At 30.2% G+C, this 72,089-nt stretch overlaps 1 protein-coding gene across 1 annotated transcript; it reads right to left on the bottom strand.

The window, feature by feature from the left end:
* Positions 1-1,030: 1,030 nt before the first annotated feature.
* Positions 1,031-48,291, bottom strand: alpha-Catr (alpha-catenin related). The gene is made up of 2 exons (XM_040707335.2): positions 46,873-48,291; positions 1,031-4,395 (listed from the first exon to the last, which is right to left on the bottom strand). Exons 1-2 carry the CDS (start codon positions 47,837-47,839, stop codon positions 2,498-2,500), a joined length of 2,865 nt encoding a protein of 954 aa, XP_040563269.1. The 5' UTR covers positions 47,840-48,291; the 3' UTR covers positions 1,031-2,497.
* Positions 48,292-72,089: the final 23,798 nt, after the last annotated feature.

Here is a 72,089-nt window from a genome sequence, read left to right on the forward strand (position 1 = left end):
CATTTTATAAAATGATAAAAAGACATAGAAATTGTTTAGGGTATAATTCTACACTATGAATGCAATTTGTCAAAACATAGATATTAGTAAGCAAGAGGTAAATTTTATAAGACACAAACATACTATGAATTTAAAAAATAATATTGAATTAAAAGAAAGAAAACGATGAAAATACATCAAGCCATTCAAAAAGCACAAAACACTTATTTTGTTTTTATAAAAAACATATACTTACGATTTTTGCATTCGTAAAACAGTTAATTAGACAATCAGTTAAAAAACTAATAAGGATTTAATTTTAAAACTTTTTATGAGACATTTTTGTTCATTTTTTTCTGCATATGGTAGATCAACACAAAAACAATCTTAAACAAAAATTAAGAATATGAGTTATTCCAAATAGATTGATTCACTTCATAATAAATAAATATGAACAGTCCAATATTTCATTGACTTATTTTGGCCCATTGTTGGCTTCATATTCTACATTTTGGAAGGGATTAAACTACACCGAAATGTTAACTATTGTTTAAAATCTTTATTTGATATATAAAACTTTGTATTGCTCCTATATGGCTTTACAAATAAATATTATTTATATTTTTCTATAAAATTGGTACAATCCGTAAGTTCAATTTGCGACGCCTTCAAACAATTTATTTACTTAAATACCTTAAAATAGAAATCTAAGATAATTAAATTAAAATTACAATTCTTTTTCAGACTCACATTTGACAAACATTATTGCAAGCTTTTTTGTTGTGATCATATAAAAATAATAACCTGTGTAAAATGAATTTGTTATAGATATTCCGATTTTTCTCAAGGGAGAAAAAAATAATTATTTAAGTAAATAATAAATGATGGAACCAAGAAAAGGAAATTGCACGATTTAGAGTACGTGACCCACCTGACAACCTCAATAGAAAAAAACAAAGTTATAGGATTTATTCTTAAGAATACCCAAGAAAATTTAATATACAACTCAGTTAAAGCCATACCAAAACATTTACTCAAAAAATATTGAGAATTTTTTTTTAATAAAAATGTATTTTATTCAACGAATCAAGTTATTCCCCATCCCTCATTACAAATATATTTTTAAAAACTAATAAATACAAAGTGGCAACTACATACTTACATATTATACAAAAGTTCATGCAAATAGGGTGGATTAGGTAATAAAACTAAAATCTCATCTAATAAAGTAACAGCTCCATGTTGCTTGGTCTGAGTTGAAAGCTTGTAGTACATGGAAAAAAGGACATAAATAATATTATGATGCTCTATGTTTTTATAAAAGAGATACGAACGATGAGTGGATGAGTAGTCTCTCAAGCATCCTTCTTAGGAAACTTGGGATTTTGTATATCTTTGTTTAAACTGATTTCCAAAGTTAGATGATGGACCCGTTGCTCCAACAAGAGGATTCAAAAATCCCTCTTTTGAATACATCTTGTGAGCACAGATAGTCAAAATAAGAACTTGTCAACTTTTGGAAGATAGATTTAAAGAAAAATATACAGATCCCTCCCTATCTCATAATCTAAAGGCAACATACTATCTAGGGGAGTATAAGGAGAGTAGCGCGGCATCAAAAACGCAGAGGATTCTGATGACGCTCTAGCTTATGTTACAGTTTATTGAATACAACTTCACTATAAAAAATGCAGAGTATTATTTTATTACGTCTGAATAAAAACAACGAAGATGATGGTAATAGCATAATGGTATTAATATTTAATTAATAGTAATATGTATATAAGTTAATTGGTTGCATCTGTAATGAATATATTAAGTTTGACTAACAATAACTTTGATTTTTTACTTTACTTATAATTTTTTTTAGTTGCAAATTTAATTTGAAGTAAATATGATGAAGAGAGAAATGGAAAGAAGTATTTGATTAATAAATAATTTCTACTACTATGTACATGAGTAAGAAATCAATGCACAAATACCTCTTTTACTCTTGAATATGTGTTGGCCCTTAAATGTTAAAAAGCTTTTGAATCTCTTCTCTTAACAAAAAAGAAGTAATTGTCCACCGTCGTAAAACAGAAAAAAAAATATGTACCATGAACAAGCGTTTTTATCTTAACAAATGGAGAATGAAATTATTATAAAAAAATGCGAAATACAATTAATAACAAATCTTTGCTAATTTTTACATGATGAAGTCCAGAGAACTACTTTATGTTTTGTTGTATGATCTATATATTACATATTGTTCAGTCTACCCTTCATAAAAAAGAAAGCTAAACAAAGGAAGGCTAAAAAAAAACCACTAAAAATAATAAATAAAAAAGATTGATCCTCTGTAGTTCATCATAATAAAAGAATGATACTCGGATGTCGAAAGGTCTAAAGGAAACAAATTGGATTCCCGTTGTTATTGTGTTATTTAGTTTTAATACAATAAAAACGAAACTCGTGTACGCTTGTTTCCCCCGCCCGCTGGAGGTGCGGACTGTCGACCTCTCGACATCCCAAACTGTCAGGAGGAGTCTGAAGCCGAATTAGTCCCACTTCCGGAGGCTCCTGAACTTCCGAAAGTCTGTGATGTATCATCCGAAGTATGAGTCCTCCCTTCGGAAGACACGTTGGAAAAATCCAAATTGTACTTGGTTGCATTTGAATAACAAACTTCTACAATACGAACCACAAGTTGCATGATAGTTCGTGTCTCTTTGATGATACTATCCACTTTGGTGAATGTGGCTGCCTTACCGACAGTGGTACTTTGAATTAGCATTTGCATTTGATGGCAATGTTTAGGGACATTATCCGCGATTGCCATGAGAACTCTTTTGTCTTCCCCAGTGGGAACATCATAACTAAATATGCGTATTACCTTATAAAGAAGATTGCTTTCCTCTGCAAAGTACTCTGCCTGAGTGAATAAATCCTGGGTTGTCTTCACTTTCCCTTCTCCTCGAGTAAAGTTAAACATGCACTTTGTAATGGACGCCATCTTTTTCGATCGATTTATGATCTCGTTCTTCTCAACGTCTTTAAAAGAATTGAGGAACTCTTCTGGATGGCGATAGGCTGAAGGGTAGTAGTGAGTCGATGGAGGCTGCTGCTGCTGCTGTTGTTGTTGGGATTGATGATGGATTGGGGGAGGATGAGGTCCCATCATAGAGTAGGGTGTGTGCTGAGGTGGATGTTGGACAAGCCCTGGAGAAGAATGTCGACGAGACTCTATATCCTCTTTCGGAACAGCAAGAAAAGCATTTCCTGGGGACATTCCCATCCCTAGATTCGGCACGGATTTATGTTGTTGAATGAACGGAGTAATTGAGTGTCGATTGTGTGGTCCGTTGATTGTCGTATCAGCAACGTGCTTTGATATTTGAATGACATCATCAACAAGATATTGCCACATGGTACAAAAAGTTTCAAGATTATCTTTTGCTACTTTGGAATGTGGATCATGACAAAGAGTGGCAGCCGCAACTGGGACTTGAGAGCCATAAATATGTAAATTGATTTGAGCATGCTTTGCACGTATTTGAGCTGACTCAGTTCGAGTGACATGGCGCACTAGTTTAGCCACATCTTCAACATAGTCCATATACTCAGTAAGCCTTTCGCTCTGTAAAGCCAATCGATCAGAGTCTGCTGAGAGAGCCGACCCCTTAAGATTATGCAATATATCACGACCTATTCTGCAATTACTTATGAGTGACCCAGCATGCTCCAGAGCAATTTGCTGAAGTTCCAATCCAAGTTCTTTCGTTGTTTTGAGAAGATTTCGAAGTGCTTCATCAAACTCTAAAGGAGCAACTGGACTCATATCAATCGGATTATTAGGTGCATGTGAGTGATGATGACGATGGTGAGTTGGATTATTGGACATTGTGGTCCGTAGGAGGTGTGCTAACTCAATGGTACTCCTCTCACATAACATGATAATATTTTGCCGGTGATCATGGGAAGTATAGGCTGAATCTGTAAAGTCTTGAGTTCTCTCAATAATGGACTCCAAACTCGATGTGATTTGCTCCTTATACGAGTCACTAACAATGGACATTCGCATAATCTCCACAGAGTCTTCAAAGTATTTCATGGCTCGTAGTACAGTGGAGTTACTCAGCTCTTCTGAAATGCAAGTCTCTGTCATCACAGGGCTTTGATCAATAGGGTGTCCTAAACAAAATTTGTTAGATGCTTCGACAACCCCTTCCTTAATGATATAATGAATTAAATCCAAGGCTCGTCTCATTTGGCAAAAAACTGTGTCTCGATTCTCTCTAGCTGAACTTTGATCCGGATGATGAAGAAAGGACTGGGTTGCTGTAAGTAGAAGAGTTGCAGAGCGGTCTAATATGAGTCTGGCGCAGTCTATTTGACATCTTCGGCGGTCTTCTTTGTCTCTCCGGTCCTCATCACCTAAAAGAAAGTAAAAAAAGACAAATTAAAGAAAGTTTAGAGTAAAAAAAACGGGGTTAGGTTCAAAGAACTGGGTATTTACATATTACAAAAAAATATATAATTCAAAGATTCTGTATATGTATGAACATTTTCTTTTGTTTTCATTTTATAAACTTTTCTTCAACTCTAGTTTATTTATTTTTTTTATTTTTGTTTATAAAAAGTTTTTGTATTGTATAGAAGAGGGAAAACATAAAATCTAATTATATTTGAGCAAAATATATGTGTACACATTAACGTTTCATCATCAATTTTTTTTTGTAAATTTGTACATACAAAAAAAAAAAGTTATTCTATTTCACTTATTGGATTTAGAAAATGCAATTTATTGTAAATGCTTATCAGCAAATAATATTTTTTCTTACAACAAATCCTGACGAATAGTTGTAATATTATTATTATTAGAGATAAATAAAAATGTATTGAAATCCGATGCACATTTTTGGACAGTATTTGTATCTTAAATCATATAACAATTTTAAACTATAGTAAACATTCTTAGGTATCTTAACTCGTTTGATTACAAAACCAATTGATGATTTAAATAGGTGTATCAAATATCGGGTCGTATAGACATATGAACATTGATATTTTCCCATTTTTTTTCGTTTTGTTCAAGACTGCTTCAATATTGACGCACCACTATGCTACTGAATACTCTGTTTTAAGTAGTGATGCGTAACAAGAAAAACTCGGGAATTGAAACTCGAGATTATGAAGTAAACAAAAAATACAGCAAAAGTCGGGTCGTGTGTCTAAAATGTGAGTATTTGCTCGTAACTCGTCAAAAATTATATTAATCCCCTTTTTCTTTTTAGAGAATATTAAAACATGTAAGTCCTCCAAATTTTTTTTATTCGGATTCAAGAAGTTTTGCATACAAAAGAGGAAGAAAGGGGTTTCAGTTAAGCCAGTTAAGAATGTGGATCTTATTATTAATAATTAGAGAAGGAAAAAATAATTTTTTAATGACAAAGTTTCAATAATCTTATATAAAATAAAAGTTTTGGACTGAAGAATTTGTAAGCGTACACAAAGTATTAGATAGTGTGAGGGACGTGCACAGGGGTTGGGCTGGAGGAACTTTGGTCCTCCTTATTTAATGAATTTTTGTCTTTATCACTCCAACATTATAAGTAAGGCAAAAATTATAAGTTAAATACGCATTATGGTAATGAGTATTGAAGCAAGTTGCGATTATTCAAGCAAGTATTTAGTAATTCCTCGAGTGTTTTTTTATAATCTCTAAAATACTCGAGCAGTAAAATTCAGCTCGCAGCACATCACTAGTTTTATGGAACTCCAAGTGAAACCCTCAAGAGGTTTGTATGTACCATTTACAAACCAACTATGATTTATAATCTTTTTTTAAGAAACTTTTTGCAATTATCCGGAGTGAACTTAAAAATAATGGAATCTTTAGAAGGTGATTTGTATCTCAATTCCTGCCTCAATATAATTGCAATTATGATAAATTTCTATAAAAACAACTTTAGTCAAACCTTATCTAACGGCCTCCTGTTTTAAACGTATTTCTGTACAAAGCGGGCATATCAATTATCCTCATTATAAAACTGTTACAAAATAAGAAGCATGAATATGTGATCGATCACCTGCACTAAAAGGCCAGTTTTTCAGTTTCCTTTATGCGACCGCTTTATTCAGCTTTATATTGAGGGTGGAGTTAATCTGGAAAATTTAAGGTTTTTGCATAATACAAGTTATAGTCCAAAACTAATTCCATAGTGAAGTCAATCACTCAAACCAACCACCTCCAGCTTACACTACTGTCTTCAAACCGGCCGTAGACCTGGTATAGGCCTTGATAAATAACTTTTTGTTCGTGTTGGACAATTTCTCCAGAATAAAAGCCTGCAAAGAGTCAACAGTGTTATGTGCACGTTTATTGTACTCTCTCTCTCTCAAAGAAACCTCACACATAGTAGATCAAAGTCTTCCAATCCAGCGATCGAGGAGGCTACATTTCTTTATTCCAAAACATAAAAATCTTGAAAATGTTAGTTTTGCTGATAAATCCCGTTCCAATTACCCGATTGCGACAAAACTGCGCCAATTAAAAACTTTAGCATGACACCGAATCTGTTAAAATCAAGTTAAGCTCTTTATAATCCTTATCTTTCGATTTATTTGCATCCAGGCACAATGGTACACAATAATGACTGCACACGCATTCATATTAGGAGGACATCCCAAGAATTTTGTATTTTTTTCTCACACAATTTTGTCAGTTGAATCTGATGAAAACCCTTTCATCTCAGAGTTACCAAGATATTCTCGTCTAAATTTGTTCTGGATTAAAAATCTCCACACCGTATATATATATATATCTCCTAAATTAAAATCAATTTTGTGACAAACGTTATGCCCATTGGTTAAAACCCACATTGAATATTGTTATTTAGGCTTAAAAAACGAAAACTACCATTAAAACCTTCAACAGGCGTATTTTCGGACTTTATTGTTATTTTTTTTCAAATCGAGGTGTAAAAACCATGCAGATGTAAATATAAGTACAAATAATTAAAAAAAAAACATTGCTACATGTTTTTTTATTCATTATACCATCTTAAAGAATAAGTAATTTATTAAAGTAAAGACTGTTTGTATACAACAATATTTATATTGTAATTGATTTGATTTATGTTGATAGTAATTTTTATTATACATTGCACATAAATTGCTTGAAAAAATGCCACACGGCAAGATCTATTAATAGACTCTGTTTGATTTTTGTTGCTGTATGAAATCAATATAACTACCTAATATCCATAAGTGGTTTATTTATTTATCCCATAATGGAATCCTTAATTAAACATAAATCCCTCAAAAAAAATTATAGAATAAAATACAGGGCCTTTTTGTTGACATTTTTTTTTATATAATAGAAGAAATATGAAATTTTAATTTATTTTATTTTTAAACAAAACTATATTGATAGGTCTTCGTTTCTCTGAAGTTTCACTCTTTTTCCAAAAAAAGAAAAGTCTCCAACCCTTTGTTATATTTTTTATCTCCATTTCCTTTGACGTAATTTATACAATTTTGTATATTATTAAGATGTACGTGAGTTTAAGCTGACCAGCTTACCAAATATGATGGACATAGCTTGTAAATGTATATATAATTAAAAATAGTTTTATTCAACAGTTTACAAATTTTAATGTTCTTTTCTCGAACTCTTTCTTTTTAGATAATGATTTCACAGGTATAAATAGTCTGTTGATGTTTATAGTTAACCATATGTAACAACTACTAGGGTTAAAATCAGTTTTATTTCGCTAGAATATTAATTTTTATGTTGAGGTAAAATGCAATAAATGTTAGGATTTGAAAAAAAGTAAAAACAAATTATTTAGAAGAAGTAATTATTTCCAATGTCAAATGTATTGAGTATCATAAAGAGCTTGAAAAATTTAGAACATATAATAAATGATTCATATTTTTTTTGATAAAAAATGTAAAACTATTTATGATATTTTTCTCTATTTAAATTCATTGTAAGTTATTAAGTAGTATATAATGAATTGTATGATTATTATGCCTCAATTATAACACTCAATCATATAATTATGTTGGTGGGTATGTGAAGCACAAATACAAAAAAAAAACAAAAAAAAAAACATAACACGTTGGAGCTTTCTGTCATCGCCCTAACAAAATAAAATCATTAAGTAAAAAAAGGTTATATCCTTTACAAGATATTCCTGATCAATGTGAGTGTATTAATTAGTGTTGAAAGGCATTCTGTCGAAAGTCATGCATAAAGGCGCCATATAGTTAATTATAAAAATTGTAGTCACTTGTGATATTTTAAAAACACATATGAGTTGTAAACTGTAAGCAGTTTCTATCCTTAAAAAAAAGAAACCAAAAACTATCATGCGAACTCTTACAATTTGAAAAATGTTTGAGAAGAGAGCTGTCTTGACGTTTTATTAAACTATCTCCGGGACACTGTTATGTGAAGGAATAAATGACAAATGTCACTCCGGATTAAGCAAGAACATGGGCAAGAATACTTTCATTTTTGATCCTCGTTCTACTCTTAATCAAACGGAGGCTTACAATTATAACTCCCCAACAAATCTTCAATGATGCTCTTCATCATTAATTTGCAGACACATTTTATTTCACACATAATACTTAGATCTTCTGTCCTCGCAAAAATGAAAAATATTGCCAACAAAAAAGAAAAAACTCACCCACTAAAAAATAATTAAGAATTAGAGGCCAACCTATGACTAAATTTTTGAATATTGCCTTGTTTGAGGTGCGTGTTAATTTAAAAAAAAAAAGTATACATTGTTAACATTGTGACTAAGTGACATCGCTAGTCCAATAATTGTTAGTTATTATTACTCTCTATTTTGAAAATTCAAATTTATCAGAGAGCAAGGATCATGATTGTTTATATAGACAATCATCTCTTGTCGAGTATCTAGTGTTAAAGAGCGCGATCTTATAACCTATTTAGTAAATTACTAAAACCACAAATTCTCCCTTCTTAGTTCAAATTCTTTTGAACCCTCAGCGATTTTCGTAATTCGTTGCGTTAAGGGATGTCTATCATCTTCTTAGGTTAACTGACTCCATATTTCGCTGTAAATAATCTCGGGTTTCTCTAGAATATTTATCCCAGACTCTAATCGGAAACGGTAATATCAATTGACTCCCTTTTCTAAGACTTCACCTACATCTGACCATCTCCAAGTTCTATAATTCTGTACTATTACGTTAGTTCCCTCATCTAACTTAGGTAAGTCTTTTGTATTTAAATTGTAATAATTTATTTCCTTTTCTCTACGTCTCTCCTCATCCGCCGATTAAGTTCGGACGTTGTATTATAACTTTTCCAATGTTGTGGTATGCTAGGTCGTACTTGATGACGAAATAATATTTCATTCTATGATTTTCTATAAATCTTCGGTGTATTTCTAAACTCAAGTAATCCAAGAAAAACTCTTCTGACCCATAATTTCATTCACTTTCTCTAATTGTGCCATCATTGCCTTTGACTATACATTTAGTGTAACCGTTACTTTGAGGATAATGAGAACATGATGGTTCCCATGTTATGATCTATCCCGTCAAAATAGTTAAATTATTCAGATTTAAACTGAGGATTTTGATCCGTCCTCAACTTTGTAGGAATTACAGTCTCCGAAAAATATCTTCCTCAATACTATAATTACACCCTTAGAATTAGGAACTCTCTTAAATTTTTCTATGTATGGATATCCCGATAGTCTATCATCATAAACGATATAATACTTACATATGCTCGCAAACAGGTCAGCAGATGCAATTTTGAACAGTCTTATTGGAATTGGATCACAGAAAAGGGATTCCTTTGGTAAAGATGGTAACCTTTCTATACATTTCTTATATTTATGTACCATTTCTTGAATTTCCATATTCTTTCTCTGCCAATTCACCGTTTGTCCGGCTTTTTTCTTTGTGCGTTCTATTCCTTGATCTGAATAACCAAGCTTTTCCAAAACCTTTTGGACTTATGCAACTTTTATATAAAACATGGCCTCCCTCAGTGCTCAATTCAGGTAAAATTTTCATGTAAGGGGTCCCTCCATCTCTAATTACATTATTTTCAATTGCATTTACCATGTCAATATACTCTTGATCTCTAAAAGACTCCTCCCAAATACTTTTTAATTATGAATCAACTATCAGTAACATCTCCATTCCATAAAGAAGGAATTATATACAATTCCTAGGTCATATTCATCATTTAATGTTGGTATTCAAATTTGATTAGGGAAATTCCATGGAATGAATCAAAGCTCTCTACATACTCTTCTTGACAAATATACATCAGTAACAATCTTGCATATAATAACATTTTCTTCTATTCGCATACTTTTTAACACAAATGTTGATTGTATCTTCCTCATAATTCTCAGCTTCGACGCATCGACACTTGATAAATGTCCTTCACATTCTTCTTCAGCCTTTTTGTCCATAATCCCAACACTCTTCAGATCATCAATACCCACAACAGTTATATTATCCCCACTATCCGACACTGCTCGTATCCTTATTTTCCCCTTGACAATACATTAATTCACGAGATATCATTCTATCATCTGTGTTTTTCTTTACACCATTCACTTTTACTGCATTAGATTTAAAAAATATTCTCTTTGTGGATTATACATTAATTTAAAATGATCTATTTTTTGACATAAATTACATTTCTTCCCATATGCATGACATTTTTCCCTATTTAAATGATAATTTCTGCCACAATAAGAACATCTTTGAGTTTCTCTTATCTGCACCTTTTTATGATTTGTTTTTATACTTGATATCCAACTTAATTTTCTTGCCAATGCCTCCTCCTGAATGTTACTCAGACAAATGGATAGAACCTCTAAAAGTGACAACTCAGGTAATTAAGACTAGAGGTTTTTTTTTTGTTTCTTGACTATTTATTCCTATTAAAATTAGTGTTGATATCCAGTCTTCAAATGACATCTCCCTTAATCCAGCATTTTTTTCTTAGCAACATAAAGCTGTGTAAAATGAATCCAAGCACTCATCTTCACTCTGCTTCTTTCCCACTAACTTGCCCCATTCCAATGCCACATCAATTTGTTTTTTTAAGAAATTTACAATAAGATACATGATTTCTTTTAAAGAGTTTTCTCCATCCCTTTCGATTGATATCGTATGCTCTATCTTATCCAGCATTTCCAAACAACACAAGGACTTAAAAACTGCCTTTTTCATTGTTTTATTCTGATCCCATAATCCAAGAGCTAAAATATAATAATCCCATAAAGTCTTCCAATTTACAAATTCTTTATATTCGATTTTTTTTAAAGCTGAGATGGAGATTTTATAAGTATTTTCTTTTCTTGAGATATTTTTGTGACAATTTTTTCCTTCAAAGGTCGTTCTTCTATTTTGTCAGAATTTTTCAAATTAAATGCTTTAAACATTCTTTCCACCATTTCACAGTGTTTTTCTTCTCTTCTGATGGACTCTGCACAAGCTCGCTTTTGCTCTTCTATCAAGATTATCATCAGTCTCATCGTCGGATCATCCTTCTTATTTTCATCAACCGATGTTAGATTTCCTTTGACTTTCTCTTTCAAACCTCGATTTTCTTTTTCAAATTCACTCTTTGTAGGCATTCTTGATTCTTTCCGGTAAATCGATCTTCAAAACGAGGGATCGCGCCATGTTATGTTTAGAACGATCCAATAATGATGACGACTGATTATTATCTTATTTACACAACTATATTATATTATAACATTTACTAATAATCAATATATTAAATATACAACGTCCTGGTAAATCCAATATTAATAATAATCCCTTGTCCAGTATCTCGTGCAACCTTTTAACCTGTTCAGTAAAGTACTAAGTTCCATCACTCTCAAGCGAGTCTTCTAAGCTGACCTATATTTAGCCATTATTTTGCTTTCTAATGTTGATACCAAATTTTTGATAACAATTTACCAAAATAACCAAAGAAAAAAATCATATAACACATTTCTTAGTATAATTATGTACAGGATCAGAGCAGGCTGCTTATATTAACATGGATATTTTTTTAAATTTTATAATTTAGTATGTCTTTAGAAAATTTCAGAATATCGTTAAATCATCTCAATTTAATATACATAATATTTCTTGATTAGATCTTAGCTTCCAAAACTACTAATTTTTTTTTTCATGCTAAATTTCAGCACTATTATTAATGAACACCCACAATATAAATAACTTTAGTCATAACTCCCGAGAAACAAACTGCTTGAAAGACTACTACATGTTATGTACCACCATAAATATGTCCGTATGTAAATCAAATCATAAAATTTCTAGATATTCTCATTACTAAGTCATACAACGTTATTTTCCCTAAATTACACTTATAATAAATTACATTTGTATCCTCTGTGGTCATTATAATTAATAATAATTGATGTATGAAGAAGACTTGAATTAGGGAAACTAATGAGATTCTTAATGAAATGCCAACATGATTAATTCGTAATCAAATAAATAAAAGAAATATTTTACTAATGACTGTTCTACTCATATTTGTTCTAGACTTGTTCGTCTGTGATAGACGGTGGGTAAGAAGGAAAATACCTTTACATATAGCGTATATAGAGCAGTGTAAATTCAAACGAATTTAAAATATTGAAAATTCAGGGAATTTGCTGAAAGACACAAATGGGTAGTCTTACAATTCAATAATTTTGAAAATTTTCGGCTAGGAATTAGTTGTAGAGTGCTCATACTCAAATGACTTCACTGACTATGTAAATTGTGCAAATATGCATATGTTTCTTCATTGATTCTGTCTTATTTTTGTTCATTTTTTGGTCAGATGGAGTAGCACTGATTAAGTTATATGTCAACATAATAGTATTAAATTGAATTCATATGACCTAAGAATTGTATATATTTCCTTCTCTAGGGAATATCCAAGACTCGAACCTATGCAAATTGATTTCAAGATAATAATGTCTTCTGAGTACCTTGTCCATTGCTCTACGTCGTTCCATGATGCTTCCTTATTTCTACATAAATTATATAACAAAAAATAATATTAACTGAATTATTATCAGTGATTTCACTTCCGGAATTATTTGTCTGTCTATAATAAGACTCTTTTTTCCATTAGATAGTTACCTAGCTATTGCATACGGTCTTTGAGGAATATCTGCTCTGAAAACTGCTTCTACATATAAAAAGGTTATAATTTTGATTCAAGTTATGTTTTTATGTTCAAAATATATAGTAATATTCAAATTGTAATGTTTATTTTGTATATATCTCAAATTTTCCTCAAACAAAAATAAATAAATAAATAAGAAGTTTGGTGCAGAATTATTTGTATACAGGGTCGTTCATGTAAATCCAAACCATTATTAATTATATAATGAACAATAAAGAAAACATTTAACTGTGTTATTTCAATTTTAAAGTAAAAGGTTGAACCTTAGCTTTAAGTTAGTTGCATAACTTTTAATTCAAAACAAGTATTAACGATGTAGGAGACCTGTAGATATACCATCATCGAATGTGCATACCCGGGACACTGCCCAGCGTACATCAAGATGATACTCCAATATCTACGACGTTTGCAGCGCGGGAAGGAGAATGGGTAATGTAGGAGAAAATCCCACAAGTCCCGGAGTGATAAAAAACGTACTCTAATATTCATCGTAGGCTTGAAATGTTCCTTGAAGTAATCTTCAGGGACTCCGATTAACTCTCTTACCAAAAAGTGCCAAGGAAGCCATGCAACAGTCTCCAGGATCCTTAACACTGACCTGAGGATGAAGTCATACTACCTCAATAAAAGACATATCCTTACAAACAAATTGAAGACCACAAGGTAGCCCACGGAAGAAAATTGTACAAGTATTTGAAGTCCCATGATAACCAAATAATCTTTTATTCGGATAAGAAACAATGGACTATGGTTAGACCCTACAACATGCAGAATGACAGATGAAAGGCCACAGGGAGAGGTACTATCCCCATGTATTTAAAACCAAGTTTCCAGCCATCATCCCCAAATCTTTATTGAGCCAAAGGAGAGGGTGGGCACCTACAAGTACGGCAAACTCCTGGTTGATCAAGTTATACATTTGATGAAAGCTAAGGCCAATGGTGTCGAGTCTCTGTTCAACAAGACTCAGTCCCATCTCACAAGGCCTGCAAGACCCAAAACTTGCTTATAGAAGAGAAGCTTTTATTTTGACACCCCCCAGCCCTGGCCCTCTTACTCCCACTAACTGGATTACTTTTTTAAGGGGGAATTAGAATGGAAGGTCTCTGCCAATTCACACAACAGTGTTGACTCCCTGAAGCAGTCCATCATCAAGCACTGGAACAAAGTGTCCCACTGGACGTGGTAAAGGCCTGCAAATCCGTTAGGCCTTGATTTGGGCAAATTATCAGCGAAAATGGCAAACAGATTCCATGTATTATTATAACTTGTAAATAAAATTTCAAACCTCTTCTTGCTCCACTTATTAATTAGGTTGCAGTTAAAGGAAGTCCGGATTTACTTGAATAACCCTGTAGTGTTGTGGTCGTCTTTATTTAGGACTGAAGGCTACAGTCACCACAATTTACATCTCAATCCAGTTCAGTTCACTATATCAGTCATAAAAACTTGTGATAATAGGTCCTTGATGACTTCACTCAACTATATTTCTTCTTTGTTTAATGAGTTCTAGTACTGTTAGTCCTAAGGACCGGCCCTAAAACTGAACTGAAGTGTACCGAATTAATAAGAACTAATACAAAACTAGTTACTTATTCAACTTTTCCCAATAACGGGTTTACTATTCATTGCATAATAGGGGCTTGTTCATAGTTTAAAAACAGCTTAGGGTCCTTATTTCTGTAGGATATGTAATTTTTTACAGCGTCAGGAATCGTTTTTTTCACATCTCCATTGATCATAAGATTAACAGATACCCTAACAAGTGTTGGATACACCGAATGCCATCTCAAAATATTTCCCTCAAGTCACTTTGGCGTTTCTATTCGCCAAAAGTAGTGAATATTCATTTTTGGAACCTCTGGAAGAGATAATATGAGTATATTGATTTGTACAATCAATATTCAGTGGACAGAAGATGTAGTAAATATAAAGATTACATACAAAATACATAAGAATTGTGAATGGTTGTGACCAAAACATTTGTAAAAGGCAAAATCATGTGGGGAAAAAGTATCCATGTAAGCAAGAACATGTTTCCATTGCTACGTTTTTTACTTCTTATATTTTATAAATTTGAAGATACTTGCACACAAATTATATTAATACAGCTTTTGGTTACTTTGAGCCAGCAGCGATTATCAAAAATGGTTACACATAATAAAAAAATTATTGGCAAATAGGAAACAATAATTAACAAAAAATATATAGTATTTGATTTGGGATCTTTTTATATACTCCAAACATTTCAACATTTTAATTACTGGTGTTACTGTCTACTCTGAACAAATTAGAGTAATATAATATTCTTAATTTTTTTATATATGCCTCAATTTTTCTAAAACTACTTGCATCAACTTTCTTCCTTCTAGCAATTCTTTGACTTCAAATACTAATATCTTTACTGATGAACAAGACTTTACTCTTTAATTAACCACAAATTGTATTATTTTCAAAACTCAATTATTAGATATACTAACCATACAATACTAAAAAAATCTAAGTGTATACTCCAGCATACCCGCTACAAAAGAGGTAAAAGAACTGAGGAAATACAAGAATGATAAACATATTCATAAAGTCAAAAACCCATACGTGAAACAATTGCCATATTTTTATGTAAAATAAGTATTTATTATTTTAAAATAGCCAAATATATATCTATATATATATATATATAAAAGCCTGTGTAATTCAGAAATCATAGTTTTATTAAATTATAAAATTCCTACATCAACCATTTCACAGGCTCCTTTTTTAGAAGAAAGTATATATTTGGCTATTTGAATCTAATAATGGGGGATGAATTATAACAAATGACCTTCTACACTGATATCATGTGATTGTGGTTATTTCTCAATTCTTTTATCTTTTTGTAGGGGTGTACTTAATCCTAATCTTGAAAATTTCCAGTATTATATGCATAGATGGAAATAATATTTTTTATGTTTTATTTCACGCAGTTTTTATTATTGTTCTTATATTATTGGATAAGAAGAACGAAATAACTTATAATTGCAAGTCCTTGCTGAACCTGGGTATAGAATTGAGGATCGATAGGGAGTTATTACTCTCTATATCATTGTTAGATACAAAGTGGGGTTTTGTGTTTAGATCCTTCATCTCAAAATGGCAGACAGATATTATAATGAAACGTCATGACGGCTATGCAGCTTTTATTTAAAAAAAACTTTCAAATTATCAGGGTGACTATTTTAAAAGGAAGGAACTAAACAAGGACATTTGATAGAATTACTCTGATGTCAATCCCCAATTCTATTCTGAGTCCAAAAAAAGTTTACAATTATAACTGTACTCTCAGTCTTTTATTAGCACACACGAATGTTCCGTCCAGTTTTATTTATAATTGTATGTAGTAAAAAAGGAAATTTACTCCTTAGGAGTTCAAGAATAATCACAATAGCTAACGAATTGAAAATTCATTGTTCAAATTGCCAATTACAAAAGAAAGGGGTCAGCTAAAAAAACAGACGATTTACTTCGTTATTCTAAGCTTTAGTTGGTAATTTTAGGTATGTCTTACCTCTGTATCCTTTTTTTATATTTTTGTTGGAGATTTTTGCTGTGCTTACGTAACATAAATATGCAAACAGCCGAACAACCTCTAAAGTCTGATTTGCAGTTTTGGTTAATATATGTAGTAGTAAACTTCGATTTTTTTTCAAATTTATAAATGGAATACTGATAAGGGTTGAAAATGCATTAAAAAAAAAAGTCATTATGCTAATTTACCTTCATATTTTTGCTATATGCTACATATATACATAAATATATTTATAGTTTAATATTATATCTGTTCATAAATATCAATTACATCATTCATTTACTAATGATAACCATATATATTACAACGTTTCAATTATTAAGTAGCATGTTGACATTAAAAGATAAAACAATTTGTATGGTTCAATGCTTTCTTTTTTATCTGTTCTCTATTACATTATTTAATCAAAATTACTTTTCAATGATTCTGCAAGACTTTGAAAAGTGAGTCTTGACAATGATTTCTGTTCATTTCTCATTTCCTTTTTTATTGTTCTTCAAGACATATTTTACCCCAGGACCTACCTAAAGCCAATTGATCAAACGACGACCACATGATCAGTTTATTTCTATATTTTTTTTTGGCTAAGAAAACCCTTTTTGTTCACTAGGTTCATGGAGGATAAATGCACCCAAGGTGAATTCTTCGAAGGGACGGAAAAAATATTTATCTCAAATGATTAATTGACGTCATTTGTGTGATTTTTTTTTGGTAACAAAATTAAAAAGAAGTTTTAGGCCGACTAATGTATCAATTGACGAAGCTATGATTCCCTATTTTGGATGTCACCCACCTAAGTAATTTATCCCAAGCAAGCCTATTCGGTGGCTTGGATTGCTGCTGATCCAAATGGGTACGCGTTTGAAACATCATTATACCAAGGAAAACATGGAGCATACAACAAATGCTACAATGAATATGGTTTAGGAGGAAGAGTTATTTTTCAAGCTTTGGAAAAAATTCAAAGAACGCACCCTAGCAAAAAGTTATGATTATATTTTGATAATTTTTTCACTTCGATAAAACTTTTGGGAGAATAAAAATATGGTTCATGATGGTACTTGAACAGTAAGAAAAAAAAGAGTAGATTAACGCCCATTTATCAGTGCTGAGGCGTCACCGATGGGGAACAAAGATCATTTTAAAGACGCAAATTCCAATATAGTTGGATCTGGTGGAATGACAATTATATTGTTCCCATTGGCTCAACTGATTATGGTTTATTACGACTGAGGAAGACCGAGCATTTACATCAAAAATATTCTCAAGAATATCACACAAAATTATTTAAAAAGTTATATACACATCTTTTTATTAAATTTGTTCTTCTATCTATAATTACAAAAGAAAAAAAAACTACAACTACATACTTATATGATTTTGGTGCCGTTTGTTCCGAGGATGCAAAACACAAAATGATAAATATTCCGATGTTTGCGTTCCTGCAAACATTTTCTTTGCTTTATATAATTTACAATTATGGAAATTTTGATTTATTTTTATCCTTTTAACACTCGAATTTTAGATCAAAATTGGAAAAAAATATTTCTCAGTTAATGGGTTAACACATTGAAAATAGTACAATACTACATTGATATTAAAACCGATACTTTTGGAATCATTATGTTACAAATGATTGTTTTGGTAATGACTAACCCACACCTTCCTGCCACAAATAATTAAAAAAAATGAGTAGTAAAATTTTCCTAATAAAGCACGAATAAATATTGTTTATTATTAAGTCATCAAATTTCTAAACCATCTCCAAAAAATAAAAAAAATTGTAAGTAAATAAGAATGATATAGAATGCTTTTAACGACATTTTGTTTTCTATTTTTAGTCAAACAATTTCAAATGAAAGCATCTTTGCTTAAAATGATTTTTTACTAAGAGATAAAAAAATAATTAAATAAAATATCGACACAGTACAGGAAAAGGGAACCAAAAAAAGGTTATAAAAACACTTTTAATTATTTATTAAAAAGGGCCTTAACTTTTAAGGGAAAATGGTAAAGTCCATACGGTGGATATTTTTGATGAGAATGAGATACTGTTTAAATACACAAAAATAACTACTAAGGTAGCACGTCTGTCGAATGAAAGGAAATAATGAAATAGTAGATTGTGGAAATTTGTTTAGCAGACTTTTTTAAAATTTTGTTATAATTTTTAAAATAGTTATCCTATAAGCATTTAAATTTAATTGAAATGTTAATTATCTATGACATTATTCTTGGATGAGTATGTAATAAGTACTGCTTTTAATTTATTATGTTTATTTTACGTAAATAAATTTAGGTTTCTAACTTTGAAAAATGTATCACTTAAATTTAAAAAAAAAAGTCCATATCTTATTTTTTTAGTCATCTCATATTAGAGTCGGAAAAAAGAATAAATCATAACGGCAGTGCCGTCAAAAAGTATCGAATTCCTGATTCTAATTTTGATATTTTAACCCCTACTTAAAAAAAATTGGTATCCAAACAAGAAAAATAATAATAGACTTTTATCAGGCTTTGATGGCTTTCAAATCATATTAATAATTGAATAGTGAATGTTCCAAAATTGTTGATACGATGTATTTGTATCTAAAGCATTTGTTTTGTTCTTCATTTACTATTTGCAGAATGGAAAAACATAGAAGTTATACACTCATAGTATATGTAGAATAAATCTGGCATATAACTATATATGTTATTATGTATGTAAACTTCTTTTCCCGCTCTTTTATCACCTTTCACCAACAAAGAGAAACAAAAAATATTTGTGTTTCTTTTGTTTTACCGTATCTTCCTATACATTATTTATTGATGTACAGAATATACATTTTCATGTTTCTTTATCTATGAATTCCTATGCTCTGAAAATGAGTTGCTTCAACGTTTAATAGATAGTTTTGAATCCGTCCAAAAAAACTAAAAATAATATAGTTCCATCTGTCGGGCCCTTATACAATTTTATTTGTCCTAGAACCGGTCCTTATCGGTCTTTTTATATAAACTACAATAGCTGAAATGGTGTAGTTCTGTACCATGTCCTTTCAACTGTTCACTAACTTCTTTCTAGTGACAAAAGAGCAGAAGTTAAATTAAGAAGTGTGTGGCTATAACTTAATATTATACGTTCTAGATATCATTTATTATTTTCTTAGGTTTTATATGATTCAGTTCTATCTATGAGGGAAAAATAGCTATAAAGAAGGTTAATACTTAAAAACAAACGTATTTATCCTGAAGACCGTTGAATGGTATAAAAGAAGACTGATTTGACAATCATTCCTACGACCCATCCCACATTATGAATTAATAATATGACCTCTCTAACGGCAGTTAGTTTTATGGAGAATTAATAATACACATTAATATAGAGCTATCAATTGGAAAAATCATTTATTTCTATTTAATACGTGATAATAATTCTAGATTCAAATAATAAGGTATGTTAAAAAAAAAAAACCAAAAATCAACATGGTACTACTGAGAGTTTGAAGAATGTTTGGGAGGAGAGCAGCTTAGCTGTTATAGCATTTCATTACATTAGCTGGGAGCAGCTTCGATAAAATTGATGAAAACATTAATCCCACTCTGTATATCTAACAATGATATAGGCAAATATGACAATGATGTCGATCCGCAATTGTGTCCTCCGAGTGCAACAAGGAATTACACTTAACACTCCGCAACAAATCTTTAGTGTAAATCTTCGTCTTTTCCGTACATCAGTGATTAAGTTATACTTATATCTTCACGTTTAAATAATAATGATAACAGCAGTGGAAAATAAATAAGTGTTTTTAAGTCGCAATGAAAAAAGAGTGGGATCTTCAATTTTCCTATTTTTCAACTTTGTATGATATTATGGTCTAAATTGCTATAAGTGTAACACACACAATTGTCATAAAAAATATGGTAACTTTGAGAAGCGACATATCTGTTGACAGAGACCACTATAAACTACAGTTAAAGAAATGAAAATGGTCGACATCTTTTTGAGTTTACATATTAATGGTATTATTAATTATTTCTCCCTAATTTGAAAATTTAACCGTATTAACGAGAAAAACAATATGGCTTTTAGAGTAATCTCTGTCAGCATTTATGCCGTCTATGAAAATTGCCAAAATATACTCTTCTTCTTGAATTACACTCACGTGTATATAGACAATTTTCAAATCCCCAAACTTTTGTTCTTCTTCCTGTGGTTGATACGTTTTAATTTTCAAAATAAAGGGTAATAATTATTAACAGCATTCATATTTTGCTCTTACCAATATACACCAATTTTATATTTATGTTCAACACTATTTCGCTAATATTCACATCCCTAATTAAAAGTAATATTTATACTTCCATAATTCTCCTGCTCAAAATAAAGAGGATCTATGATTTAAAATGTTTCCTTTTGCTAGATTAGATAGCTTTCTAGAATTGAATCTATCGTGACATTTTCACTCCTTCAAACGAGGCACATTTTATATCACACAACCTCTTTATTTTATAAGGGAAAATTGTCAGTCATTAAAGGAATTAAATTTCAGAAAGGGCTGAAGCAAAAACAACAACATAAAAATTAAATTATTTTCTTATGTGAAGAACTTGTGTTTAGCTAACTTTGTAAGCATAGAAAGGTCTTAATAATTACATAATGACCATATACATATTAGGAAGGTTTGTTTTTAACTTTTTTTTCGAATTTAGATTAAAGTGAGTTTAAAAAAGTTTTTATACTGTAAGAAAATACCTATACAAAAATTTCTTGGCTCTATCATAATAGTAGTAAACATCTCAATCAATCTTTGAAAAAAGGTGAAAATTATTTATATAGTAAAATCATTTTGATGGATATTTTGCTACCTATAAAAAATATTAATGAAATTTTTTCTAAAATTAAACCTCCAGAGTAATAAAATAGGTTAAGGAAATATTGTAAAAATATTTCGATTTTTCCTTTCTGGAAAAGTAAAAAAAAGAAAAAAAACATATTTCCAAAAATGGAAATCGTCATTTCTTTTAGTTACGATCTCTTTTTGGCTCTGTCAGACAAGTTTAGAAAGTCATGACTTATATTTTATATAAGTTAGAAAATTTTTTATCCCATTGATTTAGTGCAAATCGAAGGTTGAAAAAAGTTATCAAACAAACAAACCCACCTAAAAATGTCTATATACTTAGTTTGTTGTTAATTTATATACTCCATAGTTCACCCTGATACTACCTTGGCTCTCGTGCAATTTAAAAGGTACATAAAGTTACCTATTATAATATTATTTTTTTTGTTTTCTATTATTTTCTTTAAAACAAAAACAAAACAAAAATGAGTTCTACAATATGACCAACGAAATAATAAATTATTTATAAATAATGGGAAAACGTATTATTTAGCTTTCATAATAAAATATGTAATAAAGGTAAGTAAAGAAAGAATAATGTACAGAGTGCAACCTCTATTTAACAATCAACACGATATAAATAAAATGATTCTCTTCATTACTTTAACAAAATGGCCTTCGAACGATACAATTGCACTTTTGGTAGTTATGTACTAGTTTCAAGACCTGCATTTCCAAAAAGTCTTTGATTGTATGGACTGAGTACGTGAGATCTTATAAAATCCAATCAAACTCCAAATCGAACCCTTTTATTAAATACCTAAAGAAGGGAATTAAATTACGCAGTAAGAAAGAGCTTGAGGGTTCTAAAAAATTCAAGACTAACTTTATCATAAGTATGGCTTAGGTTTATAATACTTTTTGGCAGGGCGAATTTTTTTTAATCGAAATAAACGCAAATGTGACTTTTGTCTGACCCAAGACGAGATGAGCGATCATTCTCTCCTTAAATGCGAGACAGTCTGTCCAATCTATAATGCTTTTCAATAAACGTTTTTTTATATAGGTATGAAGAAATATGATTTCTTAGCCTTCTATTCTGGAAAAATGGAGAAGATCATGCACAGAAAGACTCTTACTATTTTGTTGGCTAAAACGTGCTTACTTAGAATATGCTATCATCCAGTGTTTTATTCGTTAATAAACGTTATCTTTATCTTATAAAATGAATAGTCTTTTTATAAACAAACTATACAAATCAATATTTTTGACAAGTTCATTTTTGATATATGATTTTTTGTTTATTTTAATCCTTTGATTAAATCCTAGTGTATTTTGTTTTAGTGGACGTGTGTAGAGCAATTTACCTCTAATAACAGACCTTCCACAAAAACAAGAAAATCAATTATTTGTATTGAATAAACATGATATAAGCAAATCAATGCAGATTGTAGGTCTACAAAAGTATATGTAATTAGTAGTGTTGAGGTTCTTTTGGCTAAGGTCGAATAATTTGCAGCTCGATCTTACATGGTTTTGATTGACATTTCAGCTTATACTGATATCTCAAGCCATATAGCAAAATTTAATCGTTTTCAAATCGTAGATTGTTTTTTTCTCCTATCAGCCTGATTTATTATTTGCACAAATATGATTTATTCAAGAATTTTAATTTCATATGATTGTCTTTTATGGATGTTCACAATTTAGAAAAACAATTTACGTCATCAACAAGTCATCATTAGAATCTGTCTGGATCGAATTTTAATTTTTTTGTAAGACCGATCGAGACATAACTTTTTTAAAGGACGGAATGAGTTATGTGGAATAGAAATCCTTACGGTGTCATACTTGTCTGCGGAATTTTAGGTCCAAACTCAAACCTACTATTTTCATTACACTATCAGCTCTGATTTATTTATTTACAAATAAAGCGTAGAAAAACAAAAGATTAAAAATTCCTAAATAACAAAAATGAGCACTTCCAAATGCTTTTTTGAAAAAACATTGTTTACCAAATAAAATTGTATAAATAAAAATGTATATGTAATGCATATTTTTAAATAAAAGCTTTAAATATTTATTGAATTAATAACCATATATTCATGTTAGAGTGCCTATTTATTTTCTCCCAGAACTGTTCATCTGTTATTTAATTCTTAACAACTCTACATATAAATCATCTGGTAAAATGAAGATTGTGTAATTCATCTTTTTTCAAGAAGTTAACCGTTGCAATTCTTTATTCCCCTCTAGGAGCATCGAATATTACTCTATGACTAATTACGCAGAAAAATGCCAAAATCAGATTGTAGTTAGTACATCCTGGAACAATTCTTTTCAACAATCGATTTATAATTTAAAAATTGTTGGCAATGATTCACAGTTTAACAAAATCTAAATTAAATTTAACCAATCCGCATTTATAACCCTCGTTAGTATAAAACAAAGAGATACATCGTCAGCTGACAACAAAATACCTTGTACATTTGTGTGTTAGTGAGGTAACTCCGTCTTAATTGAATTAACAAATTAAACTCTGTTGAGGAAAAAAAATCTATACGGCATAAGGGAAAATAACAAAAATATTAGAATATTGTTGAATATTACTCTATAACTTACTTTACAGATTCCATGAATAATTCACTCTTTAAACTGAGTTAGCAAAGGAAATTCTGCAAAGTAGAAAATTAGCATATGGTATATGGGAAAATGACATAAAATAATCTAGTTATGTCGTCTGTGGTATCGTAAAATGCGACATCTTGACTGTAGAAAATATAACTGCACTAGCATGTATATCTTTTCTCTAACATAAGACGTCGCTTTTGAAATAGCCAGCTAAATTTTTACATAAATTTATTAAGTAGTTGGTTTTTCTTCATTTTTTTTAACGCATTTATTTGTAGAGTTTTGAAGCTTTGAAGATTAGGTTAGACAAGGATATTTAATGGAATAATATTTATACTTCGAATATCTAAGCTGGAGTGCATTTTTTTATCAAATCAACATATTTATATTTTTAATGAATCAATCAATTGAGTTTTATCAGTAATAGCCAACAATTTACTCAAACATATTATAGCTATAAAATTGAGTGATGACCACGTAATCAACTTTTGCCTGAATTTAGTTGTCAACAAAAATACTTTTTTGTTCTCTAGCGGGACTGACAGTCCCATTAATTACTCTATGGTAATTAACTACAACGCACCCATAAAATTATACAGAATTTATGCTTTTTTAGCTAGTTATATAATTCATTATGTATAAATATTTAACTATTGCCTACATCTACAAATATAGAACTTTTGCTGTTGTGATCCATAGTATCACCAGCAAGAGCTGACGTTAAATGTCATTTTTACACCTGCGATAATGTGAGGTCATTTGTGTAGGTGAGATACTAAATAAATATATGCGACATCTTGTGGGAAAATGCTTTTTTAGTTACACATTTCATTACTTTCTTTTTATAAAGCTTAGATTTGAATGAACGTTGCAAAAAGTTACAAGGGAAAAGAGAAAGGTTTATTTTTATGTTAATTAATTTAATGGAGGATTTCACGTCTCCTGAGGGTGATTCTTTTGAATAATCATTTTCTGTGCAACATGTACCCAATTTATTATTTTTTATCGCATGAAATTACGATCAAGCTTGACTCTTAATCAAGAAAATATATAATAATACAAGCAAATATTATAATTTCATTACAAAAAAAAACAAAGCTATTAACAAGGGCACTCATAATTATGTAGATTAATTAGGTCATAGCACATGGCATATTGTCTTCTATGACATCAACAAAACAAATTTTGATTTAGTTTATGTCACACTGAATCATGTCTATTAATCTGAGTAAATTTCATGGTAATCTGTTCTTTAGTTTGTGAGTTATTGTGCTATGTGTGACACAACCTTTGATATTTTCAAAAAAAAAAGATCATCATTTTTTTATTAGTTTTAATTTTACACTGCTCCTTGATGGGAAAAAATACTGTTGAGACTAAGCAATGGCTTGAAAAGTGTTATAGGGACTCCGCTTCATAAAGCGAATAATAAAAATAATAATTCTAAAAAAAGCCAATTTTGAACGAAAAGAAATATGTTTCTTAGTTAAGCCCAGAACTCTTCGGGCTATGTGTTAGAAGACGGAACAAAAATATGGTACACACAATAAAAATATTGCAAGGATATTTACTCGTAATGGATGAAATGGAGGGTAAAATAAAACTTAAAATAGGTGTGTTCCTCTGATCTATCTTTGTAAAACATTTCAAATTTTATAGGGCCCGGTACGCGGCATTCATTTTCACTTGGATTACTCTAAAATATTTTAGTTCATCAATTGAAATATTTCAGTAAAACTATTAGTATTTTTTTTTTTCAGTTATGAATTGTTAGTGATAAACTTAAATTTAGACTTAATAAAGTACTTCATTACATATTGGGTAAATATATCTTTCAAATGTTTTATATACGTGATAATGACGTCATTGGTTAATAGTTATTTGATGACATTATTTGCCTATGATTGTTCCATAGGATTCCATAAGTTTTAGGATCGGGCCGATGGAAAGGCAAATTAATGGAATGCTAGCTTATGTGTGAAATACTTTGGATTTGGTATATATTATTTAGGAAAAAAAGTAAATGCAAAGCTTTTTAGACATAGTTTTCTTTTATAGAATAAACATTCCCTTTTTTGTCAAAAGAATAACAAACAAAACAAAAAAAACACATCGATTTTGTTCGGATTAAAAGATTTAACTTGCAAAGGTTATTTTTTAAAAACAAAGTAATTTTTTAAAGGAAAAAAACACATTTTTTGACTATTTATATAAATACATTAAGCGTTTTCACTGACATCATAAATTACATTATATCTGAAGGAGACACCATCTTTGTGCCCCAAAATTGATTTTTACCTCATAAAATGAACAATACATATTGATGTAGCTCAATCAAATGGCTTCAAAAATAAAAAAGACTGAACAAGTGCACTAAATACCCTTTCATCTTTATAATAAATTGTGATATTTGAATTAAATCAAAGTCATTTGTACTGAAAATACTGAAAAAAACTAATGGATCGATTAGGGACGATAAAAGTAGTATAATTTGGGAAACATAATCTATTCATTCTATTTTAAAAGTTCAGTTTTATCTACTATATCGAAATAAGACTGTATACATTTTAGGGCCAAATATAAAATAAAACTAGGTTATACTTAGATAAATTTTAAATAAGCAATAAGTCTGTTCATTTGTTTGTCCCATTTTGACATCCAATAGTTCACTATTTTCCTAATTATTAATTAAAAAAGTAATTTTTTATTGTTATCATAACTTGGTTGTTAAAACCCTAAACTGACAAGTGTTTTTTGTTTGATTTTGTATTTTTAAGTGATCCCATTTTCTATGGGGGCGTAATAGTAAATAGTCAACATTATCATTATATTTTTTTCGATTTCAATGCCAATTTCATGACGTGATGTCCCGTAAAAGAAAGATAGAGGCAATAGAAGGAAGATAATTCTAACTTGATCAAGAGATGTTCGCATTTGGATTCCAAACTCCACGAGAGACGACGGGAGGATAATTCATCCGAGGAAAACTACAAAACTTCATAAGGAAGTAGAATATACTCCTTCATTGGGAATGAGATAACAGGATCTAAACAATAAAGTGAGTCATTTACGATGAGTAGACAATTTTAACATTTCAAATTGGGATCCCTTAAAAAAACTAAATTGAACAAAATTCTTGAAAATTCATAATTTTTGAATATATATTTTATTAAATTTATACATTTTATATTTTTCTATAATATAAGGTATGATATTTTTAATCACAATATAGTATGAATAAGTTATAAGGGTATAGAGAAGAGTGTCGATTTTTAACATTTTTTAAAGCGTAAAAGTGGAAATAGTTATAGAGTTCAGAACGAGTTACAGGATCAATAAAGCCTTTTTGAATCATAATAAACACTTTTACATAAGTTTTATAAATCTTACTTTTAATTTGCGGATTGTTTGAAGGGATAATAGTCCTGAATTACTATAATTCCAGATATTTGAGAATTCAGATGACTGAAAGAAAAACTGAGATCAGCTTTGTATTTTGCACTCAAAGATAAATTTCTTTTTTGGCTTGAATTCATTTGTACAAAATGATTATTCCCCTATGCTATATATGTTATAAGCATAAAAAGTAAAAAGAAAAATACATTTTTAACAAAAGGATTCAAAATTAGTAATGTATTGTCAATGTATATTTTCTACGTCTTATCTTATATATACATATGTATATGTATGTATGTAGTAAGGCACAATGAACTTGTATATATATGTATATGTAGATATTTTTGCTTTCACTTACAACTTCAATCTATGTATGTACTTGCTTATTAGGTTGTATAGGTACGTACATATTTTATAAAAGATGAAAAATAAGTAATTTAATTTTGAAAGTCTTAACCTTAAAATATATATATATATTTGACTCAATTCAATTATATTTCTTTTGAGGGGAAGGGGGAGAAAGGCTGTCTCAAAAGTTACTTGAAAAAACCTTTTTTTCTTCTCTCAAACCAAAAAAATTCAGATTCACATTATACATGAAGATATATTTCCACAAATACGCATACAATCGTCTTGTCATATTAAATTATTGTGGTGAAAAAAAGGAACCAAATATCTCTTGACATTTTTAATCATACATACCAACATAGTTGCTTTCAGCAGACTGTTCTATCTTCATACATAAACTAAAGTGACGTTTAAATCATAAAAGGAAAAGGGATTAGTATTATATTCCATATTGCTACTGTTTTTTGTATAAAAATTAAAGTAGATTCTGGAACAATTGAGGTTTTTCAAATACTACCAGTTCGTCCATTAAAATCTGAACAATTTCAATATTTAACTTTAACAAGATATAGTTTATTAATTAGCAATAGAACTTCCACGAAATTAATACTTCAAATAGATGTTTCTCTGAGCTCTCTTAATCAATAATGTAACCGCCCTTAGCGACAATGACGGCTTCCAGGCGGCGGTAGAAGGCCTTGCACCCGGAGCAGATGTTGTCCTTTCTCATGGCGTCCCAGATTACCCCGACAGTTGCCTTGAGGACCTCGTTGTTTGGATGACGGACACTGCAGGACTTTTCCTATACATGCATCCTAAAGGTGTAGTTCAGGGGATCGGTATCAGGGCTGAGTGGTGCCAAAAGTGTCAAAAAAGAGTTCAAAACAACTCAAAAGACTCATTCAAACAATTATTACAACGAAGGAGAGGGGTTTCCTTTATTGCTGGTGTCAGAAGTTGGCTCTCCAACATCACAAGGCTCTTTCTACACACTTATTTGATAGCTCTCTGGACAGTCTGTTGTGAAACCCTAAAATATCTTGCATGGCTCTGGTTTCATTATTAGAGATAGCTCTCTTCTAAAGTTTTGATGTCTTGTTTTTTATTTATATATAGAAAGAATCTTCTGCGCTTCGGATATGAGGCCCTCAATATTGCCTGACTCCATCTTCGTGAAGTAACAATGGGCCAATTGGAGCAACTAAGGGTTTGGCTGTATTCTTTTATTATTAAACTCTCTACGATATCTTGTACTAGAGTAACTTTGTAAAAATTATAAAATATATGGAAGGAAGTCTCAATCTCTCTCCCACAGAAAAAAGAGAGATCTATTAGTCAAAGTAAGTAAAAATCTCCAAGTCCTTTTAGATAAAATGAAATAATCTAATATTTTTTCCTCCCTGGATAGTAGCTGCCCAGTGGAGGTAAGACCTGTGCTTTTATAAAATTCATCCCTGCTATTTAATCTTCCTTTAAAATTCGTTGGTTATTTGGATTTTACAAGAGCGAAACACCATTCATAATAGACTCCTTGGACAAGCTCATCCGCTTCTAGTATTTTCCAGCCTTCTCTATAACTTTTAGTAGCTCCAACGGTCCACTACAAACTTTCACTGAAGGAGAAGCCCGCTATCTTTAAAAATAGCTGTTTGATTCTGTCGAGCCAGTTCTCTCAGTGATGTCTCCTTCTTCAGAATGCATACAAATCGGACGGAAAATATGCCCCAACGAACAATCTTTGCCATTTGACGTCTTGACATGATTAAGACATAATAAAAATGGTTTGGTAGCTTTTAACATTGGGATTTGAAATGTATTCAATCAACAGAAGGGCAGAAATAAAGCTTTGAATCTAAAAATAGCCAAAAGTACTAAAAACTTTATGGCTCTGAGGGTGATATAGAAAAACTAAGGCCAAAGTAGAACATTAAATTCTTATATTTCCAAGATATTCGATTCTTGTGCAAAAAAAAAAAGGTGTGATATTGTTAGGGAGTGTAGTCATTGTAGATATATACATAGAGACGACCAAGAAAATTTTGATTGTCAGTTCGGCATATTAAGGCTGTAGTAGATTAAATCTTCAATCTACTGCCTTGAGTGTCAGTTATTGAAAAGTGACTAAATTGATATACGAGTCCCAATTATCAGTCATCTAATCTGTTCAAGTGTTGATGACTAAACGTGAGAGCCAAAATATATGATTCTTCATCCAGAGCAGCATCAAAGTTATTTTTTAGCTATTTCATTTGGGCTACATTGCTTTGACTTATCCGCGTCAGGAACATATAAAACTCATATATTTAGTTATGTCTTTATATTAATTTATCATTGGGTATAAAGGTCTATTAAAATTTCAACACATACTAAAGTAAATAAGTTGATTGGATAACTCCTACACCATCAGAGTCAATAAGAATTGCCGATTATTAATATAAGAAAAACCAGCAAATTTGACGACATATTATACTCTCTGTTGTATGTTGATACACTTGCTCAATCATATTGTTACCTTAATGTATTTATTTCTCTATGGCTGTACATAATAACTATTTTTTTTTGTTGGTGAAGGGAGAAGAAGGTTGGCTATTACTTAATCCTTTGATATCTAAATTAGGGATTAAAAAAAATCGATGCCGATTCCAATTTTTTTATTATTTTTAATAATAGTTAAAAGATACCATTTTTCTGTTAGGAATATCCACGGGATTGTATTTGGGGGGGGGGCATAGTAGACTTTTTGGGAAAAAAATTGAAAAATAACATTTTTGGCAAAAAATTAATATATGAATTTTTTTGGAAAATATACAATATATAGGATTTGATATAACTTTTCAAAAATTCACCAAAATTTCAGAAATCCCAGGGAGTTCTCAAAGAAATACCTTTTTTGGAAAATAAAATTTAAATTTAAATTTCTAATGTAAGATTTAAATAAAAAAAACAAATATTAAATTTCTTGGAGAAAAATTTCAAAAATAAATAGTTATTCACAGATAATTAATTTTTTTGTCAATTAAATTAAATTTCAAACATTAAGCTTTTGGAAAAAAAATAATTCCATTTATAAATAGTTAAGTACCAGTGATAAATAATAACAAATAAGAATTGGAATTGCATTATAAACATTATTTTATGATGCCAATTCCAGAAATAAAAAAACCCCCGATTCTCCTATTCCAATTAATTGTCCCAACATCAATCTAAAGTATATTAATGCTATATGATAAAACATTTATATTTGTAAACTGTACATAGGAAAGTTATAAATATATATACATACAATATATTTATTCCATATTATGATGAGGTTTTTATTAACCCAAATATAAAGTTGACAATCAAATCCAACCATATGCGTTATTTTTATAGTTTCTACATAATTTAGCTATAAAAACTTTTATTTAAATACATGGTCCTATAACAAATCAATTATTTGGTGTTTATAGTTATCATAATAAACAAAAATAATTATATGTATCACCCCATTATAAAAATTACCACCAAATAAAAAGTATTCGCTTTGTTACGTACAAGATGTTTTAGAGTATACGAGGGTCGTTTGAAAAGTCAGTACAAAGTCCGAGAGATGTCAATGCCAACCCATATCGAGGTTATGTTAAGTTAGTAGCATCTCTTGTAATAATACTTATTAACTTTTAGCCAGATTGCTCTATTTTTTTCTGTTTTGAATTTATTTAAATATAGGAACGGTATTTTTCTTTTTTGGCCGAGATTACCGCTTGTTTAAATTGTGGTTTGACTTTAGGAGTATATTGATTTATCCATGTTTAATCTACAGTCAGCAGATTCTTATGAAACAGCTGGAAACCGTCCTTGCAACACTTCATACGATTTTTTTAAATGTTCATTTAATTGTTTAGATGGAGTTGCACTGATTAAGTATACGTACACATTATAGTATTACAATTACTCCATCTAACCATGAAATCTTTTTGTGAAATCCATATACATACATCAAGACTTATATATTTCTTTCTTTAGGAATCACATGGGATCGAAAGCACATTGAGTTCAAGAGTACGATTTCATTTTTGATCAAACGGGAGCACCCATCTTGCAGATAGCTTCGCCATATCCAAATGATGTAAAATATTATGTACCCATTTTTTCAAGATGCCCACGGCACTTGCAATCTCACGTACTTTCACTTTTTGCAATTTACGGCTTGATCATTACCGATTTTGATGATTATTGGTGAAATTGCTTTTTTATATGAAATAGGAAAGTGTGTGAAATATTAGGATTCTGTGACTTACTCAAATTGTTAGCCCAGTGCTGTTCAGAAGGCCATAATTCCACTTATAGTGGCTCGATTTTAACAAAACTACGTCAATAGATGCACAAGAACACCAAATATAATCTTATTTTAATGAAAATTAAAATTTTCAAAATTGCGTCCATACAATGCAGCAAAACCGATTTTGTTTTAATTTTGGTTGAACATATGATTTTAACGTATCCCAAATTCAGAGTGGGATCTTAATAGAATCACTTCCAACGACAGCATTAACTAGAGTATGTAGAGCCGTTTTTATAGTGTATTAGTATTATTGTTTTATATTTAAATTCGTATTTCATAATAACATTATGATAGAGTCAATAGTTTTCATTTAAAACTTTGATTATATAACAGATTCAACTTTTGACTCCTCTGATTCAACATAAAGTGGAACTTTTAGTGATCCATCTAATTCGAGCATAAATGAAATAAGTTTTTCTGTATCATAAATGGTTTTTACAATGTTTAACCTTTTTTGAAAAAAAATAGTCTGTTCTTTTTGATAACCTTCTTCGGTGCAAAAATATATTTCTTCATATGTTTCACATTGTCCTGTAAATTTCTAATAAATCATTCCGTTTTTTAGTTTGATTTTTCTAAGGACGTTTCAATATTACTAATTTTTTCCATTAAATGATTTACAAGTCGTTTCTGGTATAAACGTACAGCGACAACATTGTAATGTTTGTTATTATATATAAAAGTCCAAGAGTGGTGGCATAGCCTACCTTATTTTTATAATAGTAAACCTAATGATGTATTCTTGGCTGTATTTTATTCCAATGAAATACTTGAGCTGCATCCTGGAGAATAGAATTGTAATTTTTTGAAAAGGCATCAATTACTACAACTTTTTCGTTCGTAATTTGTTCTTTCTTTTTTTGTTAAAATATCTCTTTGTGCCTTTGCAATAAAGTCGTGTTAGGCTAACTTGACTACTTTTTCAAAGAAACCATAAACAAATAACATGACGGTACGTTTGATAAGTTGTTATTTCGGCCATTCTCGATCATATAATCATAAGCTATTTATAGTATTATTTTTATTTTTGAAAATATCTATATTTTCAATTATATTATACATAAGAAGAATCCTAATTAATTTTATTAATCAACAGAAAATATGTATATTATATGACATACGAGTATAAATATAGAACAATTTTAGTAATATACTATAAAAGCGGCTCTACATACTCTAGTTAATTATTTCATTGGAAGTGATCCTAATAAGATCCACCTCTGAACTGTTGATATGTTGAAAAACATTTATTGGGACATGTTCTACCGTAATTTAAACAAAATTAGTTTTTCTGTTTGGCAGGGGGGCATTTTGAATGCCGCATCAGAGCTCCAAACTTTTATTTTCCATTAAATATGATTATGATTGAGCATAACTTATAGTTGGTCTTCTTGTGCATCTTTTGACGCAGTTTTTGTTAAAATCGAGCCACTAAAAGCGGAATTATAGGCCAACTTTGAGCAGTCTGGAACGGCCCGTGTAAGTCATAGAACCCTAATATTCCACACCCTCTCTTATTTTATATAGAACATCTAGCTCCCCAAAATTCATTAAAATAGGTGATGTTTATACCGTGAGGTTGTTTACCCTTGACGTGGAATTACCAAATTATTTTAGTTTTTTTTTATCAAATATTAAACTTTTATTAAATTTTTAAACAAAGTTGTATGGAACTACAAATATGAAATAAAAACCATCAATGATAATTGAAGAAATAAATAACAAAACTAAAGGAATAATCAATCATATTTTTAAAATAAATTATTTTTGACATTTTGAAAATCTGTTTGCGTGGAACACACTTTTCTCAGTTAAAAAATTTATGAAGGGATTTGAACTCCCTATTCCTAAATAGTATACCCAGTATTTTGTGAGAACTTTATTTTGTGTTTAGTTTTTCATATGTATTTATGTGAGTATATAAATTTTTACAGTCTTTTGCTCAAGTTTGCAATCTCAAAAATGTTACATTTTAGTACTTTAAATATTCATACATCTACTAGGTATAATGTTTTTATTCTTTTTGAAATAAGTTTTCTATTTATAGAAAGTACGGATTATTACTTATATTCTAGCTATATATATGCTCAAAATTAATATATTAGATATGGAGATGTACATTAATATATTTGTTGCATCAGGATAAAAACACTCTTGGGAAATAACAATCCCAATTTTTTTTAAGTTACACATCCCAATATTTCATGGGCATTTTGAGTTAATTATAATCTAAATGTTCATATTTAGTTCATAATTTTAGTTATAGTTTATGATGGGATCTCCCTATTTTATTTGTTTTTTTATTTACACAATAAGATGGTATGAATTAGTTGTATCCTAGAGACTCACAAGCACTCTAGTTGTTTATGTAATAAGACATCTATGAACATGTTCAAGGGTCACTTCGACAACAAGCTTAGGGATGTTGTCAAGTTTATGGATACCTTTAGACTAATTTCAATGACTCAAAAATAAATACTACAGTTCAATTAGAAGAAAAAAGAAGCACCAGAGTTTTGCTTCGATGCATAGATTTTCGTCACAAGTGAGGTATTCTATAACTTGGATTTATTATTGTTATGACATTCTGGCGTATTGGTATAATCAAACCTAAGGATACTAAATATGAAAGTTCGATCGCCACTTGAGGTTTTTTTTACTGTATTTATTATGAGGCACTTTTTTAACAATTTGATCGAGTCTAACTTGATAAAGGATCTTCAAACAAAAGATGATATCAACGATATATCATTATTTTTACTAAATGGTAGATACTGAGAGAAACTTCAAGAAAATATATCTGTGTTGTTTGTCCTTGTTATCATTTTCAACGCTATACACATGACCTTTGAGAAAATATTTCTATGTAGTGGGATGACAAGTTATTAATGGCCAGTGAGTGTGAACAAGATAAAATCAATACGGAAGAAATTATTTTAATAGAATTGATTCGAGGCGTGGCAAACGATAATCTCAGTTCCGAATTTTTAAAACAAAAGGATCAAACTCTATACGAACTTGTTGCCATTGAAAAAAGATGGCAAACTGCTGCATCAGTTTCCAAATCCATTAGGTTAGCTTCAATTGGATTTACCAAGACAGCAGGTTCGTCCTACAAGGCAGGATGAATAAATGATTAGAAGTCAAGAATAAGGAGCAACAAAATGGATCAAGAAAGTGTTGGGATGTGGTAGTTATGGGATGTGCCCTGCATTTAATAAGAAATTCATAAAATTTGGACGACTTGATCATCTGGCAAAGTTTGTGACATGTTTGTCAAAGAGAAAAGTGCTCGTTCTCAATGTAGGAATTATAAATCACAGAACTATGTTGTCAGGGAGACCACAAATAAACTTGTAAGGATTAACAAAGTGTTTCTGATTCACATAATATCACGAGATCTGTTAATTTAGTGAACTGTGAAATTGAACCCACACCCTTAATGCCTGTGTTCATTCAACGTAAGGAGGGAGCACCATTTAAATTTTGTGCTTGTCCTGATACAGGAGTAGTACAATCGATTATTTTCATTAATGTTGTTAGGACATATGGAATGCTCATCAATGTGAACAATAAAAACGAATCTCTACAGCAAATAATGGTTCTTTAAATTGGGTTGGGAATACAACATTTCAAATTAAGTTTCAGCAAAATTCAACTCCTGTACGTGTAGTAGTCTCAACGTCTCTAAATTAGGAAATACTACTACGATAAAAGATATTTCGAAATTTATAGGTTATTCAAAAGAGATTTCTGAGCATCTGAAAGGTTTTTTGTTTAAGCTACTGGAGTTAATAAAGATTTTATATCATCTACAAAACATTTCCCACCCAGAAAGAGAATCCGGAAAGACCTTCATGCTTTTAGAGTTGTATTTGAGCATTAAACTAATTGATAACTCAAGGTCATGAGAAGGTGTTCTTTTGAAAATTCATTTGAAACCTGGCACAATCAAACCACTACACGTTTACAACGCTCGTAAAACTCCATATGCATTTCAAGATTAGGCAAAGAGTAGGCTTGAAGGAGATGGAGCTCTTGGAGTTATTGAGAAAGTCAATGATTTCTCATATGGATATTGGTAAATTCCCCTAGATGAAGAATCCAAATCTTTATCTACTTTTATAATTGAATTTCGTAGGTATTGTTATAATCGAGCTCCTATGGTTCTCACCAGTAGTGGCGTTTAATTCTGTCGTAGACCTGATAAAGCACTATCAGGCATTCATTTTGTCAAAAAATTATTTGACAAAGTTCTCTTATTAGGAAAACACTATGATTAACTTCTTTTTTGAGGATTTGTCACGTTTTTCCGCGGTGCAAATTTGGGGCGCCACACTATCAAAAGATAAATTTCAACTCGGTGAAACTGTTCAATTTGCTGGATCTCCATATGTTATCATTGTTTTTGTGAAATGATTTTGCCACGACAATATTACAAGGATGAAACTCATTTTTGAATTGATTTCATAACAAAAGTCCATCAATATTCGTATTCTCCAACTACATGAGATAGAAACAAAGAAAGAGAAGAAGAAACGAGATAGAAACAAAGAGAGAGAAAAAGAAAAATGAGCAAAAGTAAAGATATATTGATAAATTTGTTATAGCGTAACGCCTCAAGTCTCAAACTGTATAATTAAATTATTTCAAGCTTCATGGACACGAGAGAACTCGTTGCATGTCCGTAGTGAGTGAGGAATTCCAAAAACGGACATTTGAGGGAGTCCTCGTAACAAATCCTTTTTCTTTTTCTCTCCCTTTTCTTCTTCTCTGTCTTCTTTTCTATCTCTTTTAGCTGGGGCTTACATATACTTATGGACGTTCATGTTCTTCTTTATTGAAACCTTTAATTATTTTTAGAGGTAGTCCCTGTTTAGAAAGTATAATTTTAAAATAAAATGCTTATGGATGTTAGTAAAACGCTATTCTTCCAAGCAATTAGTGGAACCCCAAAACTTGCAATAAAAAAATGTGATTTTCATAGATCAATAAAAGACAACTCAAAGCCAATCCTTGATATGCTTGAATACAATGTTTAAAAAAGTATTTTAACTTCAATATGTACTTCTTTAAAATCAAAAACGGCCTCAACAAGCTTTCAAACAGATTTACAGCTCTTGAAGATGAAGGCCGTGCTCATGGCATACCAAGCTGTAAGAAAATGGTATTTAAAAACACAGGGGCTAAATCCTATTTAAATGCTCTCGCATGTTTAAAGTCCCCACTCTGTATATATCGACATAGATGTTTAAAAAAAAATAACCGTAAAAAACTTTACTTAACTCAATGTTCGAAACCCCTAATTGGGCTCATTATTCAATTACTCAATAGTTATAACTTGAAGGCATCACTAATGTAGATAATTAAATAGGTTTATGGGTTAACGACCAATATCAAGAAATATTAAAGATAATAAACTATACATAGCGCACGAAAAAAAAGCCATAAAATATAGATGGATTTGCATTTCTTTAAAAAAAAAATATATAACACTGTTGCTTTCTTCTATATTTATTATTTTTCTAAAAAAAGAATACAACTAATGAACGAGCCGTGAGATAAATAAAGTTTTTTTTCTAAGAAAATCAACAACAATATTTTAGAAAAAAAAAAGATGTCTAAATTTGCTTTCAATTTCTAAAGAAAATGTTAATTTACTTAGTAACTTTTATACTCAATAAAATATATAAAGTGCTTCAACTATTGTAGATTTGCAATATATATATTTATTTGTTGATATATATACATACAGAATTGCTTTTTAAAATTGTCCCTTAAATAATTGACTCTAAATAAAAACAACAAGTCCAATTTCATTGAAATCTTTTGGAACATTTAATTTAACTATTTAAAATATGAATTTATTCGATTTGGCCACCTTTGGCCTTTTTTACAGAAACCAATATCTTCCAAACAGTATTGCAGCTGGCACGTACTACATCATCTGAGATTTCTTATCAAGGATTGCCATGAGAGCATTCTTATTTCTGGAAGGCTTAGCATTGATCTCCCTTTCCAACATTCCCTAAATGGAAAAGTCCAGGAGATTTAAATCAGGTGAAGAGGGAGGCCACATAAGCTTGTCTCAAAAATACTGGAACTTTTTTTAGACGAGTTTGGAACTAAGTGGGCAAAAAAATTTGCAAAGCCTCAGTCATTTTGCTTGTTACATTTCCGATTTTACAGTAAATATTTTTTTATCTTATTAAATCCTGATGAAATTCTCTTGTACTGCATTCCAGCTGAGCAAAACTTTGCTTATCTCCTTTCTTTTTTTTAATGGCACCCTTTCTCATAAAATGACAATAATGAATTTTGTAAGGTTTGATCCGAATGCCATCTTTAATAGTCTTGGTAAAAATAGTGGTTCTGCTGACATTGTGATCCTGGGCCAGCTATTGTATGTATCTTTGTGGTTTCCGCCGATTTTTTTCACGGACAGCCTTGACCAACCTTTGAGCTTTCACATTTTTGCCTGTTCCACTCCCTGACCTCCTATCAGACTTAATTCCATCCTCCAATTGCTTTTTGCGCCTGAAAACAATTTTCCGATCGATATGGATATCTTTTGGATTGGACAAATGTTCAATCAGGTTTCGAATATAAATAAATCTATTCAGGAAAATATGTTCACTACTCAGAAATGAAATAATAATGACAACTGCAAAGAAAATAAAATTTATTCTTTAGAGTACCAATTCAAGAAGAAAAAACAAAAAAAAAAAAACGGCCCAGCTAAAAAATACACCGGATTTTCCTCATTGTATATCATATTTTATTCATAAAGCAATAAATCCTAAACATTTTTTAGCCTGTAAGTTTTTTGTTTTTAGCAAAATGAACTTGGTTTAAAATTTGCTACAGTTTTTTTTTTTTCATTCTTGATAAGAATCTATGTAATTAGTACAACCATAACTCTGTGTGCTCATGAATGAGAGAGCAAGTCCTTTTGTACTTAGAGTCGAATTAAGGATCGAAAAGGGAAAAATTCCTGTCTTTGTTCTTACTGGATATGGAGTGGGACTTGTGTTTATTTCTTTCATCTAATTTGCTGCTTGCAGCTAATTAGATGAAACATCATGGCAGTTAAACACTCTTCTTCTCAAATTTACATCCAATTGTCAAGATTACCATATGGATTTTTAGCATTGAACATAGTAAAATTACTTACAATTTGCAGCCCTATTTTCATTAATATATTTATGGTTGTCTGATTGAAATGGAATATATAATATAAGTGAATATGAGTTGTCTCTTTGATCGATAAAATAATATATATAAACAACAGCTTTCAAGAAAGACAACAAATAAATGTCTCATATAATTATAATTTATGAACCTGTATATTTTTCATATCAATATGACATACAATATACACACATATGAAAAAAGAAATGAAGAAATATTAATATATATTTCTGAAAAAATATTTATTAATATATATTATTTCTTGACTTTATTACTTAGCCGTCAAAAAAGGAATGTCCTTTTGGATTTCTACATACATAAAACAAAATATATCTCCATTCATGTTTACAAAGTGGAATTTAGTAACTATAGTTATCAGTTATTTAGTTAAGTATGCAAATAATTTCGTCTGTAACTATTCACCTTCAATCTTAACAACATTACTTCCTTTAGATGTTTGGGCACCCCAGCATCAAAATTTATATATTTTAGCAATATCAAACTATATTTAGCCTCAGTATTTGTTGCATATGGCACTATAAATATTGATGCTAAAACGCGGTCAATTGTTATTTTAAGATGAAAGCGCTTGTCAGGCGATTATAAAAGTTTTAGACGCTTTGGCACCTGACATATTATACATGCGCCAATTAGATAATTGATAATTATTAACCCGAATTAATAATTAAAAAAACAAACTGGTAGCTAATGATCAAGTTGCCAAAAAATGATCCTATTTTTTCTAAATTTATTTTCTATAAAAATATATTTTCGTTTTCTTGGGTGCATTGATGGTTCCTATATATCTTCCTAGACGACCTTCATCAATTCAGTTTCTATTGAACTAATAAGGTTTTCTGACAATAAAATTTTTTCTTCCTAATTTTATGTATCAATCAACAAATTGATTATTTAAAAAATATTATATTTTACTAGGACATACCCTTATTTTATATTATATTTCGGATTATTCTATAAATCCTTTCAATGACTCTAGAATTAAGTAACACTTGTCGATAGACAACATAATAACTAGTCTTCTTTCTACTCTAATGAATAGTTATACAATGACAAACTCGGTAATCCTATTCTAAATTCTCTTTTTTAATTCGTATTTAATATATGTACGGGAACTAGATTTTTATTTTTAAGTGCATGTTCGAATCAACCAACAATACCTTAAAAAAACTTTGAGACATGGGGCATCGATCTTGTATTATGAAAAAAATCAGCTTATTCACTAAAAAACAAATTTGTCCTCCAGAGCCCTGAAATCTAGCCTCGTATGCTTAACTCAGAATGCTGAACAACTTATATTTTATGTCTAAAGTCCATTTTTGAAATAAATATCCCATTCATCACTCGACTCATCTACAGTGTCGACTGCCCAGTCCTCTATGTACATCGCTATAAAAAAACTACTTACTAGTTTAGAAACATAAACCTTATGAAATCAATGAATATCCCTCTTCAAAGTAGGAAGGAAATGTCTGCCTTGAATTTGGCAGGAAATGAAAATACTAGGAATGAAAAGGCAAGGAATTAATTTACTGGGAATTTATTTACCTAGCGCCTAAGTTCATACCTATATTATATATATATACGGTGGAGAGGCAAATTGTAAAGTGAAGTTTAGTTTATACTTTCATGTCTTTAATTTTTAGAAAACTTGATGGGCTTGTCCATATCGAATTCACTTCAGGTTTTACTTCTTTGCACTCTATGTATCAATAAAAATATGTACACTTTTTAAAGATAAAGTTAGTCAATAATTCATCAGTATTATCCAAAATAAAAAATAATTAAATAAAAACGGTGAAAATGTGTGCCAAATGGCAATTGGAAAAATATACAAAGTATTAAAGAATGTTTTTCAACCATCCTAAATGTTTTTAGATACATGACGTATATCAACACAAAAACGATCTTAACACAAATCAAGAAAAGGAGAAAATCCCGATAATAATTTTTTTACTTCATATATACAAGTAGAACAATATTTCATGGACATATATGAGTTAGTTTTAGATTAGAGTTTGTGGGATGATTTAACTTTTCTAAGAATGTTTGCTATAGTGTGATGTCTTTATATTATTTAAGATACTCATATTGGACACCATATTAATCTCTCAAAAAATATGCCCATTTTACATTATTTTATGATGAGGATTAATTTTGACCGGGACAAAGGGTTAATAGTTATCATTTGTTTAAAGAATTGGCGATAAAATCATTATAGCTTGCTTTAGTGATAACGGGCCACATTTAGTAATGAAAATACAATTATTTTTTTGTTGAATGTAAAATTAATGAATAATAAATCATTATTCAATTAGTCAAAAAGGATGTGAGTCACAAAGAAAAGAGATCCACAGATGCAATTTAATTATATTTGGAAATCAATCACATCAATGAAATTCAATTCTACTTACATATGAGAGGTATTAAAATAAAATTATATAAATAAATATTCTGGGCGCAATGGTGGCTTGTAAGTGGAACTGTAGCACCTTTCAATATATTTATTTGTAGTAATAAAACTTTTATCTAATAGATTAATAAAATATTGGTAGAGCTTTGTTTGTCTGTTTTTGATGTATAGGCTGAATGGATTGAGTTAGTTTTTAGCATGCGCACTTTAATCAAAAAAAAAAAGTTTTTTCTACAAGTTTTTATAAATACAACTTTTTAAATTTAGTACTTTTATAAAAATGAGTAATACGCCACAATATTTTTTTTATAGCTTTAGGTTGTGCCTAAATTTTTAGATGTCTAGTTTAAAAATGATTACTCAAAAAAATGAGCCTTAATTAGTATTTTCTTGGATTTTAAGACAGATATTCATGGCAAAAGCAAGCAAAATAGAGGGTATTATCATTTAAAAACTGTTTAGTTGTACATCGTTAATTGTGATATAAGGTAAAATTTAATAATTTCATATAAAGTTGTATTATAAATGAATTTAAAGAATTTAGATCTTATTTCAGAGCATTTTTTCAAATCTTAGACGAATCAAATCAAGGGAGTAAAAAAATACTTTGTAATTATAATTTGAAAATTTTATATAACGTAAACTTTTCAAAACCCTATCTAATTAAAAAAGATTTTTATACGAACTCGTTGTACCGTAATATATTAATCGATTAGTTTAGGATTTCTCAAGTTTATTTATGACCTTGAATTGAAAAATACACTCACAAAGATTTAAGCAATTTGTAAAAAGACTGTTTAGGCTCTTGCAAGCTAATGTGCGGCTTTAGTATTGCTGCAAAAATGACAGGATTTTTAATTATGATTATGACTGAAAGTCTATTAAAAGTAAAAATTCAACTTCAAAGCAAAGCTTATATCATAAGAAAAATATGCTTGGTAAAAAAAAGCTTCCCTAAGGGCTCTTGTGGTAAGAGATATTGAAAGATTGAATTATCTAGATAACTTTTTGACTAACAATGATAATACAATTATTAGTATCGTCTTCTTGGTACAAGGATTCTTGTTTGATAAGGATGTCTCTATTTTAGGGAATATTTTTCAATATACGACAAAGAAATCTCAAGAGACAACTTCGTGAACATTGAAGAAATGGTAAAAAGAAATGAGTTTTTGATTTTTGTTGAAGGTCTTGGATCTCAAGTTATGTCGGAGAATCTAATTAAAAACACGTGCGTTTTCATATATTTTAACCAGTGTTTACTACTAGGTATGTTAAATAATTGAAAATTGTTAGATTGAAAGGCAATAATTAACTTTATTGGGTGTAAACTCTTCTCCATATTTAAGTGACGCCAATATGTCTTATTTTTATACGACAGCAAAAGAGTAATTTGAATTTTTCGAAATTATATATTTTTGCAAACGGATGGGGTAGAAAGCGTAATAGTGGCTATTTTTGTTAATCCAACAGTCCTAAAAGTAACGTAAAATTAAATCTATAGAGCTTAATGTAACACAATACTTATGAAGACTGACTGGTTGTGTACTTAATTAGATATACCGGAATCGTAAATCAAACTTTTTTTAAATTTTAGAGGGTGTATTGATTAATCATGTCAAAATTGACCATCCCTTTTCATTGTCAATTAATTATCTAGATTAAATGACGAAGACACCGACCTTGTTTCAAAAGATATTGTTTATATGCGATAACTTAAATAAAAGATGTTTCCTTAATTGTTATATATGGATCATTTCATGATAAATTTACGCAAAAAAATGGTGTTGACGGAAAATTTGTATGTGATATCGTTGATAGCAATTCTACTAACTTTTGAAATATTTTACATTTAACTCAGTTTTGCTTTTAGGTCTTAAAGATAACAAAAAAATGCAGTTAAATGCATTTTTGATTAGTAATATAATGTAAAACAATCAAACCTTTCCAATGATATATTTTACTAGAACCAATAAACATCCTCTCCAAGTGAAAATGAATTAATTTGTAAAAGTTGTATAATTATAATTTTTTGTGCGTATTAATATGTTTTTTATTAGTAATAAGGATATCCTATTTATTTATTCATTGATAATGATTATAATCGCCTGTTTGGTTGAAAATAAGTAATAGTGATGAAATATATATATATATATATAACCTCAAACATTTTAATTACCAACTATTAATTTATAAATGTTATAATTTCATTTTGATTTATTGAACTTATGATTGATTTATTGAGTATTTACATTTAAAATAACATAATAGAAATAAATTTGTTAATGCATCACAGAATGTGAACTTATGAATTTGTAATTTTCGTTAAAATACCAAAAGTTACAGCATTTGTAATTTATCGAACATTCGTTTTCGAATTATTGAACTATCCTCATTAGAAGTACTTTAAATTCTTGTTTGGAACTTCTACAATGTGTTTATACAAGTTACAGAATGTGCTCAACATATAATTGTATAGTGATATTTTTGATAAATTCGAGTGCCCTTGATGGAAATAAAAAGGCCTGTGAAATTATTATAAAGTATTTTGGACAAAAAGTGTTCAATAAGTTTATTGATACGGTTCTAGGAAAATTGCCCTCGAAAAAATTACCATTGGGAAAATTTCCCGTTATTTACTAACAAAATCACAATACCACAGCCCAAAGTTTCTTTCATACATTGAGATGGTCACTAAGCAGATTAAAAACCACTGCCACGCCCTCACAAAACAAATAGCCCTTGTCCAAATAATTCAAAAATTGGCCATGGATTCCACAACAAAGATACAAAGTATATTATTTCACATAGCATACATATATGCTCCTCCGAATACTGTTAAATAAATTCGGGGCCGACGTATTTAAAAATTGCACTAATTTTGACATGGTTTATTGTAGATCCACCAAACGTCATGGTTTCACTGTGACTATTCCATTTGATAATGCTATGGAAAATAAAAAAGTGTTTCTTTTTGATAGCTCCGTATACAGGTTTATTCCGTAGCATTGGGAGGGGCCCTAAATGCTTTGTAAAGTAAGGGTGGCTATTATTAGCCTGCTTGGTGGATTTTTCATTGTATACCACAATTTTTTGGTCGAGGTATTCTGATTTAGTCAGAAAGTGACGGGAAATTGTTTCCAGGATAATTTTTCCCAATGCCAATTTTCTCAATGGAAATTTTCCACTGGCAATTTTCTCTAAGGCAATTTTCCGTGGATATACTGATACTTTTAGAATGGATTATGGAATTCAAATAGCTATACCTGGGGGGTATAAAAAATACCCTCCACACTATTAGTCTTATTATAAGAATGAAAAACTTGGAAAATGTTTTTTTTTATTTCATCTTAAAATATGATAAAAATATTTGAAATATATCATTAACTAACAGAATCCCGAAGTTTTAAAATATTTTTAAATTTAAAAAAATCCAAGGATCCTGCTCACTACTACATTACGGTAAATAATTTTGAATAAATACTCAAGTTAAGATACATATACACGATGTTACCCTGTTTCAGTACCTGATGGGGATGTATCCATCCCATTTTTATTATTATTATTGATTTTTATTAATAGTATACATATAGATATATAAAAAAGATAAAATTTTACGTATAGTATGAATTGCGAGGAGGAATTGCGTAACATTTACTTGAATAAGCAGTTTAGTTTAAAATTAGACCTCCTGGTTAATTTGAGTTAATGAAAAGTTATATTGTTTATGGGACCTACATCTCAAAAACATCAAAAATTTAAATAAGATGAGCACAAAATTAAATAATACAATCACATTGTAAATATTTCAAAAAATAGTAATAAATCCATTGGTTTCCCTTAACAAAAGCATTCATACCTCCAAACAATTATTTTAAAACTAATCATGTATCTAGCTGAATCTGACAGTTGGTATTTGACAATGTCAATAGTATTATCCCAGGAAATACCACTCATCCTTGGTATTTTTAAAGAAAAAAACAGCATGTCTAGCTACTGAGGATAAAAAAATTCTCTAAACTTTTCTGTATGAACTGGCTCTCCACATTTCAATTTATTGGTAATAAGAGAATTTGGCGCTCAAAAGAGGGAAATAGATGGCCTTATTTTTAGTTTATTTTTGTCTTTGCTTTGTCGGTAAGCCGAACAAAATGATTGCCTTTAAGATATTAACATTTCCCCTCTCCACATTAAGAGAAACAAATTTAATTTAAAATCAAACCAAGATGTTGATGGACCGTCCGATATCTTCTTAACTGTTTGCTAAATTACGCTGTCATAAACATATTTCTATAAGCTTAATATATACTTCAATTATGCCTAAATTAATAATAATGGCAAACTATTGCGGGCTTTTTATGGATACTGAAAGCTTTGCCATACTAATTCTAAAGGCAAACTGACTCATAAGAATTTAGGGCCCCTTTTCAAGGACTGATAACAAAGAAAGGGCCTATTTTAAGTATTGATACAACCCTTGCATTATAAATCATATAAATTATAATCATGTGCCTTTACATATTATCAAAAAGTGTTGGGAATCGAAAAAATATACAAAAAGTAAGATTTAATACTACTTATTCCATCAAATAAGAAAGTATTATATGTTTTCAAATAAATTAAAATAATCTATCAAAAACATAGAAGAGAGCAAAGATTCTGCAATCCCTACTATTACTTTCAAATTCCATATACATTGTTTCCTCCTAAAACTATTTTGATAATAATGTAATATAATAATAATAAGAAAAACATAAGCAAAAATCCCTTCTCAGTAAAGATTTATTTGTACATATCTATGTAGTTTTACATTCTACCTTCGTGAAAGCAACAATTATTAATTAGAGCCTTTGTATATGTACGGAGTAATTTCGAATTATTCGTTATTTTGTACAGCTTATATATTGAGCTATTGTTTTTACCTTTATACTTTGACAGCTTTTGTTGAGTACAGTTTAAATGGAATAAATAGAGTAGTTTTCTTACCTATTAAGCGTAGAAAGTGAACCATTTCAGAGCCATAGTCACAAAAGGCCTTAACAAATTCCGTAAAATGATGCATTGTTTTAAGGGAACTAAGTTGATCACATATAACGCTACTACTACTTGGGACCACAGCCTTGGGAGGCTCATCTCCATCCTTTGAAATGAGCAATTTATTTACAACAACATTATCTGCTAGGAGAAGAATTCTTGTAACACCAGAGAGAAGCACCCTGGCTGAGCGAATCAGAGTTTCAAAATCTGAAGGAGAGAGGGAGTGAAGAAGGCCTCCACCACTCAAATTTCTAGGCAACATGGATGACTGAGTTGAAGAACCATTCCGGGCATTGCTCAAACAAAGGCTCAGTCCCTCGCAAAGCTTCTCAAGGGAATTTCCTACAGCTCTTGATTCTCGACAGGCCTCAAGCATATCTCCCCTTATTTCTGGATTTTCATCTGCAATCGTCTCTCCCACAGCAGCAAAGATCTCTACAGAGAGACCGATGCTTCGACCAAGACGAGTTAAGGCTGGCCCAAGATTATCATTCAAAATACCCTTGGAGGAAGAACTTCGTAAAATGGGAGGGGGAATAACAACTTGGGACTTTCCTGGATTGGGTTGTTGAGAGGAAGAACCTTGGGGCGGAGGAGCTTGAGACTGTGAAGGAGGTCCCGAAGAAGGATTAGTCTCAGAAGGAACAGAGGAGGTAGGTGCATTGGACTGATTTCCACCCCCTCCTGGTGGAGGACCTGAAGCGGAGGTAGATTTTGGAGCACCTGACGATGATGATTCTGGAGGACCAGATGAATTTGATCTTAGACGCATGCCTCCTAAGCAGCGACTTCCATAACGACTTGCACTTCTGACGCGGGTGGATTGTGGGGGAGGATCCAATAAACTATCCATTTCGTCGTTGCCACCACCTCTGAACCCTCCCCTCAAACGCAAATCATCTTCATCATAACCCATCCACCCACATCTTGGATGTGTAGTTCGAATTTTTTAATTAGAAAAATTCGACTCTCAAATAATACAGGGAGTCAAACAAAAAACTCCCAAAAACACCCTATGTTTTTTTTTGTCTTTTCTGTAAATTTATCGTTCTTATAAGACAGTTCCAATTTTGGATTCCTCATGGAATATAGTAAGTGTTCATTCCATGCGTAGGTTCTCAAATTAATTAGTCTTGAAAATTAACAACAAATAATGTCAATATGGTCTTTTGTATTTGTGTACTATTGCTTGACGATTATAAACTGATGAACGTTGGTTATTGATGCAAGTTTGTACTTTCTGAAATAACTTGAAAGAGACTCCTTCAAAGACACGGCTAAATAAACACTAATCGGAGGGAAGGTGTATTTGTTCGGTGCTTCTCCCTTTTTTTTTATAAATGTCTTCTTACTCCTTTTCCCTTCTTTTCTTCTCTTGCTATTCTTATTCCTTCTTTTTCTTTCTCTCTGCCGCTAAAAACCGTGGGGAAGTATAACAAAAAAGATAACTTTTCTGCGTTAGAAAATAAGCCCCGATATCTTTTGCTTCTTCTCCCTTTTTCTCTCACCAAAGAAAGGGATTTCATTTTTCCCTCCTTCAGGAGCATCCTTCCTCCCTTTTCTCTCATAATCAATGTACATTGGCACTTTGGTAGGTAAGACCACTCCTGCCTCTACAAATGCACAAGCATTGATCCTGGAAAATGCTCACATACACATAATTACCAATGTATACGCTGAACAAATCCCTTATTATATTAGTTGCATGGGTACCAAATGTCTGTACTAAATCCTCCAAGTTCTCTTACCTTTCTTCTATTCCCCCCTCCCACACATCCTCCTTTTTCTTCTTCTCATAATATTCAAAGATGCAACAGATTCTTTCCCCCTCCCTCCCACTTCTCTTTCCTGCTTTGATTTTCTGCAAACATCGTTTCTATAATTCATGTATATACACACTGATATAGATTTGATTTACCAATGTATATGGATGGTTGTATAATAGAATAAATTATGTAATTCAGGAAAAATAACAATGTCTTCTTTTTATATTGCATTTTTATGAAAAAAATGAGTATTTCATCCAATACATGTACAATATTCTGAATATATATCGCATATATCTTATTTGGGGGAATAACCCATAGATATTTTTATGAAAAATTCCAAGAAACGACAGTTGATAAACGATCCTAAGACTGTAACAAATAAATAAGGACAACACTAGCTATCGCTCTCTTTTATTTTTTATTCATTATTTCATAGATCGTTGTGGTGTTAACATTTATCTTCGAATGATGAATTACCCCCCACCCACTTTTGGTAACTATAATTTTCAATGGATAATAAATATATATGTATATATATAAATGCTGTTTTAAATAATGAAAGTTCTTCTCTATATATCAATAATAACTCCTTTCAAAATTATATAAAAGACAGGTGATGTTAACAATTGTTTTAATTCAGTAGTACCACAAATTTTCCTCCTACCTTCTTCACGTTGTTATTTAGCCAAAGCATCAAGACTTTTTTTATATCTTTTCGTCCACATTCAAGTGAATATTATTTTTTTCAAATCAAAAATAGACTGTAAATAGTTTTATTGAGTAATATGTCTAAACAATAACTATTTGCTTTTGAATGTATTACAAACCACCTATTTATCAATTACATCAACAAATTATCAAAATTTTTGTCTGTTTTTATGTCAAATTTGGATATTATTACGATATTTTAAGTAATTTTGCCAAATGTCTATTGTAAAATTAATAATAATTAGCTTTAAAACGGCTGAAATCGACTTTTCTTAAAATTTAAGAGCTGAAAAGCATTTAACGTCATTGTAATATTACATCACTCCAAACAGAAAAATTAACACCGTATTTTGTTGTCAGCTGTCATTTTTTCTTCTTCCTTCTTCTTTTCCTTCCTTTGTTCTATACTTGTATTGGTTGAATTTGAACTATCTTTTGTTAAGCTGTGAACAACATCCAATAATTAATTATTAAGTAATAATTCTATGGTTGCGACGAATTGGCTAGCTACTAACAACAGATTTTAGGCTTCTTTTTTTTTGAGAAAAAAGGCTCAACGATACAATAAAGAGACAATTTGATTTTGATTTGATTTGATCGACTTCTTGTCTGTAGTCTTTGGAAAATTTGATTCCCATAATGAAAAATTAATAATTTGAAGAATCCCCCACTATTAAACGTACATTTTTCATCAACTATAGCGTATTCAAGGCTCTTATTTTGATTAAATTTAACATCAGAGTCTGACATACAAAAGAGAACGCAAAAAGTAATTCATATTACCAAAAATAGGAATATAAAATGGCTGAATCATAAGGAAATCAAATGATTTTTTTTATAACTGCTAGATTATATATATTTTTCCTTAACACCTCAAAAATTCAGCTAAATCTAGCTATAGATCGCCCAAAACAGCCACATTGCTTTATAATGTTCTGAATGCTGATTTAATTCCTTACCATTTTTTTTTCTGTCTCTTTTTGGAGACAAAGTTTGAGATGTGGGTTGTAAAAATCATTGGGATTTATATTGATTAAAAAGAATATAAATTTTATTCATACTTTTTTATTCACCTTTTACAATATTACATTTATGTTCATCTCATCGTTCTATTTGAAAAATAAATTTTATTTAATTAAATTTAATCAACAAAGTCTTGATTGAATTTTTTTAAATTATTTGAATATATATTTCTTTCATTTCTTTGGATATTCTTTAAATATCCTATCTATTTATTTTACTAATCATGATGAAACTCATTCAAATGTAAAGTTTCATAGAATCATCATAAGATTATAAGTATTATAATATATTATTATTTCTTAAAAATTTTTAAAAGGATTCTTGAAAATTAAGAAAAATATCATAAATGAATATCATATAGTTTTGAAAAAATACTACACTGCAAATATCTAGGTTTTTATGATGAGATGACAACAAAATAAACATTTTTTCTATTTCATAACTATGTATGATGAAGTTATGACTGTTTTATTAATATTGATTCTATAAAAGAGGGGCTTTCATAAATCAGAAAAAATATACCTGGAGTAGATGTTTTTAATCAACGAGAAATCATATATTCCGAAGTTACTGCACGGATAAAAAACATTTTATTTGTAAAATAGGTCAAGGCCTTCAAAAAAATAAAAATAGAATACCAAGTAGCCCTTAGGGCAGGCAATATTCATGTTTTGATAGCCCAAAATGAAATGAACTAGCCCATTTTTGTTTATAATGTTTTAATGCTAGTGATTACACATTTAACCAAATTGCCCTGTATTTGTATATATAATGTATTTGTTAATAGACTTGTAGTTAAGATATAAATGTATCAATCCCAAAAAAATTGACGTCCGGATCTATCTTAAATCTTAAGGGTACGTCTGAAACTTATAAAAGCCGCTTGATAGAACGAACATTAATTAATAACTATTATAGTGTCCAAATTATGTTAATACTCTTGTAAAAAGTGTTTTTATGATAGCTGTCACTGTTAATAATCCGAAGCACATAAAAAATATAAGTAAACAAAAATCAATTGAATGTATATACAATACTAATTATAAAATCAAAAATAAACTTATTACTTTTTTAACTAGATATAGTTATCGCTGCTTTTTTATACAACCGTAAGCTTTTTTTATATCATTTTTAAAATACGTATGAAAACAGACCCTCGATTATTTTAAGAAAAGGTAGAAGTTGTATATGTTCAATGGTATAATAATATTATTTATAAAATGATTGTCGTCTTGGTAAGATATAAACATCCAGTGACATAAAAAATAATTAATTATCTAATTAAGGTTTAATTTGGGCATAATGACAAATCAGTATCATTATTTTTATTTCAAATAGGTAAAATAGTAAAAGAGAATTATAAATGGACTTCATCATTTCAATTGATTCATTTTATTGCTTAACAATAGAAAATGATGCTTTGAAAAGAGTTCTTCAATATTTTAAGTGATCTTTAAAGAACCAATTACATAAATTTAAGTACCAAATTAACAACTCAAACAATTATAACTTGATAAAAGGGGTAAAGTTAAATTAATTCTTTAGTTACAATCTTACAAAAAATCAATTTACCTTTATTATTTACCTGCTTTCTTGAGAAATACGCGAAAAATAATACATATATATTACCAATTACATCCATGTTGACATATAATATGTAAGTATAATGGGGACATCCTCATTCAAAATTATGTCTACATAACAATAAATTATTTATTTCAAAGAAAGTAATATCTTCGATAGAAGTATTTCTAATGCGTAAAAAGATTGCCCGCAGTGGTATTCTTATCAGAAAATAGCCCTTAGAAAAATGACAATACTTGGAAAATTGACACATGTGATAAATTTCCTGCAATGGTCCAATAAAATCTGAACACTTTGAATTTACACTTCAACAAGATATAATATATTAATTAACAACAAAATTTCAATCAAATTAGTTCAATAAATAGATGTGATTCTGAGATCTCTTATTTATACACGCACCCACCCTCCACGGTAATCATGATATCAGTCGGCAGCAGGAGGCCTGCCACCTGCTGCAGTTGTAGTTCTCTGTCATAGAGTCCCAATACTGGACGGCAGTGCCTTTGAGGGCCTCGATGTTTGTATGACATACACTGCAGGCCTTTCCCTCGACATGTACCAAAAAGGTGTAATCGAGGGGGTTGGCATCTGTGGTGTAAAGTGGCCAAAAGTGTCAAAAAAGAGTTCAAAAGACTTATTCAAAAGATATTTCCAACGGAGGAGATGGTTTTTTTAATTGCTGGTCTCTCCACCCTCACAAGTCTCTTCCCACCCACTTTTTTATATCCCTCTTGGCAGTCTGGTGTGAAACCGCGAGATCCCTTGCATGGTCACTCACGGCTTTGAAGGAATTGACCTGGGCTGTTTCTTGAACTCATTTGGGTCCAGTTTGGCCTTTTGACAGAGCCCTTCCTCCTCTTCAATAGTTTGGGCATGCTGACGGTGTAGACGGTGGTACTGGAAACGCCCAACTGATGGAGTATGCGAATGGAAATTCGTTAATCATGTTCAAGTGTCCTTTTCTAACTTGTATGTACGCTAGAGAGCTCAAGTTTATTTTCTTTGTAAATAATTGCTTATGATTTAACATATCGAAAAATGATTTAATTTTAATTAATAAAGCATCATTAATTATTCAATTGGTACTTTTCATATTTCTATGGATCACCTGGTAATATCATATATATATAATTCATCTATCTATTTTTAACTACCACATATAAGGATCCGTAGATAATTTTTCACGTGCAAAAAACTTTTTAACATAGACTACGACTGTGGAAGCTACCTTTGTGAAAAAGTATTGGCAAATTAGGATAATGATTTTGAAGCAACCACGATGGTTTTTAATCTGCCTCGAGTCCCAAGTTTATACTGCGTAACACGATGACTTGGACAATAGGCAATTCTACTGGAGGTTCTTTGAAGTAGTGGCGATGGTTTTTTAACTGTCTTCAGATCCCACCGATGCTATGCAAATCCCATGTGCAATTTAAGAAATTAAAAGTGATTTTTTTGTCCTTCGTCTGTCAATGGGAAAAGTACATAAGTGTAAGTTATAATAAATATTCTATTAGTTATCATATTATTTATTATAAAGCTGAGCAATTATGGCAAATAAAATTAGAAGCGTAAATCAATCTTGCACATACTTAAATAATATAGATGTACATTGCACCAATAATATTAATAATAATTTGATAAATAAGAACAAAATTTTAGTGTTTATGTCATATTAATATGGTTTACAATTGTCAATGCATTATTTCTATGATTTATTGTCAATGAATAATGAAACAATTGTTTCCCTTTTATTTTTGTCAAATCGTGAGCATTTAGTGTAAGCGGGAGTTTTTTCCCCTTTCCTTTGATTTGTTTAATCATTTCAATGTCAAAAAATATAAAAACACAGACATACATAATAAATATGATATTATTATGTTAAATATATAAGATAAAATTCCAACATTGAAAGCAGATTGCAAATAATAATATTTATAAGAAAAATTATATAATATGATATAAAATAGACGGTACAAACGCAATGAAGAAATACACAACTTTAACAAAATAGAGAAACACACACACAAGAGTATGAAAAGGTTTTTAAAACTTTAAAATGTATTAAATAATATATTGTCTATCTATAAAATCTTTCATGATTGATGTCCTCAAATCTGTACCAAATGTTCTGTTCAGGTAAATTTTGCTAATATAATAACGATAAAGTATGCCTTTAAATGAAATCGAGTGGACTGGGTATTTCTTTCTAGTATTTTTTCTCATTGTCAAACTCCGCAGTTCTTGTAAAAGCATACAATGATTCATACAAGATAAAAGCAACTCATGTGCATCTGACCCAATGGATGATAAAGTAACATAATTTGATGTAAAGGACATCTGCAAAATGAATTACTTGTATTACAAGAAATGTAATCTACTGAATGAGGCATGATAACCTCTCTCAAAAGATGAAATCCCTGAACATCAAGGATATCCGAATTTCATAAATAGATATAAACACAATGTAACTATGAGTGGACACATATTCGTATAACAGGATTTTACTTCAAAAAGATATATCCAAATCATCCATATTCTCTTAAAAGTATTTGATTTGATATAAAAGTGTATCACTATTTTGGCAAAAACCATTGTTTAAAAAAAGTATTAAATCAGTTTATTTATTCCTCCTTCAACCATAATGTAATTTGAATGTAAAAGGATCTGAGGCGCATCTAATTATCTCTTACTTAAATTTTATTCTTCAAAGACATCTCTAGATGGGATGGATTGGTAGATGAACCACTATAAATATAATATAATTGCAGGATATTTTCTGCAAATGACCATTTTCCTCAGAGCTATTTTCTGTTGACAATATGCTTCTTCTGTTCAACTTTTTGGGATGGAAGTTACTTTATTAGTTTCTGAACTATTAACAAATCATATAATTAATTAAATTATTTAACAATATTTTCCCAACAGTAAAACCAACTTTAACTATTAATGTTTTGGCCATAGAACACGATAAATACCATTAAAAAATTTCAACCACAATAGATTTTACCTTTAAAGCTTTTAATATAAAGGTTTTTAAAGTATAGTTACGATTTAAAGCAATAATAATGGATGAATAACGTTCCAGCATTCATTAGATAAATAATTAATTAAGTTATGTTGAAGAAAGTTCCTACAAAATGTTTCTCATCATACAAAAATCAAGTATAATGAAGAATCAAATTTGAAAGCCAATATATTTTTCAATTACTTAATGTTATAGCTAACACTAAAGAATAAACCTTATTACAAAAATTAAAAAGGTTGGTCAAAAAAAAAATCGATTTTAATTGATTTTTTTCAGTGTAATTTTAAATTTCTTATAGAATATTGAATAATTAAGCAATGCAAGATAACATGACAAAATATGCTGTCTTCAATATGATTATTCGGTTTATTTGACTAATTCTAATCACTATTCATGTTCTAAATGCAAAGAAATTAATCCCAATTTAAATATTTATCATATTTAATTTATGAGGTCATTAAGTCATCTAAAAAAGCTTTGTCAAGAAATTTAAAGGGCCCAATGGTCAAATGAAATCTGCATGCATATGAATAAAAGAAACTTTGAATTAGATGTCAAGAATAAATTAAAAAAAAAACCTGCCGTCAACACTTTAAATAGAATAATAAACTTGGGAATAGGATGAGGAGACTCTTTGAATTTTTGTGAGATTGAAAGACATATTTTAAAATTTAGAAATGGTGATAAATTTATAGCAAAAAGATTACAGTACTTTAAGAAATTTAGTAGAATACCAGTTATTGATTTTTCTTTTCTATGGAAGTCCTTGAATCTCTATTGCATCGGTCAACTTTGGCATAATAATCATTAATTTATCTCTAGGACTTTCCTATGAAGCAAAGCCAAAATTATAAAAGTACTTACACTGGACTGGTTAAAATTTTAAAAACACTCTTCACTAATTTAGGAAGATTAGAGGGACTCTGCAAAGGTTCAAAAGAAATTATCAAGAGTTTTGACCTATCTTTAGTTTCAGATATGCTGGTATGTGAATGCATACATCCAATATATGTCAGGATTATTGATATGAATATCGCTGCTGACACTCCAATATAACTATCTTATGTAAACAAAATAGCATTACAACACTAGTTTTCTATATTTCAATAGAAAATTGAAATGAAACTGCCGATTGAGAATGAGATTAGCGACGATTTTTGTATTATGGTTAGGAAAACTCAATCTCCACCCCGAAGCATTTTACCTTATACCTGTAACTAGCAAGGATCAAAATAAATATGCATCAAGTTATCAGAGGTTTTAAGAGTAAAAATTTAACTTGAGCAGAAGTTATTCGTTAATTTGGAAGTTCATTTTATAAAGACAAAAGTGGAGAATTACTTTTTTTGCAGTAGGATGACCATTTTTGCGGAAATGTCCTATTTTAAATATAATATATTCAGACATTTTTACGGTTTTAGATAACTTTTTTCCACTGTAAGCTCAAAAAAGACGACTGTTTTCAATTTAAGCCGACTAACAGTGTAAAAGTAAATACTTTCCTAACTGAGGCTATGTATATTTTGTCCATCCTAAGGTTAAGGAAGTAGAAAGACACTGGAGGAGTTTTAATCATCAAAATGCTGTTTACAAATGTTTTGCAGTAGGTATCTGTAATTGTAATTTTTATATGATCTTCAATGTCACATTTGTCTATTATTACTACTTGTTTGTTTATTTAAATTGGAAAACATATGATTGATAAATAAAGGGCAATTAACAAAAGATTAAGTTTTCAAATCGACATAGTTACATATTTTTTTCAGGACTTTTCACGAAACTATTTTTTTTTTACTTTTTTGATATTTTCTGTAACCAAAATAAAATTTGAAGTAAAAAATCAATCAAAATCTACTTTTTTCTTTGACAGCTATTTTTTTTATTTAGTTTTAATGTAAGGTTTGTTTTTTAGTTTTAGCTATAATATGAAACAATTGACAAATATATGCAAAATATACACGCAAGGTTACAAATATGATCCTTAATTTACTTTATTTTTGTAAAAAGTGACAAATTTTGTTGTAACTGTAATCAAGGTGACTTAATTAATAATTTATTTTTTGAATGTTCGCATATTTTATTATTTTCATCTATAAGGTTATTTCACGTCCAAAGATTGCTCAAAATCGAAATTACATGTAGTTTTTAAAATTAACCGTACAGAACCAAACTATTTTTATTTTTAGGAATGGGATTTTTGTAGAAAAACAACACCGTTTTATTATCATTGCACCCTATTAAATCCCCCCATCTAGTCTTTTTTTTTTTGCTCGATGGTGTGTGAATGAATTGAAATAATTTAGAGACATATTTTGTTTTCTTTTATTATTATTTCAACCGTCTGCATTACAACAGAGCCAGATTAGTTTATAGCATCGATAAGAGTACCTCATTGACAGAGTAGGCCAAGTAGTGGTGGTCGTTCAGAGTTTCTTGTCATAGAAGATCTAGACAATGGGCAGAGGATGTTTCATACAGTTGAGAAGAACAAGCTTAGTTTCTATATACATAGGAGAATGTTTCTATGTCCCTCACGGCTGTACTAATTGTCTTTGAGACCACTTTGAATGTATTGGTAAGCCCCTCATGCTGTTTGTTGGAGACTTTGGTATGACAGCTTTGATTTCGTCCATAAGCTCCGAAGTTCTTTTTTTTTTGTTCCCACCTGAACGTGACTTTCTCCCTAGTCCCTGTCAGTCTCTTGACTAAGGATACGAACCCTGAGGAGCCAGGTACTAGATGAGTAATTTCAGACTATCCGATTCCGGCGTCAAGAAGAGCCCTTCTTCCATTGGCTCCAATCTGGAAAATGGTTGCTTGATTTTTTTAAAAGTTGTTTGTTTATATTTTTAGATAAATCGTGAAGAAATTAATTCGTCGGAACATGTTAACTACTCTCATTATAAACCTTAAAAATTATGGTTTCAATTTGCTTTCTCACAATATTATAATCTAGGAATTGTCTTTGAAGGCCATATACTTAATTTATAATTCCTTCTCTATAAGCGATGTAGGATATCGAGCCTACCCATAATAAATTCAAGATAATAATTTCTCCCGAGCGTGTTGTACACTCTGCATCTTCGATTCAATACATCTTAATTTTTATGATTTAGTATTTTAATGCATAGATTATGGTAATAGCAACTTCAAATAACATTTTAATCCGTTAATAAAACTTTAAGAATCCAAATTATGAAGCAATTGGCCACTTTGAATACCTATGAAATCCTCCTCATATGTTTCTCAGTTTTATATGGCTTTTTCGATAGATATATTAACAGAAAAATACAATTAAATTAGGGATTATACTAAAAGCATTACATTATAAGTTATATATACATTAGAAATTTTATTAATATAGAAAATAATATACCTCATTAGATTTTTTTTCAAAAAATCCAACTGTGTGGAAAAAAAAAAACATTATGAAATTATTTAATCTATATGAAAAAAAAGGTTATTAAATGTTGAAACTCAGATTGTCAAATATTTATGTTATACCTAGGTCATATTCAAAAATGAATGTATTTCCATAGTTTGCCAATTTTCATCACTACTAATTAGGGATATAACAATAAAATATATTTATTGTTAATAAAGTTTTTATCTTTTTTATTCCCAAATTTTGTAATCATTTCATAATTGCTTTAAACTTTTCTCTGGCGAAGAAAAACATTTAAATACCAGATAATCTAACAATTTGAAAAGGACAAAAGTGGGTGAATTTGAGGCTTTCTTTGTAAACGGGAGTACTTGGCATTCATCGGAGTCATTAGGCGTCACAGAGCAAACAAAAAGTTCAACAAACTTGACTTTAATAATATCGTTATGTCCTCCTTTTTTATTTTATTTTTAATATGACGTGCTCAGCTTTTAACATTGCTACATTGTTTTTTCTTAAAACCAGAAGTTATGCATTTCTAAAAATGAGCCCTCGACAAACATCCAGACGGATATTTATAATTTATTTTTATTCTGTTAGTGAACATTAATTTTTTGCCGTAGTCAATGAACTTGAGTTAAATGTTAACCCAAATATTTAGCGAATTATATTTATTGATATACATACAAATTACGCAAATGAATCATAACAACATTAGATTTAGGCATCAACAAGGAACAATTTGTGTTTTTTATATTTGAAATATTATATTTTTCATTTTCAATAAAATAGTAGTATGAAATATTAAATACTTTGAATGAGCATTCGGTAATAAAAATGCCCTCATTAACTTTGATGAGATTGAGTGTGATATATGGGATAACAGGTGATATTACATATGTAGCCACATTTATATTTCAAATTGAGAAAAAAGTAAATAGACAAAGCAAAAGAACGACTTAAAAGTGAACATGTTAATCAAATTTATTAAACCTTGATAAAAAATATGAAATGAATTTTTCAACATTAAAGTGCAAACATACAGCGTAACAATGAACTTTGAGCACTTGCAACAGCTGCACAGGCACATGTAGGACGTTGTTTGTTATTTTGGCAGTTAGCCATAATTGGTTGGCCTAAGTTAAAAAAACTCAATCAATGAAGTTTTATTCCAGAATCGTGGAAAAAAGATATTGTTCTTGTTGCAATTCGCCTAAGACGAGACAATGTTTAGCTTACATACTTCTCAAACCTGGACATGTTCTTTTGATAGAGAGTCAGGAAGGAACAGGAAGAGTCCGGAGGTGATTATAAATCAACACTGCAAAGAAAAATTTGACTTGGTGGTCAGAAATTTCTTTTGGCTTTGTTAGAACCAGTGCTCGGCCTCCAAGCTCACCAGACTTCAAACCCACGGACTTCATTGTGTGGGGTGAAGTTTAGCGACACACCAGTATATCTACATTTCAAAATTGATTTCTAGGATCTTGGAGGAATTTTGGAGTATGGTAAAGGCGATTGTCATCAAGACCTGCTGCCCTTTTCCAAGGTCGAGGCGATTATTATGAAAAATCATAATTATTTTTAATTCAGCTTTCAATTTGTCTTGGTTTTTATGAGATTTGGCATGATTAATTTAGGCAAATATCCATTTATAAAAAACCGTACTGGTTGTTTAATTGAGGTTGCATTTTGTATCATTTAAATTCATAAAAAAACGGTATATATGTAATGCAGAAAAATTTCAATGATGCCAAATTACCACAGTTAAAACGGGTGGAGTCAAAAATTTTGCAGAAAATTTACCTAAAACCTATGTACACTACTTTTTTTAAATATTTAAATATTTCACTTTATATAATTCTTCTACAATTTCATTCCATCAAATCTAATTTTACAAAATTATGTCAAACTTTAGACTTTCTGTACACTAGCCATATCCATGTATATTGCTTTCTTTTCTTTCATCTTCTCCACTTCAAAAAGAGGAAGTATTACTTAATACTTTGGTTAATAATGGAATTGAAAAAGAAAGAAAAAATAAATTAAAAAAAATTCTTACAAAATAAATTATTCATTAAAGAAGCTTATAAAACAATTTTAGGTAACCCATTATGAGCGCCTCTCTTTGAAAATGTTTATGGTAAATAAGGAGACTTTGTTTAAAAAAATCATTTAAAGGTATTTCTAAAATTGAAAATAACTATTAAGTGTTAATCTACATAGTATTATGAGCTAAAGGAATCCCCTTTCCCAAATTGAAATTTATTTTAATTAAAATTTATGTAGGTAAAATATATGTATTAAATTATCTCTGTTTGGCTGTTGTGAACCAGCAAATAATAATTTTAGATGCTTGCAAATAGTAAGCTTTCTAATTTCCCAGGAAATTATCCTCCTGTAAAATCCGAAAAACCATTTTTAAATTATGAAACAAGAAGAAATGCTAGAAAATTTAAGTTATTTATTTTATATTCCAAGAATTTTTGAAATTGTTTTTGATCCATTGTTTTGGATATAACAAAAGGAGCGTTACACTTAGCACAATAACTCACAAATGAACTAACAGATTGTCACGAATTTGTGAAGATCGGAACTAACTGAAAATGAGGGGAATTAATCAAGAAATAAGGCCATCTATGTGTGGAGGCTATTTGTTTTATAATTAGATATTCTTTCTTGGACTATTATTTGGGGCACTTTGTTGTTCATAATTGTTTGTCGATGCGCAGAAGACTGCTCTGTTTTTGAGTTTATATTTTTATTCTCCTTCTAAAGGACTTTTTGGCCTAGGGAAAATAAAAAAAACTTACTTTGGGTAGGTATGATTTCTCTCTGGCCATTTTTGGTATTGTACAGGTTTCACTACGTCGCTCTAACACTATATTACAAGTATAACGAAAAAACTGATCTATTAAATCACTATGAGTGAAAATCCTTATTAAAACAATGTTAGTGAACTAGATAAGAAATAAATTCTTAGAGTATTAGTTCATATTAATTAGAATTGACGAATCAATATAATTACAATGTTTAAACTTTGTAACATTTTAAAACTATTTCATCCATTTTGCAGTTGTTAATGTCAACAAAAAATTCTAAAAATACTTGTATGAATACCGAGGGGTACATTAAAATCTGAACAGTTTGAATTTAAACTTCAACAAGATATAATTTATTAATTAACAATAGAATTTCAACAAAAGCAATACTATAGATACTTATGTGTCTGAGCTCTCTTAATCATTAAGAGAGCCACCCTTAGAAGTAATGATGGTTTCAAGGTGGCGGAGGAAGTCCTGGAGCCCACTGCATATATAGTCTTCTCTCATGGCGTACCAATTCTGGCTGACAGTGTTTTTTCGATGACGGACACTGCCGGCCTTCCCCTTGACATGCATACAAAAGGTGTAGTCGAAAGGTTGCCAACAGAGCTGTCTGTGGACAAAAGTGTCAAAATGAGTTCCAAAGAACTGTAAAGACTATTTCAAATGAGTCTTGCAAAGGAGGAAAGGTTTTTTTTCTTCATTTGTGGTGTCAAAAGTTACCTCTTCACTCTTACAAGGGTCTTTCCACCCATTTTTGATGGCTCAAAGAGTGTAAGATTTTACAAATAAAAATATATGCAAATGTAAAGACATTTCATGGATTGAAAACGGTAGGCGATGTTTTAAAAAGTGAGACTACTCAACCCCTAATAATTATGGTCCAAAATTAACTTGGAGAGTTCACACTCAAACTCAAAAGTGAGGATCACCATGACAAATGACGATGTCAGGGATAAGTTTTCTAGGGCAACATTGAAGATAGATCAATATCTCAAGACAATTCGGGATCCAGCCCTCAATCCAAAGGAAAGACATCTGAAGTATCAGATATCGTCAGGGGCCTTCTTTACAGAACATACTTTTATGATGCTCAGGCGCTCTGTGGGGATTGCAATCAAGTAAAGACAACTTTTCACAATTTGCGGGACTGTGGATTCTGAGTGGCATCATGGAGAACGTTGGGAAGGGTGTAAGAGCGAAAATAGGAAGAACCCCCCGATGCAAATGTGCTTTTGTACGGCATCGAAGGAACCAACGAGGGATTCCATTTGGGATCAAAGGTGATATGCAGTCTCCAGACTTTTATCTCTGCAGCACACTTCAGCAGTATCTGCCCTTCACCAACAATAGCGAAGTTGGGTCTCGACAAGATCAGATTAACGAGAATATAGCTGGATTTGTAATTCTTTGAATTCGAGGAGAATGTGGTGATCGGGATTATTTAATCTTTTTTATCGTTGATTTATTTTTCATTAAACATTAAATAGTATTTCTAGCTATTGGAGGAAGGGGATAAAAAACACAATTCCTTTCCATTCAACAGTGCTGGCCACTTTTGTTAGATTGCCGGCTTGAAACGGTCAAGTTGTTCAAGGTAGAGGGCGGAATTGAGAGAATGGGCATAGGGGAGATAGTAAATTATTCCCTGACAAATCTCACCATATACATAGCAATGGTAGTCAATCTTGGATTGATCATGGTCTGGGTCGCTTCGTTGGTTTTGACGAAGATTTCCCTCACTCGACAAATACGTAAGTTATACATTTTGTCTTCTTTTTTCACAATATGTATCAGAAATAAATTGCTTTTCGCTTTCAGCTAGTAAAAATGTAAAATATAGTGATTTCTTCCTGTGACACCTCTATAATCGATGCACGATAATTCACGACTGAACTAGCCAAGAGCAATACTGCCACAAAAGCGTTTGTAGTTTACACCTACACCTTTAAAACACCGATTTGACCAATAACAAGATATACTAAGTTAAAAAAAGGGCTATTAAAAATGTGATACGAAATTACTTTTTCTCACAACTAATTAGTTGCTACATTTATTCATATAATTCTAATAAAATATAGGCTTATATACGTGTTTGAAATTTGAAACATTGGTGGCATTCAGAATAAATTTTTATTATTATTTTTCAAAACTGTTATCATTATTCCTGGGTTATTGAGGAGAGAACATTTATGTTGAAAGTAACCACGATTGTGCATGCCGTTGGAAAACTAAAGATTTTTTTGTTTTCTATTTTTTATATATTGGTATTGCTATTAAAAAATGTAGTCAGAAATTCATTGAAATATAGCGATATAAAGATCAAGGCTATTTGCAATTAGCAATCCCATCGATTTAATTACGATCATATTCAAAAATAAAAAAAATTTAAGCTTATAACTAAACCTAAATACGTATATACATTTTAAACTTAAATAAACAATTTTTACACCATTTATATGTAAAATATTTACAATATTTTACTTTAATAAAAAACAAAATATATTTAGATAAAAAAACCTCATATAGTCTGCCGGAGAATAATAAAATATATGTAGAAAACAACTTAAAACTAGTCTGCCGACGCAAAATAAAATATCGAAATAAATCATTTCTCGTCTAGCTCTTTATTTGATAGTAACAGGAGCTATTTCTCAAAGTTGTCGTCTCTCAGCCTATGTCTTGGATCTTGGATCTGTTTGGGCTTGGATAACACAAGCACGCTGCCGGCAACCTATTTATAATATCGGCTGATATCAGTTCCTCCGGCATTTATAAGGATCGAGACTAAGTCAAGTCCAAGGCTATAAAGTTTGAGACGAAAATCAAGACTGACACCAAGAACAGCCTACAAATAATATCAAGTGCAAAAATTTTAACCTCTTTTAAATAAACTAAACGAATAAAACTTATTCTAAAAGAAAGAGCTTTGACAATTCAGTTCTAAGATGACATGGAATATAATAAAAGTAACTTAATGAAAGTGATGAATAGGCTATAGTAGACTGTCCTGTTTTCAAGTAAATATTTATATTGCCAAACCCAAAAGACTTTTCCTGCTAGGGTCATTAAAAAATGGATTTGGCAAAGTTTCAGGCCTTTCTTCCTATTTTTAAGTTGCAGAGTTCATTTTAATTTAAAAAATGGATATTTTAAAGTCAAATTGACCATTTTTAGGAATCTTGTACGGTCCATTTCTATTTTTTTCACAATACGATGCTAGGAGTAATAAAATGTACTTCGAATATTTTTTGATTTTCAATTTATGATAAAAAAATCTCTTGTACCTCTTTTTAAAAAAATTGAAATTACTTTAACTCAATGGACAACGTGCTCAGAATAAATTATTCTTTTTAACTCAATGTTTGTAAGTTTGCGCCTAGTCGATCCTAAGGAAGGAAATATAATTTTACGTAAAATGTAAATTGACACTTCAAAGACGATTCTTAGGTCAAATGAAGTAAATGTAATACTATTCACTTGTACATAGTTATTGTAATTCGAACTGACGAATGAAAGGAAAATTAAAAAATAATTAAGACTGATATAAATAGGCTTAATTCATACCAGTGTATATATAAGAAGAGTATGCACGGGTTAATAGAGGGGATTAGAAACAAAGAATGAAGGTAAAAGAAAAAAGACAGAGGGAAAGAGAAGAGGGAAGAAACAAAGAGAAGGCGAGAGAGATAGAAAGAGAAAAGGATATAGAAAGAGAGAATGAGAGAGATACAGAAAGAGCGAAGGTAATGAGGTTTTATTTCCGTCTAAAACAGGCTCTTAATTATTTCAATGGCCCATAACAATATCATAGGAATATACTTGGTTATTTTGCGCGACGACTTCCTCAGTTTTAGACTGATAAACTTTTAGGAGCACTCAAGCCCCTGTTGTATGTGTTGGGGAAGACAAAAATTAACCTAAAATTTGGACAGTATGCTGTGAAGGAATTCCAAACCAAAAAAAAATAATGATAAGTTTTTTGATATATGATTATGAGGAAATCTACCTTTCCTCATGTGAAGAATTTTATAACTATTTTTTTCTTTGAAAGGGCTATGAGTGTGAAAGGGAGATAGATAACTTTTCTATATAATTTAGTTTTTTTTTAGTTCTGTATTTCTTTCTAATTTTTGTTCGTTATAATTTAAAAAAATTGATTAATAAAGTCTCGTAATATGATTGTGATTAGTTTATCATTCAGGAAGAAAGAAGCATAAAACAGGATTCGATGACCAAATTGTCTTATTATATTTAAAAATAATAATAATAACGATGCAATTTAGATGTTATATACCAAATGAACAAAAAATCTTAATCTTTTAAATTTATATTTTATAAGCTTTTACTAGTTTATATATTAATGCTAATAACTTTATATATTTTAGAATAAAAAATCAAAGACCACTTGTTATTCTTTAAAAAAAAGTTGTTTTTTTTCTCTTCCCCTCCCCCTTTATCAAAGAAAATTAACAATTATGTAGTATATATTCTACTAATAATTCTCAGAGATGAGGATACACAGGGATGTGAATACTGTAAAAAATTTTAGCTGGCCCGTTTTTTTTAATTGGTAATCTAAAGAATGAATTTTCTTTTCATTTGTAGCTGTCATTATTATTTAACTCCAGAGTAGTAAACTTCCTTTCCAACTAAATTCAATTATATTCAAAATCTGATTGAGCCTTAGTGTGTGCTCATAAAATATAGTGTGTAATCATGAGGATTTGTATCTGAGTTATAATTGTAACTCCTTGTTGGATAAAGGGAAGAACTTGGCCACTGTCTACGTATATTTCATTCTCCCCCTTTTCCAGTGTCACAGCTGATTTTAGCTGATCTCCTCTACAATATTTCTCAATTATATGGGTGACCATGTTGATTTTCGATTTTTTTTTAACATACTCATTATGCACATGATTGTCATTCCTGGAGATGCAAGTCAAAACTGACAAACAACAATCACATTTTTGTCATCAGTTTGATTATTCTGTAGCTAGTGGTGTGTCTTCATCGAAGTAGGAGTCCACGATATTAATCAAATTGGAAATACACCTTTTTATTGCGAGTGGAATAATTCCGTTCGTATAATTTGCCGCGTAGAGCTCCTACGAGACCTTAGAAACAATATTCTCTATTATGAGACACTCATCATATGAAGGAAACGTGACGATAAGCTTTTGATTTCTTCTCCAATAATCAACATGGCTATGTTTTTTACTATGTATATTTATTTTTAATTTGGTAAATAATACAATAAATGATGTTTACCACTGTTTTTATAAGGATACAGCGATTCTATAATTAATATTTTTACTATAAAGTTTTCTAAAGAAACTTCTTTCTTGGCTAAATCTACACCTTTCTTTATTCTTCCATTCTTCTTCCTTTCATTTCTAATTAATTAAAAGTTGAGTTCTGTTGTTAGTTGTTTTCCTAGATATGTTTATTTATATTTGTCTATTCTATGCTCATATTTAAGTAGTTGTTTCTTTCTAAGCTATATAGGTCCCTATAATTTTTTATTCAATTTTTTATCTGTGTTTTACTACTTAATTATAAATAAACCAATATATGTATGAATTGTTAATATATTTATAACTTTGCTAATTAACATACATCTATTTAGGATAAATAAAGTTTTTCGTGTATATTTCATACTGCCTTGTTTTTAAATTATATTTTTTTGACTTTGCCTTTGCCATGTTCAGAGGCATATTGGCCATAAAGTAACATTCAAAAAAGGATTTTTAGTGTAATTTAAGGCTGTAAATTGTTAGCATTTTATGTATGTAAAAAAATATGTTAACCCTTCTCAATTTGAAGAATATGTTAAAGGAGAGCAGCTTAGCTTTCATAAAATTTTATTAGACTACCTTCCAGGGAAGAAAACATACAAACTCCACCGTATCAAGCAAGAAAATAACACAAGGGCTGAAAAGTAATGTGCTTAACAAATACAAAAAATTTCTTTTCATTCAACACTGTATGTTTTTAAATTATTATTTTTTTATTCACTTTATGAAGCAGAGCCCCTATAATACTTTTCAAGCCATTACTTAGCTTGAATTGTATTTTTTCCCATCAAGAAGCAGTATAGAATTAATACTCAAAATCGATTTTGATCCATTATTTTGGAAATAAACAACCTATCGTCACACTTATAATAACTCAAAAACTAAAGAACGCAATATCATGAAATTTTATAAGCTGCCTTTTGAAGTTTGGACTAACTGAAAATGAGGTTAAAAAAATAAAAATAGACCAATCAATGCATCAAGCTCGGTATTTTCAGCCCATGTGTTTGTACTACGTTTTCGATCCTCAATTCTACTTTGACTCCAAAAAAGATCCACAGTTATGACTCATCTGTGTTATACTCTGTCATTCATAATCACATTTTATACTTAGATATTCTCTTTTATAAATAAAAAAATAATGATAACACCCTTAATATAGAATAAAATAAAAACGCTGTTAAGGTTACCAATGAGAAAAAAGCTCACTTACTAAAAAAACTATTGGAATGACAATCTTTGTTATATGTATGTATATTACATAAAGTAAACATATACTCCTTTCTTCAAAGTCTTGGAAAAAAATGAATATTTGTAAAGATTTATTATGAAATTAGGAGGAAAGAAGGAGGCAAGGAAGGTAAATTCGGTCATTGCAGAAATTGGGGTGCTTAGAGAATCTAGTTAGGAAAAAAAATTACAAATTGAAGGAAATAATGTATTATAATAACCATGCTTATATGATCAGAACAAAAGCTGAGCAGTTTAAAAGCAACATCTTCATTAAAAACAGCTACAAAAGGATGGAAAATACTTTCAAAATAAAAGCTTACAAACGTTGAGATTGCCCGATGAGTCAGTATCAACAATCCAGTTTTTTTAAAGCATATCAATTTAAAAACTTCAATAGAGACACCATGTCCAATTTTTGCGATAGTTGGTGACGCAAGAGCCCAAGTTATTGGTGGTAAGTTCTATATAGAAGAATATAATGAACCAATTAAGTGTAGGGAAATTTAAGAATACCTATCTACTTACATTTAAAATACTAAGTATGTTGGCTTATCAGGACTCGCTTTCAAACTATAAAATACTATTGTCTCCTACTTTGTTCTGGTCCTTGAGGGTAACTACGAGGATATCTTTGACGAAGGTGGTGCTCCAGATTTAATTCGTTCGGGAACTTTAGTCATTTTTCCTAAAAAAGGGAAATATTTTACATTTAAGTAATTACTGACAAATTACTCTACTTAATATTTTATTGAAAATGATGTCGGGCATACAAAATTGGCAATAGTGGTCAAAGGAACTATTCCATGCAAGCAGATAGAATTCATGAAAAACGAGACTGGGAGAAGACATTGCTCGCATTATCCAAGATTTCATCAGCGAATTAAAGAATGAAAGAAAAGAGTTGTGGTACCTTTGTCTGATTTTGAGAAAACATATCACTTGGTTTCTTATAGTTATATAATTTGGCAACTGATCATTTTAATTTCTACTGTCTTTCGTTGTGCTCCCTGCAATATAAAGATAGTAAAATACTAGACTGTACGGTAATAACGGAGTTTAGTAATGCAGAATATCCTTATTTTGCATTTTATTCACCTTAACAAGAAAATAAACTTTCATTGTCCAAAAAAAATGTTTTTCATGGATGCGGTTTGATTTGAAAATCAGTTAGTATATAGCAAATAATAACTTTCTCCTGTTGTTCCTTTAAAACTGTAAAATAGAACTTTATATGTACACAATATTTGGACAACATTGTTCAAATTTATCTCAAATTATGAGAATTTTAGTATTAAATATGTTGCAATTAAATAAATGCAAAAATTTTGATTCCTCTCTTTATTTTTATACTCAAATTTAGTTTTTTTATACCAAATATATAATATATTATTATCAAATATACTTCCAAAGTTAATTTATGACAAATAAGAAAAACAATTTACCTATACATCATTTTGAACTACAAAAACTGTCCTTTATATTTTTTAAAATACGACATTTTATTTATCCTCAAATTATTTGTAGGGTTGATTTATTGTACATAACATATATTTTATCTTATAATCTTTAAAAAAATATATAGATGAATAATTGGTTCTTCTTACTTCTTAGTATCATTAATAGGGAATTCAATTTTTGCCTTATACAACTACTACATATTTCTTACACATTAACTTACTTTTGTTACAGTTCCATTATAAAATAAAACTATACGTTTCACAGATCTTATCAATGAAAGAATATATATTTGATTCAACACATTTTCTGGGATTCGTTATAAATTACTTAAATACAATAAAATTTGGATACAAAATTAACATACATATATTATAAATTCAGTTTAAATATTCGAATTTGTTAAGAGCTTTGGTTGCCAATGACCGTTTTTAACTTGTACAATTATTGTTTGTTGTTTAAAAAATAAACCTTGATCCGATTTTGTACTTGATAGGTAGTTGTTTTGTTAAAATCATAAACCTTTTTGTCTGCCGGTGAAATATTTTTATAAATGCGTCTAAATCCTCCATCTATGGATCTGCCTCAGCTCAAAGTAGTCTCTAAATTTATGAACCAAAACTTTTCTTCAAACGGATGTATTTATTTTTCTTTTACATTCTGTGAATTACATCCAAAAGGAGACTCTGAACATCGTGTTTGGCTGAATTGAATTTAGAAGAGTGTCAAAAATTCATGTCACATATGATTGTATATGTATGTAGTGTTTTGCCGGTGGTTTTAAAGCAATGATTATTGAAATAATGAGTACAAGTTAAGGAGCTGAAATTTAAGGAAATTATCAAATATCTATAGTCCTTTAGAAGAATTAATTCTTACATTAAAGAAAAACAATTTGAAAAAAAAAATTGCTGCTTAAACTTGCGCCATTGTGAGAAATTGAACTTTACATAAAATGTAAAATAATGTGTTTGTATGTTTGTGTACTTATAATTAAATAATGATACTTTTTCAGTCTTTTCCGATATGTCAAATTAGATTTAAAGTACTTAAAAAAAATACATCAAATTAGACTTCAGAAATCTTGGCGACCATATTCCATTAAATATATATATATATATATACAGGGAGTGGGGATAATATTGTCGCCAAAATATTTTTCTACAAAAAACAACACAAAATATACATTTTTTAACTTTTTTATTGAAAATCAAAACTATGACGAGCATATAGGTATAGAGTAGCCATTCATTCGATATAATCACCGTTCGGATCAATAACAGCCTCAATACGGCATCTGAACCGGTGGCAGACTCTTCTGACCATCGCATTGTCCATGTTGCCGAATACCTCCTTGATGGAGTCCATCAGGCTGGCCTTGGTGCTATGGGGATGTCTGTTGGTATGTCTCTCGACATAGACCCAGACAAAATAGTCCAAAGGATTAAGGTCGGGAGAGTTAGGAGGCCACAAACCCTTGGTTACGACGTCATAACAGTTCTCGGTTAACCACTGCATGGAGATTTTGGACACATGGCAGGTTGCTGAGTCCTTATTGTTTTCTCATGGCAGCCCAGATCCTTCGCCATGGCCTTCTTGGACCTGGTAGGGTCATCCTCAACCATCTTCTTCACCTTGTCGACAAAGTCGGTGTCCCTGACCTTCCTGTCCGCGCCCTCCTCCTTGGGTGCCCTCTTTATGGGGGCATCAACATCCCAGGTGTCCTCTACCTTCTTACGGATACGCTGAACAGTCTGTAAATTCACTCCTAAGGTTGAAGCAATCGTTGAAATGGAGATTTCACCTCCATTATTAACCAATGCCATGACTACGGCGGACTTCGAAAGCTCCTCGTTCCACTTATAGCTCTTTATCTCCTCATATGATGACGGCATGATGCTAACTGAACTACGTATCGTCAGCTGACCAAAATAGCTTTCCTATTTGGTAACCGGTTTTTATTCAATTTTTTGTTCAAGTTATCAAGGTTTAAAGTAGGCGACAACTTGATCCCCACTCCCTGTGTATACTATACATAAATAATGTGATATCTTGTGTTACTGAGATATTGTTTCATTTCTCTTAATTAAAAATATATTTGATATTAGAAATAAGCTTCTTTCCCTCAAAAGCCCTTGTTTGGTATAATATCCCTTAAAAATAGGAACCATTATTTTTTCTGTTATTAACATTTCTGAGGCCTATGATATATTTTTCTAAAGGAATAAATATATATTTCAAACAAATGTGTTTTTTTTTCCGGCCGAATTGTCACTATTTGTGTTTCAATTTCATTTTTGCCTTTGGTTATGTCCAAAAATTAATTGGAAACCTTGAATTATCTCCATACTTTCAACAACAATGTTTCACAAACTGGTGCAAAGTGAGCTCCGAAAAACATTCATGTGTGTAAAAAATATCACATAAATTGCCTGGATAAAACACTTTAGAAAACTTCCCATGTCTATTTTTTGACGTGAATTATTTTAATGGAATACATTTTTTATTAGAAAAACCATTTTTATAATTGATATGAACTGTCTTTTTGTAAAAGGTCGTATATTTTTTAAAGTTTTAAGTCTTTTTGTGAGACATATTTACAATTGTATCCAATGTGTGGCCCTAATCAAGATTGTATCTAAAAAAGTTGCCGTGAACATTAGTGATCAAGCTGAACTTTGAACTTCCTATAATAATGGTAAGAATATTTTTTTATCAGTGGAGTAATTATAGTTTTCTTGTTGGAGGGTTTGGTTTGAGTGAAAATGGATATATGGATGACTCACCATTGAAAGATCGATATGCAGTACTACAAAAAAAGTTGCTGAAGGCCCAGCTTCCTTCTGATTATGGGCA

This window comes from Lepeophtheirus salmonis, chromosome 2 (genome assembly GCF_016086655.4).
Source record: "Lepeophtheirus salmonis chromosome 2, UVic_Lsal_1.4, whole genome shotgun sequence".
Taxonomy (NCBI): Eukaryota; Metazoa; Arthropoda; class Copepoda; order Siphonostomatoida; family Caligidae; genus Lepeophtheirus; species Lepeophtheirus salmonis.

What these genes read in the sequence shown, in the direction of transcription:
- alpha-Catr (XM_040707335.2), bottom strand. Translation starts at nt 47,839, where the DNA reads ATGGGTTATGATGAAGATGATTTGCGTTTGAGGGGAGGGTTCAGAGGT. An exon ending in TCACTTTCTACGCTTAATAG is followed by an intron (nt 4,396 to 46,872) that starts GTAAGAAAACTA and finishes ACTTTCTTTTAG; the next exon opens with GTGATGAGGACCGGAGAGAC.